The sequence below is a fragment of the Oncorhynchus keta genome, unplaced genomic scaffold (assembly GCF_023373465.1).
Source record: "Oncorhynchus keta strain PuntledgeMale-10-30-2019 unplaced genomic scaffold, Oket_V2 Un_contig_8237_pilon_pilon, whole genome shotgun sequence".
In the NCBI taxonomy this organism is placed as follows: domain Eukaryota; kingdom Metazoa; phylum Chordata; class Actinopteri; order Salmoniformes; family Salmonidae; genus Oncorhynchus; species Oncorhynchus keta.
Window position 1 is genome coordinate 1 of NW_026289937.1, and position 54960 is coordinate 54960.

Genomic DNA, 54960 nt, shown 5'->3' on the forward strand with positions numbered 1-54960 from the left:
TTGACAGTATGTTTGGGAAATGGAAAAATGTCATAATCACTGTGTTGTGGGCAACCTTTTTTGCCCGCTTTGAGGACAATACAGTGCCACTGACACGGCCTGCAATGAAAACATGCGGTTTCTCCTTCACTGCAGCCGAGGTGAGTAAGACATTTAAACGTGTTAACCCTCGCAAGGCTGCAGGCCCAGACGGCATCCCCAGCCGCGCCCTCAGAGCATGCGCAGACCAGCTGGCGGTGTGTTTACGGACATATTCAATCAATCCCTATACCAGTCTACTGTCCCCACATGCTTCAAGAGGGCCACCATTGTTCCTGTTCCCAAGAAAGCTAAGGTAACTGAGCTAAACGACTACCGCCCGTAGCACTCACTTCCGTCATCATGAAGTGCTTTGAGAGACTAGTCAAGGACCATATCACCTCCACCCTACCTGACACCTAGACCCACTCCAATTTGCTTACCGCCCAAATAGGTCCACAGACGATGCAATCTCAACCACACTGCACACTGCCCTAACCCACCTGGACAAGAGGAATACCTATGTGAGAATGCTGTTCATCGACTACAGCTCGGCATTCAACACCATAGTACCCTCCAAGCTCGTCGTCAAGCTCGAGACCCTGGGTCTCGACCCCGCCCTGTGCAACTGGGTACTGGACTTCCTGACGGGCCGCCCCCAGGTGGTGAGGGTAGGCAACAACATCTCCTCCCCGCTGATCCTCAACACGGTGGTCCCACAAGGGTGCGTTCTGAGCCCTCTCCTGTACTCCTGTTCACCCACGACTGCGTGGCCACGCACGCCCTCCAACTCAATCATCAAGTTTGCGGACGACACAACAGTGGTAGGCTTGATTACCAACAACGACGAGACGGCCTACAGGGAGGAGGTGAGGGCCCTCGGAGTGTGGTGTCAGGAAAATAACCTCACACTCAACGTCAACAAAACTAAGGAGATGATTGTGGACTTCAGGAAACAGCAGAGGGAACACCCCCTATCCACATCGATGGAACAGTAGTGGAGAGGGTAGCAAGTTTAAGTTCCTCGGCATACACATCACAGACAAACTGAATTGGTCCACTCACACTGACAGCGTCGTGAAGAAGCGCAGCAGCGCCTCTTCAACCTCAGGAGGCTGAAGAAATTCGGCTTGTCACCAAAAGCACTCACAAACTTCTACAGATGCACAATCGAGAGCATCCTGGCGGGCTGTATCACCGCCTGGTACGGCAACTGCTCCGCCCTCAACCGTAAGGCTCTCCAGAGGGTAGTGAGGTCTGCACAACGCATCACCGGGGCAAACTACCTGCCCTCCAGGACACCTACACCACCCGATGTTACAGGAAGGCCATAAAGATCATCAAGGACATCAACCACCCGAACCACTGCCTGTTCACCGCTATCATCCAGAAGGCGAGGTCAGTACAGGTGCATCAAAGCTGGGACCGAGAGACTGAAAAACAGCTTCTTCTTCTAACATTGAGTGGCTGCTGCCAACACACTGTCATTGACACTGACCCAACTCCAGCCACTTTAATAATGGGAATTGATGGGAAATTATGTAAATATATCACTAGCCACTTTAAACAATGCTACCTTATATAATGTTACTTACCCTACATTATTCATCTCATATGCATACGTATATACTGTACTCTACATCATCGACTGCATCCTTATGTAATACATGTATCACTAGCCACTTTAACTATGCCACTTTGTTTACTTTGTCTACATACTCATCTCATATGTATATACTGTACTCGATACCATCTACTGTATGCTGCTCTGTACCATCACTCATTCATATATCATATGTACATATTCTTTATCCCCTTACACTGTGTATAAGACAGTAGTTTTGGAATTGTTAGTTAGATTACTTGTTGGTTATCACTGCATTGTCGGAACTAGAAGCACAAGCATTTCGCTACACTCGCATTAACATCTGCTAACCATGTGTATGTGACAAATAAAATTAGTTTTGATTTGATTTGAACCTTCACCTGTATGACTGTGTTGGAATTGTGTGGACGTTGTTTGATTCCGTGTATGCAAGGTCTCATTTCCAGGACTCTGGAGAGGTCAATGACGCAACAGATGGTGAGATACGGACCGATTCGAGCTCCGACCAGTGGGAGGACGAATACAGATCTCCAGGCCTAGGAGATGGCTCCGTTTCTTTTAACCACGAGCAGCCAATGTTAGTTGAGACTATCTTCAATGTTTAGACAGACGGTTCCTTTCATGAAGATTATGATGAAAATCCTAACAGGAAGAGTTATAATTGGACATAGGCCTAGAACAGTCATTGATGAGTATTGAATGTAAATACAGGTATTGGTTTGGTTCATTCTTGTATAACATTTTTTTTCCATATAGTGTTTGATATATCAGTGTGTATTATTTAGTCATTAAGGGTGGATCGATAAAATAATTTATATGTTTAAAGATAATGATTAAATAATTCTACCCTGAAACCTAACTATTAGGGATTATAGTTTATGTAGCATGTATAAGGAATAATTGAAGTATTAAATGTAAGTCCAACTAGGCTCAGTAGAGACCTGTAAGGGAGAGAAATACGTGTGCCTAAGAAAATACAGAGAACAATTAAACTGTGTTTGACCCGACCTGGCGAGAACTCTGAGAAACTTATGATAGGACAGGGAGTACATCTCAAGGTTTCCCTAATCTCGGCGGAATGGAACTGTCGGCTGGGTAGTGATACACAGTGGTGAGAACTATGGAGAAGGATAAAACTCACCTACTGTTTGTGTGGAAGTATGTGCGTAGGATACCTACTGTTTGTGTGGAAGTATGTGCGTAAGTAAGGAGCAAGGTATAAAATGGAAGTCTTTGTATAATGGACTTCGGAGTACTCTCGTGAATAAACATTTTGACTATTGTAAGCTGGGACTCTTGTCTGTTTCATTCAACCAGAATCTTACAAACTCTGGGTTGCAAGACTGAGTAGATTACTTGAAGTTTATGAACATTGATAACGAAATTATCATAACATCACACCTGTAGGACAGGTACAGGATGGCAACAAAAACTGCCCGAGTTTCACCAGGAACGCACAATCCCTCTATCAGTGCTCAGACTGTCCGCAATAGACTGAGAGAGGCTGGACTGAGGGCTTGTAGGCCTGTTGTAAGCATCACCGGCAACAACGTCGCCTATGGGCACAAACCCAGATTCGCTGGACCAGACAGGACTTGCAAAAAGTGGTCTTCACTGACGAGTCACAGTTTTGTCTCACCAGGGATGATGGTTGGATTCACGTTTATCGCCGAAGAAATGAGCATTACACCAAGGCCTGCACTCTGGAGCGTGATCGATTTGAAGGGGGGGTGTCCGTCATGGTCTGGGGCGGTGTGTCGCAGCATCATCGGACTGAGCTTGTTGTCATTGCAGTCAACGCTGTGCGTCACAGGGAAGACATCCTCCTCCCTCATTTGGTACCCTTCCTGCAGGCTCATCCTGACATGACCCTCCAGCATGACAATGCCACCAACAATACTGCTCATTCTGTGCCTGATTTCCTGCAAGACAGGAATATCAGTGTTCTGTCATGGCCAGCAAAGAGCCCGAATCTCAATCCCATTGAGCACGTCTGGGACCTGTTGGATCGGAGGGTGAGGGCTAGGGCCATTCCCCCCAGAAATGTCTGGGAACTTGCAAGAACTGGCAAATCTATTTACATATGTTAAGTTTGCTGAAAATAAACACAGTTGACAGTGAGAGGACATTTCTTTTTGTTGAGTTCAGGTTCAGAACTTTAGTGAAACAGCACAGTTGGAGAATATATGGCAAATAGAAATCAATATCAGATTGTCTTCGGGGATAGATGGGAGGGGTTGAGGGTAGCTGAAGGATGGGACTGAAAACAAACAAAAGATAACTATTGTAAAATGTACTCTGTCTGTAAAATGCATAGTATGTATAAGCTGGAAGTAGAAGCCCAAGTGCTGTTCTCCATTAGTTTACTCCAATTAGGGGAAGGATGGTAGGGTTAGGGGAAAATAAATAAATAAAGGAAGGAAATATATATATATATATATGTCAATGAGGGAAGGCTCATTTTTCATAATAAAAGCTTGAAACTATGTCTAAAGTCTGTTCACACCATGTGGAAGCCATATGAATCCATGTGGAAGCCATAGGAATCTGGTTTATATCCCTTTAAATGGAGGGAAGGCATGCAATGGAACAGAGAGACAGAGAGACTTCCTGGTTGGATTTTCCTCAGGTTTTCACCTGCAATATCAGTTCTGTTATACTCACAGACAATATTGTGACAGTTTTGGAAACTTTAGAGTGTTTTCTATCCCAATCTGCCATGTATATGCATATTCTAGCCTCTGGGCCTGAGAAATAGGCAGTTTCATTTGGGTATGTTTTTCATCCAAACATCAAAATACTGCCCCCTAGTTGAAGACATGAAGGTCAGTCAATACGGAAAATTTCAAGAACTTTTAAAGTTTCTTCAAGTGCAGTCGCAAAAACCATCAAGCACAATGATGAAGCTTGCTCTCATGAGGACTTCCACAGGAATGGAAGACCCAGAGTTACCTCTGCTGCAGAGGATACATTCATTAGAGTCACCAGCCTCAGAAATTGAAGCCCAAATATATGTTTCACAGAGTTCAAGTAAGAGACACATGTCAACATAAACTGTTCAGAGGGGACTGTGTGAATCAGGCCTTCATGGTCGAATTGCTGCAAAGAAACCACTACCAAAGGACACCAATAAGAAGAAGAGACTTACTTGGGCCAAGAAATACGAGCAATGGACATTCGACTGGTGGAAATTTGTTGTTTGGTCTGATGAGTACAAATTTTAGATTTTTGTGTCTTTGTGAGATGGTGTATTTCCCAACGTAAAAGCATGGAGTAGGAGGTGTTATGGTGTTTGCTGGTGACACTGTCTGTGATTTATTTGGAATTCAAGGCATACTTAACCAGCATGGCTACCACAGCATTCTGCAGCTGGTTGAGAGAATGCCAAGAGTGTGCAAAGCTGTCATCAAGGTAAAGGGTGGCTATTTGAAGAATCTCAAATAAAATCTATTTTGATTTGTTTAACACTTTTTTGGTTACTACATGATTCCATATGTGTTATTTCATAGTTTTGATGTCTTCACTATTATTCTACAATGTAGAAAATAGTACAAATAAAGAAAAACCCTTGAATGAGAAGGTGTTCTAAAACTTTTGACCGGTAGTGTATATATTTTATATACATATAAGAAATACATGGGGATTGGAAATTATGTGTGATAATTTGGAAAATATGCAGACAAGTACACATTGATGGAAGCCACAATCTGTCTGTATTATTAACGCTGATCTAGCTGACCCCCCAAAGAAAGGCTTGAGGTAGAGGTGTTTCTATATACTCCTAAAGCTTGGGCTGAAGGAGACTCTACGAGGACACTGCAAAATGACAAATTATATAATTGACCCCTTAACCTTAACCAAACCCATAGAGACGGAATCCACACAGTAGGGGAAACGGCGCCATTCGCTGCTAGAAACATGAGCATTTCACTGCACATGCGATAACATCTGCAAATCTGTGTACGTGACCAATACACTTTGATTTGAATTTGATGATTGAACTGGGCCATGACAGTTTCTCAAAGAAGGTGCAATGGTAAGATTGATCAGATTTCTGTAAAGGTGTAGGCAGAATATGTTTCAGTGACTTGCATGGCGCCTATAGCCAGAGCCAAACACTGGCCGCGCATTCTGCAAGATTGATTGTCTATTCAAACCATTTAGAAGTAAATGCTTCAGCCAACACCTCCTAATCAAAACACAAATTGTTGTTCAATATTTTGTTTATCAGTACATCATTGTGTTTATATCTCCTTCCTTGGTATAGGCTCTGAGATGAAATAGGCTATGATGTTGCCCTCTTACCACACGGCAATACTGTAGCCTCCCATAATGTCAAATATTTTAAGTAGGCTACCGGTCTATTTACTTTTGAGGACGCTTGGCTATTGAATGAGCGTTGGATAAATGGTAGCCTAATATTTCTTCTGTAGCAGGGAATAAACCAGTCATGTCAGAAAAGGAGAGACATGTCCTGCAATATGATTATGATTTAGGCCAAATAATAAAATAAATATATTAGGCTACATGCTGCTATGCTATCTTCTTAACAACATCTAATGCATCTGTTTTATCATTAAGCAGATGTTTGAATTTTTTAAATTAATTATTCTTGTGCAATCAAACACCATCTCCCCCATAAGAACAACATTTGCTTGCAATACAATTTATCGACCACTAGAAGTTGTGCGTACGAATGGTCTGAGCTGTACACTTTCCCACAAGTTCAAAATTAATAAATACTAACCTTTGTGGGAAATCTGGTGCACACAAGGTTGATAGTTTTGTGTGCACACTCACCTGATAAATGAGACTTCCTAGAAGGCCTTGGTGACCCATTCATTCATTCACATCTCTTCTCTTTCACAACAACATGGATAGAACGGAAGCCCAAAATAGCCCTGGGGATGAGGACGAGGTGAGGACATGGGGGATGGGGACCTGTGACGCAGACACGTACTTACCTATCTCAAAGCTCCCGTCGATGACGCCTGTTAGGTAACTGGGGATGTCAAAGCGCCTCTCCAGCTGGGTTATTGTGCTCTTCATGTAGCTGCCAGACAAGGCCTTGGCAAAGTAGGCAAACGACAGAGCCACAAGGAACATCTGAAGAGCATGAGGGGGAAAAGAAAGGAGAAAGGAAGGCGGCAGAAAGTGAGACATACAGTAGAAGAAAGGGGATGGGGAGAAAGAGATTGGTTGTTAATAATTAATACATATCGGGTTGTACTTGTATCCAGATTTTCATCGTCAGAGAGAGGGGAGAGTTACCCCTGTGTTGCTCTAATGTACACCACAGCTCTACTTTTCATAGGCTCATTAGCCTATTTTAGCTCCTGCTATCACATTTCCTGTTTAATATTCAACTAGGCCTACATCATCAGCACAGAGAAGAGGAGGATAGAAGAGGGAAAGGGAAAAGGGGGATGGAGGTTGAGAGGAAGGCAGAGTGTATCTGTAACTACAGGGTACTGAGGAAGACCCGGACAAAGAGAGGATTAAGGGTCTACATCAGACTTAAGATGGCTCCTTATGTGAGAGACCGATGACTCAACCCTAGCAACTGATGAAGAAAGGATTGGTTTTGACTAGGAGAGGGAACTTATACATTATGGATTGGCCTTCAGTCTTAGAAAAAAAGGTGCTATCTAGAACCTAAAAGGGATCTTCGGATGTCTCCATAGGATATCCTTTAAAAGAACCCTTGTTGGCTCCAAGTAGAACCCAAAATTATTCTACCTGGAACCCAAAATGATTCTACCTGGAACCAAAAGTGTTATCCTATTGGGACTGCTGAAGAACCCCGTGTGTGTCCCAGTCTGTTTCTGATGTCCTTATGGAACTGTCGTGCCAAACATGTTTGGAAATTAGTGACAAGGTGATGGCAAGATAGCACAAACAGATCGGGGACTAGGCTAGGAAAGATGAGCTCCAGCATCCATTGCATCAGTCTTCCCGCTCTGGGCCACTCCGACTAGCAACACCCATCTCTCACAATGAGTAATGTTTGTCTTCTCACAGCGGCACGTCCACATTCCCATGGGCTTTTCCACATCAAAGACTAGCCCGGGAAACTACACTGAACAAAAATATAAACGCAACATGTAAAGTGTTGATCCATTGTTTTATGAGCTGAAATAAAAGATCCCTGAAATTTTCCATATGCACAAAAAGCTTATTTCTCTCACATTTTGTACACAAATTAGTTCATATCCTTGTCAGTGAGCATTTCTCATTTGCCAAGATAATGTATCCACCTGACAGGTATGGCATATCAAGAAGCTGATTAAACATCATGATCATTACACAGGTGCACCTTGCGCTGGGGGCAATAAAAGGCCACTCTAAAATGTGCAGTTTTGTCCCACAACACAATGCCAGAGATATCTCAAGTTTTGAGGGAGTGTGCAATCGGCATGCTGACTGCAGGAATGTCCACCAGAGCAGAGCTCTGTTGCCAGAGAATTTAATGTTAATTTCTCTACCATAAGCTGCCTCCAAAGTCGTTTTAGAGCATATGGCAGTACATCCAACTGGCATCACAACCGCAGACTATTTGTATGGCGTTATGTGGGGTAGAGGTTTTGGTGGCGGTGTAGGTATGGTATGGGCAGGAATCGGTTACGGACAACGGAAAAAATTAAATTTAAATCGGTGGCAATTTGAGTGCACAGAAATACAGGTACGAGATCCTGAGGCCCATTATTAGGCCTGTATTCTGTATTCACATTTGTGTGAAATCCATAGATTAGGATCTAATGAATTGATTTCAATTGACTGATTTCCTCATATGAACTGTAACTCAGTAAAATCTTTGAAATTGTTGCACGTTTATATTTTGTTCAGTATATTTTTTGAAAAGCACCACAACACTCTTCTAGTACACATTGAAATGAGCATGTCTTTGGCATTGTAATAACTGAAAACCCAAACATTATACAGACATTCCTGTGGCACTGTGAAAGAAAGAAAGAAAGAAAGAAAGAAAGAAAGAAAGATAAAGAAAAGAAAGAAAGGAGGCGGTGTCCGAATACGTTGTCACGACTCCGACCGAAGGACACTCCCCTTCCCGTTCGGGTGGCGCTCGGCGGTCGTCGTCGCCCGGCCTACTAGCTGCTACTGATTATTTCCTCCCCCTCCTCATGTGCTGATTGAGTGCACCTGTTTTGAGTTAGGTAGTAAGGCTTTATTAGTCAGCCGGCCCGCAGGGTTCCTTGTGCGGGATTAATTATTGTGATCATCTGTTTGGTGTACTTGTGTGCACGTCTATGGGTTTTGTGTTTTCCCATTTTGTGGGTTTTTTCCTGGACAGTTTAGCCCCTGTTTGGGGCATTTGTTTGTTCAGTACGCCCTGTGTTTTTGTGAGGGTTGGCTTATGTTCAGCGTTTCTCAGTGCATTAAAATAGCACTCCCCTGAACTCTCTGCTTCCTGCACCTGACTCCTCACCCACTACACTCAGACCGTTACAGAATCCCGCACCTCTGGAATGGAGTCAGCAGGAGCAACAGCCACTCTCCTCCCATCGATGGAAGAGAGGGTTCTACATCACACCACCGTTCTCCATCGGATCGGAACGGCGATGGATCTGGTGATGGGAGAATGGACCGATGGGAGAAGCGGTTTCCTCTCTCCACCTTGGCCCCCTCCTCAGGACTCCCCATCTCCCGACTCCAGCAGTCTTACGCTCCCGAGGGTCTATGATGGAGCGGCAGCAGGGTGCCAGGGTTCTTACTCCAGCTAGAACTGTACCTGGCCACCGTCAGACCCTCTCCCTCAGGAGCGGAGAGGGTGAATGTCCTCATCTCCTGCCTCACGGGTCGTGCTCTGGAGTGGGCAAATGCAGTTTGGAATGGCCCAGACACTCTTAAGGAGCACTACCCCAGATGGCCGAGCGGCGGAGAACGACCTATTCCATCTTCGGCAGGAGAAAAGGAGCGCCCAGGATTACACGTTGGAGTTCCGTACCTTGGCAGCAGGATCCGGGTGGAAATACAGGGCCCTTATCGACCACTACAGGTGTAGTCTCCATGAGGACGTCCGCAGGGAGCTAGCGTGTCGGGACACCGCTCTTTCCTTGGATAAGCTAATTGACATGTCAATCCGACTGGACAATCTGCTGGCTGCCCGCGGGCGTTCGGAGAAGGGTCCTGTGTGTTCCACCACCCGGCATCTCCACTCCTGTTCCGATGGAGTTGGGAGGCGCTTTGCCCGGTACCGGAGGAGGCTCTCTCTGCACCAACTGTGGTCGGAGAGGACACACGGCCGATCGGTGCTGGGGGTCCGTCTGGGAGTCGAGATGGCAGGCGGAACATTTCTCGATCACCCCAGGTGAGTCAGCACCAAACTCACCCAGAACCCCCTGTTGGTCACATGTTTGTCTTGATTTTTTTCTTAAAATGTTCCCCTCTTCCCAGCATAGGGCGCTAGTCGATTCAGGCTTTTAGTAAAAAGAAGGCGACTAAATTACCACCACATCGACCAGGAAGGGATTGTGCGATAGATCTCAGGTAAACGCTGCGCTTCCCAAGAGTCACGTGTACCCATTGTCCCTATGGATACATATATCACAGAGTCTCTGGGACAGGGGGTACATTCGGTCCTCCATTTCACCCGTCTCCTCGAGTTTCTTTTTGTGAAGAAAAAGGAGGGAGGATTGCGTCCGTGTATTGATTATAGAGGTCTAAATGCAATCACAGTGGGGTTCAGCTACCCACTACCTCTCATTGCTACGGCAGTGGAATCCTTTCAGGGAGCGCAGTTCTTCACAAAATTGGATCTCAGGAGCGCGTATAGCCTGGTGCGTATTCGGAAGGAGACGAGTGGAAAACCGCATTTAGTACCACATCGGGCCACTATGAGTACTGCGTCATGCCGTATGGGTTAAAAAATGCTCCCAGACATTTTTCAATCCTTTGTAGACGATATTCTCAGGGACCTGCACGGGCAGGGAGTGGTTGTTTATATCGATGACATTCTGATCTACTCAGCCACTCACGCCGTGCATGTGTCTCTGGTACGCAAGGTGCTTGGTAGACTGCTGGAGCATGACCTATACGTCAAGGCTGAGAAGTGTGTGTTCTCCAAATGAGCCGTCTCCTTTCTGGGTTATCACATTTCCACCTCGGGGGTGGAGATGGAGGGTGACCGCAGTAAGGCCGTGCGCCAATTGGCCGACTCAACCACGGTAAAGAGGTGCAGCGGTTATTGGGTTTTGCCAACTACTACCAGAGAGTTTATCCGGGTTTTTGGCCAGGTAGCGGCTCCAATTACCTCACTGCTAAAGGGGGGCCCGGTGCGGTTGCGATGGTCAGCAGAGGCGGACAGAGCTTTCAACAGGTTGAAGGCGCTGTTCACGGATGCACCCGTGTTGGCGCATTCCGGACCCCTCTCTAGCATTCATAGTGGAGGTGGACGCGTCCGAGGCTGGGGTGGGTGCCGTGCTATCACAGCGCTCGGGTACGCCACCAAAACTCCGCCCCTGCGCTTTCTTCTCGAGTAAGCTCAGCCCAGCGGAGCGTAACTATGATGTGGGGGACCGGGAGTTGTTAGCGGTGGTCAGGGCTCTGAAGGTGTGGAGACACTGGCTTGAGGGGGCTAAGCACCCCTTTCTCATCTGGACCGACCACCAAAATCTGGAGTATATTCGGGCAGCTAGGAGACTGAACCCGCGGCAGGCAAGGTGGGCCATGTTTTCACTCGATTCGGTTCACTTTATCATATAGACCGGGCTCCCAGAACGTGAAGGCGGACGCACTGTCCCGCCTTTACGACACGGAGGATAGGTCCACCGAACCTACTCCCATCCTTCCGGCCTCACAGCTGATGGCACCGGTGGTATGGGAGGTGGACATCGAGCGGGCATTACGGGCTGAACCCGCGCCTCCTCAGTGTCCGGCGGGGCGGAGGTACGTGCCGCTTGGTATTCGGGACCAACTGATTCGGTGGGCTCACGTCCTACCCTCCTCGGGTCACCCTGGGGTGGGGAGGACAGTGGGGAGCCTTCGGGGAGGTATTGGTGGCCTACCTTGACTAGGGACGTTAAGGTTTATGTCTCCTCCTGTTCGGTATGCGCCCAGAGTAAGGCTCCTAGGCACCTTCCTAGAGGGAAGTTACAACCCCTCCCGTTCCACAACGGCCATGGTCACATCTATCCGTAGATTTCCTGACCGACCTTCCCCGTCTCAGGGCAACACCACGGTTCTGGTGATTGTGGATCGGTTCTCTAAGTCTTGCCGTCTCCTCCCGTTGCCCGGTATCCCAACAGCCCTACAGACTGGGGAGGCATTATTCACCCACGTCTTCCGGCACTACGGGGTGCCGGAGGACATCGTTTCTGATCGGGGCCCCCAGTTCACGTCCCGAGTATGGAGGGCGTTCATGGAGCGTCTGGGGGTCTCGGTCAGCCTGACCTCCGGTTATCACCCGAAAGTAATGGGCAGGTGGAAGAGTAAACCAGGAGGTGGGTAGGTTTCTGCAGTCGTACTGCCAGGACCGGCCAGGGGAGTGGGCGAGATACATCCCCTGGGCTGAAATGGCCCCAGAACTCATTACGCCACTCCTCTACTAATGTGTCCCCCTTTCAGTGTGTTGGGGTACCAGCCAGTCCTGGCACCGTGGCATCGAGCCAGACCGAGGCTCCTGCGTTGGAGGAATTGGTGCAGCGCTCCAAATAAACCTGGAGGGCCGTCAAGGAATCCCTTCAACAGGCTAGTGGACGGCAGAAAAGGAGTGCTGACCGCCACCGCAGTGAGGCCCCGTGTTTGTACCAGGGACAGGGTCTGGCTCTCGACCCGAAACCTGCCCCTCCGCGTGCCCTGCCGGAAGCTTGGGCCACAGTGTGTAGGGCCGTTCAAAGTCCTGAGGAGAATAAACAAGGTGTGTTATCGATTACAACTCCCTTTCTATTATCGTATTAACCCCTCGTTTCATGTCTCTCCTCAGGCCGGTGGTAGCTGGTCCCCTACAGGACGGTGAGGTGCTGGAGGTCCCTCCTCCCCCTCTGGACATCGAGGGGTCCCCGGCGTATACGATACGGGCCATTCTGGACTTGAGACGCCGGGTGAGGGGCCTGCAGTACCTCGTGGACTGGGAGGTACGGTCCGGAGGAGAGGTGCTGGGTACCCACCAGGGACATTTTGGATCCGTCAATGTTGAGGGATTTCCATCGCCTCCAGCCGGATCGCCCTGCGCCTCGTCCCCGGGTCGACCTCGAGGCTGGTGTCGGCGTGCTGCGGGAGCCACGCGTCAAGGGGGTACTGTCGTGACTCCGACCGAAGGACACTCCCCTTCCCGTTCAGGTGGCGCTCGGCGGTCGTCGTCGCCCGGCCTACTAGCTACTACTGATTATTTCCTCCCCCCTCCTTATGTGTTGATTGAGTGCACCTGTTTTGAGTTATGTAGTAAGGCTTTATTAGTCAGCCCGCAGGGTTCCTTGTCGGGATTAATTATTGTGATCATCTGTTTGGTGTACTTGTGTGCACGTCTATGGGTTTTGTGTTTTCCCATTTTGTGGGTTTTTCCTGGACAGTTTAGCCACTGTTTGGGGCATTTGTTCGTTCAGTACGTCCTGTGTTTTTGTGAGGGTTGGCTTATGTTCAGCGTTTCTCAGTGCATTAAAATAGCACTCCCTGAACTCTCCGCTTCCTGCGCCTGACTCCTCACCCACTACACTCAGACCGTTACACTCGTACTCAAAATAGAAGGAATTTTGAGTACACATTAGACTAGACATGTACACTTTTTTATAGAATTGTAAGAAAATGCTTTAAAACTGCAAAATGTCTGCATCCCATGAAAGAAATTGTAGAATTGCAGGAAATAAGTTTTAAACCTGCAAAATGTTCTCTCCGCCAACAAGAGGGGTGTGAACGGTTTGTGTCATGATCAGTGCTTCTGCCAATTGAAATAGGAGTGGCACGCACATGCGGGATGTTCCCCAATGCTGGGTCTGAGTGAAAAACTTTGGGAACCACTGCATTAAATGACGTATTCTTAGTATGGGTGTGTCTAGTACGTTGATATTTGTTGCTTACTGTATACAGTTTTACTAAACAGTATGTTCTAAATAGTATGATCAGTACAAAGTATGTAGTTTTTAGTAAGTGGTAAGAAAGACAGATTTTGAACACGACCAGAGAGTGAGAGCGATAGAGAGAGAGATAAAGCAAGAAAGAGAGAGAGAGAGAGAGAGAGAGACTGAGAGTTGAAGAGGAGACCATTTGTGGATTAAATGGCTGGTTAAACGAGTGTTTTAATGGATCCCTCAGCAGTGATGTCCTTTGCATGTTCTGCATACAGGCTACAGCACACACCAACAATCCATCCAGCCAGTCAAAACTATAAAACAAACAAAACATAGCAATCCGTTATGGTACCATTATTGTTCATTTGAGGCATTAAGAAATTAACTCATGAATGATAACACCCCAGAGAGTTTACGTTAGTATGTATGATCTACACTGGCAGCCAGCCAAAAATCACTAGAAAGCACAAGCCCAATTACAGAGATAAACATCAATTCAGGCTTACAACCACAACTGGAAGACAAGTGATAATTCAGGGTCTAATTCATGGTCGGATGGGACATTATCTCTCCCAAGTGCATTGTAATTCAAAATGGTCAGGGGTTCCTAATGAACCTTCAAGGCTGTTCGCTTGCAATAGCATATGCCTCATTAACAACCTCCCCCTCTTTCTAACCATACTACATTATATTTAAAACATACTGTTTAGTACAAACGTATGCAGTAAGCAACAAATATCAACATACTTCTCATCCATACTGAGAAGGCGTCATCAAATGCGAAATCACGCTTGTTCCTCACCATTCGTACATTTTTGTGGAGCACATCCCTATTCTGATTATCAGCTGTTGTCGAACACATGTGGGTGTGAAAAGACGATTATCTTCCTCAATAGTGTGCAACGAATTCTACTCGATGAAATAAATATACCATCCTGGCATTTAAAGTATACTCGATTTACTAAATGTCACAAACGCAAAAAATATATATATTTTGCATACTCAAATGGACTACTATTTAGGAAGCAAGTACGGGTATCTGGACATGGCCAATATCTCCCTCTGTCTGGGTCTCCCTGTGTCTCTCTCTCTCCCCCCTTTCTATCTCCCACCCTCCCTCTCTCTTCATTTTCAGACAGTCAAATCCAGAGCAGCTGTTGGGCAGGAGAGGTAGGAGAGGAAAGGAAGGAATAAAGGAAGACAGGAGAGATATCTTCCCTTATTCCTTCCTTTCCTCTCTCCTGCCTGGGCCCAACAGTCAATTAGTTCTCTAATTCCCTCAGGGTAGACAAAGACACGTGAAGAATACAACCTTTTTGTTGTTCTAAGCTAATCATGGCTTCAATTCTGTAATCTCTCACTCTCTCGGGGTTTGAAAATGGGTCAGAAAACCTTGGTCATGGTTCTCCCTGTGCCTTGTAGTCCTGATTGAGGGAACCAATATCAATCAATCAAAATGTATAGAGCCCTTTTACATCAGCCAATGTAACAAAGTGCTAATACAGAAACCCAGCCTAATACCCCAAACAGCAAGCAATGCAGATGTAGAAGCATGCTGGCTAGGAAAAACTCCCTAGAAGGCAGGAACCTAGGATGAAACCTAGAGAGGAACCAGGCTCTGAGGGTTGGCCAGTCCTCTTCAGGCTGTGCTGGGTGGAGATTATAACAGTAGATGGCCAAGATGTTCAAAAGTTCATAGATTACTTGAGATCCACTTCACGCATGTAACCTATTCTTTCCTGCAAATAATTTAGTGTGGGTGAGCGGTTTGCTGATGTCAACATTGTGAACAGCGTGCCCCATGATGGCGGTAGGGTTATGGTATGGGCAGGCATAAGCTACAGACAACGAACACAATTACATTTTAGCGATTGCAATTTCAATGCATAGAGATACCGTGCCAAGATCCTGAGGCCCATTGTCGTGCCATTCATCTGCCAACATCACCTCATGTTTCAGCATAATAATACACAGACCCATGTCTGTCGCAAGGATCTGTACACAATTCCTGGAAGCTGAAAATGTCCTAGTGCTTCGATGGCCTGAATACTCACCAGACATGTCACCCATTGAGAATGTTTGGGATGCTCTGGATCGATGTGTATGACAGCGTGTTCCAGTTCCTGCCCATATCCAGCAACTTCGCACAGCCAATGAAGAGGAGTAGGACAATATTCTACAGGCCACAATCAACAGCCTGATCAACTCAAATGTGAAGGAGATGTGTCGCACGTCATGAGGCAAATGGTAGTCACACAAGATGCTGACTGGCTTTCTGATCCCCGCCCCTACCTTTGTTTCAAAGGTTTATGACCAGCCAATGCATATCTGTTTTCCCAGTTATGTGAAAGCCATAGATTAAGGCCTAATTTATTTCAGATGTCTGACTTCCTTATATGAACTATAACTCAGTAAAATCTTTGAAATGGTTGCATGCTGCATTTATATTTTTGTTCAGTATACATGTTTATACAGGAGAATAATTATTTTGTACATTTAAAACATTTTTTTTACAAAATAGAGGCATACAAAGACAAAATAAATGTGATACAGTGTGGAAATAATAACATGACTGAAGGAAATGCATGCACTACTCATGAATTTTTTTTTGAACTTTGATTATTCAAAAACATAAAATACAGTCAAAAATATGATATTTTGGCCATATTGCCTGAGCTAGATCACAGTTAGATCACATTACACATGCATGGAAGTAGCAACCTGACCAGCAGCCAAACCTTGCACGTGACCAGAGCCCTCTGGAGCCTAATTTCCCAGAATTTACCACTACGGCTTCAGGATTTCCTCTGCTGGTAACTCTATCGGAGGCTATTAGAATACAGAGAGCAGCAGAGTAATCTCAGGTGCCTAAGGGTTTAGAGAAGAGCTAACAAATCCTAGCTAACAGCTAACAAATCCATTCGGCTCTTCTATAATGACATGGCATTTCTAATGTTTCGTTATTCAGAGACAGACACAGCAGCCTAGTAGGTAGAACACTTTGCATAAGCTTGTCTGCAATGGGACTACATAATTATATTGTCTCTAGAATAAATATCCTGTATCAACAGAGCAAAGTAGAATGGCATGTAGGCCTAGAATCTCTCTTACACTAATAAAAAACCAATAACTCAGTGATCTGCATTTTAATTGAAAGGAAAACACTGTCTGAGCCCAGCTCTGAATTTATGTCATCACATCTATGGTCCACATGTGTGTCAACATGTTTAAGTCAAATCTCACTGGCAGCACTGTCATAACTAGCATAGTCACAGTTAATCAGCTTTAGTTAGCCATACGGTTTCAATGCAAGGCCATACAATATATCCTTTCTTTACACCCCAACAAAGGGTCTATAGAGTGTTCGCAGTCACAATTAACCCATGATCAACCCAAATGGCTTTTTTTGCATGGTCATATTATGCCTATCTAGGTTACACGTGGGTTAGCCATATCTATGACTAAAAAAAGAATACTTTTTTACAATCTGAGCTCTATTGTATTTCTTTTTTTAGATCTTTGATTTCTAAAATGTCTTCTAGCCATAGAAATGGCTACATGTGAATATTCAAACATAAGTTGATCTTAGCCATATTAGCCCCATTGCCTCATCTCATTGTGAATATGAAAGAAAAGGTAGCACTTTACCTTAAAGAACAGAAATGACCAGGAAGTCCATTTACTATGAAATAACATGGCAAAATGGTAATAAACTAATCATCTATTAATTACTCAGGCTATTTGTTTCTTTGGGATTCATTTGAATCAAGCACCACTAGTGTCACCTTAGAGAGCTTTTATGTCTCTATTTTGGTTTGGTCAGGGTGTGATATGGGTGGGCATTCTATGTTCCTTTTTCTATGTTTTGTATTTCTTTGTTTTGCCGGGTATGGTTCTCAATCAGGGACAGCTGACTATCATTGTCTCTGATTGGGAACCATACTTAAGGTAGCTTTTTCCCACCTATGTTTTGTGGGTAGTTGTTTTCTGTTTAGTGTTCTTCACCTGACAGGACTGTTTCGGTTTCACATTGTTATTTTTGTTTCAGTGTTCAGTTCAATAAAAGTCATGAACACCAACCACGCTGCACTTTGGTCTGATTCCTCCTCATCCGACGCAAGCGACACCCGTTACAACTAGGCACCATTTGGTTACACCATTTGTGTACCAGAAAGTACCCATTCGAGTTACCACGTACTTTCCTGTTAAATAGTCTACCAATACCAGTGGAAACAATCTGACAATATGCTAACAAGTAGAATATTGTGATATGTATTTATCATGGCATTATAGTTCAAACAAGCACCATAGAACCCCGAGCCACACCGGCGGGCTAACTAACAATCCTGAGAAACTGACCTTTTTCAACTTTGAACATACTTCAACAAACAGTCTTATTTTAAGAGGCTGAGACACCATTGTCTCATGTAGCTTTAATCCTGAAGAATAACAAGCTGCTACTCTCTAAGCTCTGAGGTGGACGCAAATCCTTTGTGTCAGGGGGAAGGATGTTTTTAGGCAATTAAAGGCCTACTCCTTGATTAAAAAAACAGCTATAAAGCTGAAGGGTGGGGCTTCACAAAATATTCACTAAACACCTATTTTACAGTGGCAGTTGACGAGACTATATCTGACTAAATAGAGCCAGAAAAACTAGAAGTAAACTAAAATGATTTTTCATTTCAGTTTACTAAAACGAGACAAAATTATCTACGTGACTAACATCTGACTACTAAGTGTGGACTGGACAAGAGTTTTTGAAGAGATTGAGAGCTTTTCAATAATAATCATGAATAATATTAGCAACACAGATGTGCAGTTCTGTTAAGCAGTGGGAAGGATGTGTCACACCCGGGCAACACAGCCGGTGAGCTGCAGGGGAGAAAGCGATGCGTGTGGGCAGAAAAGCAGACAGGCTCCGCTCCGGCTCCATTTATACATAATACGCAGGTGACTCTCTTGCTTCACTTGAGCTAACCAATCACCACCAGCCTTCTATTTAGCTACCCTTTGCCTTAAGAAACACACACTGCTTTAAGAAATAAAAACAATAGCAGCACTGAGTTTAATAGGAAAACAAAAGTCTAGATATGTTTTCTCTCCCTTGAGTTGGCTATAGAAAAGTAGTCTTTCACACTGCATTTCATACACAGGTTCTGTAGCCAACGTAGCCAAGTCTACCTCTATTCCTGAGAGAAAACTGATTAATTCTAGACCTTAGGCTACCCTTCAAAGGACATGACCCATAAAACCGCCACTACGTTTGTTCGGCCACTACACTATATCTGACTGGGTAAATAACTTTATTTTGAGTTAATGTGGACCCAGTGGCTCAGACTTGAACACTTGGACCAGGACACGAGCACTGGGACTCAGACTTAAGCCATAGGGACTTGTGACTCAGACTCGATCCGTAGCTTATGCCTACCCATACCGCTACCATGGGGCACGTTGACATCAGAAAACCGCTCGCCCACACAACGCCATATAAGTGGTCTGTGGTTGTGAGGCCAGTTGGACATACTGCTAAATTCTCTAAAATGACATTGGAGGCGGCTAATGGTAGAGAAATTAACATTCAATCCTCTGGCAAAAGCTCTGGTGGACATTCCTGCAGTCATCATGACAATTGCACGCTCAAAACTTGAGACATCTGTCGCATTTTGTTGTGTGACAAAACTTCACATTTTAGACTGGCCTTTTATTGTCCCCAGCACTAATATGAGTCTAATATGTTAGTATTTGTTGCCTACTGCATACAGTCTTACTAAACAGTATGTTCTAAATTGTATGTAGTAGTACACAGTTTTAGTAAGTAATAGGCGAAACAGATTTCGCACACGGCTATGGACTGTCAGCTTTAGCATCCACTGTGTCTATGAATTTGAGGGTGGCTACAAAATTTCCTTGGCCCATTCAGTTTATAATTTCTTTGTATTTTTTTATTTAACTAGGGAAGTCAGTTAAGAACAAATTCTTATTTACAATGACGGCCTTCCCGGCCAAACCCAGACGACGCTAGGCCAATTGTGTGCCGTTCTATGGGACTCCCAATCACGGCCGGATGTGATTCAACCTGGATTCGAACCGGGGCACATGTTTAGTATTAGTGGATTGAATATATCTCTTTGCCCGAGTGGCGCAGTGGATATATCAAAGGAATTTAAAAGGGAGAAAGAGGATGTAGGCTGAGAGTTGTGAAGCAAGTTCAGGGGAGTGAATAACTGTAATAAATAAATGAACAAAACAAGAAACACAAACAGCACACCGACATGAAACAGGAACAATGGCAACTGGGGAAGAAACTAAAGGGGAATGACATATAAAGGGCAGGTAATCAAGGAGGTGATGGAGTCCAGGTGAGTGTCATTATGCGCATAACGCTGGTGACAGGAGTGCTCAATAACGAGCAGCCTGGTGACCTAGAGTCTGGAGAGGGAGTACACAGGCCGGAGAGGGAGTACACAGGCCGGAGAGGGAGTACACGGTCCACTCCAGGATCAGGAGTGAACCGGTCACCTCTGCTAAGGCGTGGGAACCTGTCGATCCGGCTGAGGCGCGGAAACATAATGACCTAGAGTGCCGGAGAGAGAGCATACGTGACAGTACCCCCTCCCTATCGCATTCGGCTCCAGCCGCAGGACGCCAAACCAAAGAGAAGATTCCGGGGATCCGGAGTGGACTGGTCGCCTCCGCCTCAGCGCAGAAACCTCACAAACCGGCAGAGGCGTGAGAGCCTGATGAGCTGGCTGAGATCTGCCCGGTTGCCTCAGTCGAGGCACGGGAACCTGTTCACCAGCTGAGGCATGGGAGCCTATCGAACACGCTGAGGCAAGGCAGCCTGTCGAGCCAGCTGACGCATGGGAGCCTTTCGATCCCGCTAAGGTATGGAAACCTGTCAGGCCAGCTGAGGCCAGGTGAGGCCTCCCAGGTAGCTCCAGTACGGACACCCGGACCCGACATCACCTCCAACACCAAAACATACAACAACAAAAACACTCCCTGATGCTTCCCCTTGTTTATGGCATCATTCTGTAACGCTGTATGCTGAGAGTCGGGAAGCAAGTTCAGGGAGTGAGTACATTTAATATATAAATGAACAAAACAAGAAACACAAACAGCGCACCGACATGAAACAGGCATAATGACGACTGGGGAAGAAATCAAAGGGAATGACATATAAAGAGCAGGTAATGAAGGAGGTGATGGAGTCCAGGTGAGTGTCATTATGCGCATAACGCTGTTGACAGGTGTGCGCCATAACGAGCAGCCTGGTGACCTAGAGGCCAGAGAGGGAGCACACGTGACAGTTCCTAATGTGCTCTGTTGGGAGAGCAACGTCAGTCACTTTTCATGTTTCACTATGGCAACAACGTTCGTTGGCAGGTATTGGATTGACTGACATACTTTCCAGAGTGCTTCAGGAGAAAACAACAGAAGTCCATAACCCGAGAGGGTAGAACTGAGCTAATATCCTTGGGATATGGACCACTACATTGGATCTCTCTGGATATATTGTCCCCGTCCATACAGTCAGCGGGGTTCTCCGTTCATCGTGCGGACAGGAAGAAGGAACTTTCCGGGGTGGAGGTGGAGGAGTATGTCTCATGATTAACAACATGGTGTGATTGTGGTAATGTACAGGAATTCCCAATCTGGAATAACACATCTAATTCTGACCACATTAGCTCCCAAAATAATTTTTGGGGGTTATATTCACTGCCTACACAGCGACGGCTCTCAAGGAACTACACTGAACTTCGTGCAAACTGGAAACTGCATATCATGAGACAGCACATGCTGCATACTCTCCCTTCCGGGATGGCTACAAGGCCCTCCCCAACCCCTGCCTTCTGCAAAGGGAATGGAAACACTTCAGGAAGTGAAGCTGAGCAAAGACATGTATTCAATCCACTAATACTAAACATGTGCTTGTATCTTAGAAAAATCTGTTTTTATCATTTTGATCTTAGCGCCATCTTGAATTGCCATAGTAACGACTGACACCCATGAGTCATTGGTAGGAGTGAGAAAATTGGGAGTTTGGCGTGAAGACTGAAAGTGAATGCTGCCACTGTGGCGCTTCACCTTTACTGGACCTGAACGATTTCTCACAACTTTGACAGCTCAGGACAACAATATTAAGGTAAGAAAATGTATGCAATTCGTTTTTATGTTGGTAATTATAATATGTACATTTTAGAGTATTTTTTCAGATTGATAAGATGAGTCTGTGAAATAACATTTTGATAACAAGTCGAGTAGACAAATCCGCCAAAACGAGACAAGGTGGCTACTTGATTTAGCTCGTCTTTTTCTTTTGGATGTAAATGTTATCTTATTGATATCTGTACAAAATAAAATATTCATATTGACAATTTGAAGAGCATTTTTCATTAGGTATGAGCTAGACCTAGCTAAAACGAACTGGCTAACGTTAGTGATTAGATATAAAAATAGCTAGCTAGCTAGCCAGGCAAAAGAGAGGGCTGCTGCATGATTGCTATTTCACCAGTAAAATGTATGATTCCCAAATAGCTAGCTACAATCATTATTAGCTAGCTAGCTAACTAGCTACATATTTTCAGTTTTTAATTTTTTTTATCTGTGATTCCTAAAAAGAGTATGCCTTCTGGCTGCCATCTAACTTGAACAATTGCCTTCCATTTATGATTCCTTTTTACGTGCTGAAGGGTAATCGTCACTTGGGGAAGACGAGGACGAAGAGGATGAGATTGAAATGGAGGAACTGGAGGAAGTTGAGAAGCAACCACATGATGCTGATGCCTCTCAGCCAAGCTTTTTGACTGGAATTTAACTGTCAATTATTTATTATTATTATTATTATTATTATTATTATTATTATTATTATTATGTACTATTAGGCAGGGGTGAAAGTAAATGTAATTTATTCCCAGTATGGGACCTCCTATTTGTGCATGACCTAATCAAAGAATTACATATAGAATCCCCATTAATTTGATTGGATTTCTATGGGCCTAATAGTCAAGATTTGTTATTTAACTTTTACAATGTATTAGGCTACCCTTTAATGTGGCATAAACACAACCAGTCATGATTTCATAACATTTTCAACAAATGTTTTCATCAAATTTTCAAACAATTATTTAAAAGCTCATGTCGGCTACCTGTGCACAGTACTCAGCGAAAATGGTTCTTAAGCCTCATTTAGATATTTTCTGCTTATAATTTCCGACATTTGGTAAGCTATTTGTTAGTCAACTTGTCTATAATTAGATACATGTTGCTTCTCTTCTCTTCTCTGTCATTACTTGATGCTTGTCTAGAATACTACATAAAGCATTGTTCACCAGAACGATGTCATAAATCGATAGAATGTTAATGATGCATTGATCAATCTAGTTGACATTGGTAAAGTTCTTTCAAATCAAATCAAATTTTATTTGTCACATACACATGGTTAGCAGATGTTAATGTGAGTGTAGCGAAATGCTTGTGCTTCTAGTTCCGACAATGCAGTAATAACCAACAAGTAATCTAACTAACAATTCCTAAACTACTGTCTTATACACAGTGTAAGGGGATAAAGAATATGTACATATTATATATTCATAAATATTACATAAGGATATATGAATGAGTGATGGTACAGAGCAGCATAGGCAAGATACAGTAGATGGTATCGAGTACAGTATATACATATAAGATGAGTATGTAAACAAAGTGGCATAGTTAAAGTGGCTAGTGATACATGTATTACATAAGGATGCAGTCGATGATATAGAGTACAGTATATACGTATGCATATGAGATGAATAATGTAGGGTAAGTAACATTATATAAGGTAGCATTGTTTAAAGTGGCTAGTGATATATTTACATCATTCCCATCAATTCCCATTATTAAAGTGGCTGGAGTTGAGTCAGTGTCAGTGTGTTGGCAGCGGCCACTCAATGTTAGTGGTGGCTGTTTAACAGTCTGATGGCCTTGAGATAGAAGCTGTTTTTCAGTCTCTCGGTCCCAGCTTTGATGCACCTGTACTGACCTCGCCTTCTGGATGATAGCGGGGTGAACAGGCAGTGGCTCGGGTGGTTGATGTCCTTGATGATCTTTATGGCCTTCCTGTAACATCGGGTGGTGTAGGTGTCCTGGAGGGCAGGTAGTTTGCCCCCGGTGATGCGTTGTGCAGACCTCACTACCCTCTGGAGAGCCTTACGGTTGAGGGCGGAGCAGTTGCCGTACCAGGCGGTGATACAGCCCGCCAGGATGCTCTCGATTGTGCATCTGTAGAAGTTTGTGAGTGCTTTTGGTGACAAGCCGAATTTCTTCAGCCTCCTGAGGTTGAAGAGGCGCTGCTGCGCCTTCTTCACGACGCTGTCTGTGTGAGTGGACCAATTCAGTTTGTCTGTGATGTGTATGCCGAGGAACTTAAAACTTGCTACCCTCTCCACTACTGTTCCATCGATGTGGATAGGGGGTGTTCCCTCTGCTGTTTCCTGAAGTCCACAATCATCTCCTTAGATTTGCTGACGTTGAGTGTGAGGTTATTTTCCTGACACCACACTCAGAGGGCCCTCACCTCCTCCCCTGTAGGCCGTCTCGTCATTGTTGGTAATCAAGCCTACTACTGTTGTGTCGTCCACAAACTTGATGATTGAGTTGGAGCGTGCATGGCCACGCAGTCGTGGGTGAACTGGGAGTACAGGAGAGGGCTCAGAACGCACCCGTGTGGGGCCCCAGTGTTGAGGATCAGAGAGGAGGAGATGTTGTTACCTACCCTCACCACCTGGGGGCGGCCCGTCAGGAAGTCCAGTACCCAGTTGCACAGGGCAGGGTCGAGACCCAGGGTCTCGAGCTTGATGACGAGCTTGGAGGGTACTATGGTGTTGAATGCCGAGCTGTAGTCAATGAACAGCATTCTCACGTAGGTATTCCTCTTGTCCAGATGGGTTAGGGCAGTGTGCAGTGTGGTTGAGATTGCATCGTCTGTGGACCTATTTTGGCGGTAAGCAAATTGGAGTGGGTCTCGGGTGTCAGGTAGGGTGGAGGTGATATGGTCCTTGACTAGTCTCTCAGAGCACCATGATGACGGAAGTGAGTGCTACTGGGCGGTAGTCGTTTAGCTCAGTTACCTTAGCTTTCCTGGGAACAGGAACAATGGTGGCCCTCTTGAAGCATGTGGGAACAGCAGACTGGTATAGGGGTGTTTTGGGCTGAGTTGGCCCGCAGGCCTTTATGGTGGAGTGGCCAGACATAATCCACTCCTCTGCAAAGAAACGACTGTAAAAGTCACATGACAGCCCACTTGGAGTTTACCAAAAGACACGTAAAGACTATCAGGCCAAGAGAAACAAGATTCTCTGGTTTGATGAAACCAAGATTGAACTCTTTGGATTGAATGCCATGCGTCACATCTGAGGAAACCTGGCACCATCCCTAGGGTGAAGCATGGTGGTGGCAGCATAATTATGTGGGGATGTTTTTCAGCGGCAGGGACTGGGAGAATAGTCAGGATCGAGGGAAAGATGAACAGAGTAAAGTAAAGAGATCCTTGATGAAAACCTGCTCCAGAGTGTTCAGGACCTGACTGGGGTGAAGGTTCACCTTCCAACAGGACAATGACCCTAAGCACACAGCCAAGACAACACAGGAGTGGCTTCTGGACATGTCTCTGAATGTCCTTGAGTGGCCCAGCCAGAGCCCGGATTTGAACCCAATTGAACATCTCTGAGAGACCTGAAAATGGCTGTGCATCAACGCTCCCCATCCAATCTGACAGAGCTTGAGAGGATCTGCATAGAGGAATGTGAGAAACTCCCAAAGATAGGTGTGCCAAGCTTGTAGCGTCATACCCAAGAAGACTCGAGGCTGTAATCACTGCCAAAGGGTCTGAATAGTTATGTAAATGTAATATTTCTGTTTTTAATTTTAATACATTTGCAACATTTTCAAAAAACTGTTTTTGCATTCCGTTTTGGAGTATTGTGTGTAGATTGAGGGGAAAAAACATTATAAATCAATTTTAGAATGAGGCTGTAACGTAACAAAATGTGAAAAAGTCAAGAGGTCTGAATACTTTCCGAATGTACTGTATATGCGTTAAAACATATTACAAATGGCATTTAGTCTTACATTTGATAAAGACATACACAAGTAATATAATATTAATAAAACAATAACTTTGAAAGAATAAGGATAAGGGGATACATTGTCTTACTCAAACATTAAACTCAGGGATATATTCATCAGAGACTGTAACGTTCTTTGCTTCACGGAAACATGGCTCACTGGAGAGACGCTATCGGAGGCAGTGCAGCCAGCGGGTTTCTCCACACATCGCGCCGACAGAAACAAACATCTTTCTGGTAAGAAGAGGGGTGGGGGCGTATGCCTTATGGCTAACGAGATGTGGTGTGATTACAGAAACTCAAATCCTTCTGTTCACCTGATTTAGACTTCCTCACAATCAAATGTCGACCGCATTATCTACCAAGAGACTTTAGCCACTTTAAACAATGCTACCTTATATAATGTTACTTACCCTACATTATTCATCTCATATGCATACGTATATACTGTACTCTATATCATCGACTGCATCCTTATGTAATACATGTATCACTAGCCACTTTAACTATGCCACTTTGTTTACATGCTCATCTTATATGTATATACTGTACTTGATACCATCTACTGTATCTTGCCTATGCTGCTCTGTACCATCACTCATTCATATATCCTTATGTACATATTCTTTATCCACTTACACTGTGTATAAGACAGTAGTTTAGGAATTGTTAGTTAGATTACTTGTTGGTTATTACTGCATTGGCGGAACTAGAAGCACAAGCATTTCGCTACACTCGCATTAACATCTGCTAACCATGTGTATGTGACAAATACATTTGATTTGATTTGATTGGTTGAGTGCTGCAGAGATGGTGGTCCTTCTGCAAGAGATGGTGGTCCTTCTCCCATCTTCACAGAGAAACTCTAGAGCTCTGTCAGAGTGACCATCGGGTACTTGGTCACCTCCCTGAGGTCACCTCCCGGGAAGCCAGGGCTAGGAAGAGCCTTGGTAGTTCCAAACTTCTTCCATTTAAGAATGATGGAGGTCACCGTGTTCTTGGGGACCTTCAATACTGCAGACATTTTTTGGTACCCATCTCCAGATCTGTGACTCAACACATGATTGTTTTGTTTTTGCTCTGACATGCACTGTCAAGTGTGGGACCTTATAAAGACAGATGTGTGCCTTTCCAACACATATGGAATCATGTAGTAACCAAAAAAGTGTTAAACAAATCAAAATATATTTTATAATTGAGATTCTTCAAAGTAGCCACCCTTTGCCTTGATGACAGCTTTGCACACTCTTGACATTCTCTCAACCAGATTCACCTGGAATGCTTTTCCAACAGTCTTGAAGGATTTCCCACATATGCTGAGCACTTGTTGGCTGCTTTTCCTTCACTCTGCGGGCCAACTCAGCCCAAAACATCTCAATTGGGTTATTTGGGCAGCAAATTCTGAGGCTGGTGACTCTAATGAACATATACTATGCGGCAGAGGTAACTCTGGGTCTCCCATTTCTGTGGAGGTCCCTCATGAGAGCCAATTTCAACATAGTGCTTGATGGTTTCTGTGACTGCACTTGAAGAATCTTTAAAAGTTCTTGACATTTTCTGGATTGACTGACCTTCATGTAAAGTAATAATAGACTGTAAAAATCCCCAAAACTTCACAGATCTTCATTGTAAAGGGTTTAAACACTGTTTCCCATACTTGTTCAATGAATCATAAACAATTAATGAACATGCACCTGTGGATAACAGCTTACAGACGGTAGGCAATTAAGGTCACAGTTATGAAAACTTTGGACACTAAAGAGGCCATTCTACTGACTCTGAAAACCACCAAAATAAAGATGCCCAGGGTCCCTGCTTATTTGCGTGAACGTGCCTTAGGTATGCTGCAAGGAGGCATGAAGACTGCAGATGTGGCCAGGCAATAAATTACAATGTCCGTACTGTGAGACGCCTAACACAGAACTACAGGGACACAGGACGGACAGTTGGCCGTCGTCGCAGTGGCAGACCACATGTAACAACACCTGCACAGGATCGTTACATCCGAACATCACACCTGCGGTACAGGATGGCAATAACAACTGCCTGAGTTACACCAGGAATGCACAATCCCCCATCAGTGCTCAGACTGACCGCAAGAGAGGCTGGACTGAGGGCTTGTAGGCCTGTTGAATATTGAATGATGCCCAATGATCCATCGCATCTCCCAAAAACATTTTCAACATAAACATGCAAAATGACAGTCTAGAAACTAAAGCTTTGGTTGTCTTCCTCTCAGGCTTCCATGTCTTCTCACTGGACCTCAATGTCCACCTCTTGAACATCAGACTCTGAGGCCTCATCTTCACTGTCACTTTCCAACCTTATTGAGGATGGCTCATTGTCAGGCCCAAAAGCCTCAAATTTTCCCGGATGGCGACCGATTTCTCAATCCTTGTTCAGCCTGTTGCGTGCTTTGGTGTGTGTGTTCATAAACAAGGACCAGTTGCGCTCTGAGGAGGCTGACGTTGATGGGATTTGTAGGATGATGGAGGCAACAGGGAAAGCGCCTCAAATCTCAAGTCCCTTCCACCAGGTGGTTGATGAGATATGTTGGCACGACTGTCATATTGCATCTCCATCCCAAAGCCCTTGCTTGGAAGTCAACTTCGCCAGACTGCCAAGAACCTTGCCATCATCCATGCCAAGGTGACAAGACATGGTAGTGATGACACCATAGGCCTTTTTGATCTCTGCACCAGACAGGATGCTCTTGACAGCATATTTGGGGTCCAAGATGTATGCTGTGGCGTGTATGGGCTTCAGGCAGAAGTCTTCACACTTTTTGATGTATTTCAGAACTGCAGCTTCCTTTGCTTGGAGCAATAGTGAAGTGTGCAGGGCAGGACGGATTTCTTCTCTTACATCAGCAAGCAGAGTCTGAACATTAGACAGGATGGCATTGTCTCGCTCAAACCGTGCAATGGCTACTGCTATAGGTTTCAGGACGTCAGGCTGCTTACACCCTCTCCTCCCTAAATACATTATCCATGAGGATCCTCTCGATGGGGCTATCCATATCAGCAGACTGTGATATGGCTATTTCTTGGAGAGACTCAGTCCCCTCTAGGAGACTGTCAAACATGATGACAACACCACCCCAACGGGTGTTGCTGGACAGCTTCAGGTGCTCTTATTCTTCTCACTTTGCTTGGTGAGGTAGATTGCTGCTATAACATGATGACCCTTCACATATATAACCATTTCCTTGGCTCTCTTGTAGAGTGTATCCATTGTTTTCAGTGCCATGATGTCTTTGACGAGCAGATTCAATGCATGAGCAGCACAGCCAATGGGTGTGATGTGAGGGTAGGACTCCTCCACTTTAGACCAAGCAGCCTTCATGTTCGCAGCATTGTAGGTCACCAGTGCAAATACCGTCTGTGTTCCAAGGTCATTGATGACTGCCTTCAGCTCATCTGCATTGTAGAGATTGATGTGTCTGTTGTCCCTTGTATCTGTGCTCTTGTAGATGATGTAGGGGTGGAGATGATGTAGTTAATTATTACTTGCCCTCAAACATTCGACCACCCATCAGAGATGATTGCAATAAAGTCTTCTTTCTCTATGATTTGCTTGACCTTCACTTGAACTCTGTTGAACTCTGCATCCAGCAAATTAATTGATAAAGTATGTCTGGTTGGAGGGGTGTATGCTGGGCAAAGAACATTCAGAAATATCTTAGAGTACAGATCGCCTGTGAGCATCAGAGGTGAACCAGTTGTATATACAGCTCGAGCAAGACATTCATCAGCATTTCTCTGACTATGTTCCTCCATTGAGTCAAAGGAGGACCATGAGCTGTTGCTATCAATAAGGTGTCTGAATCATCGTTTTCATCTCGAATAGAAGTAGAGGGACTTTTGTCAGAGGTTGCTTGTTGTGAGCGCTGAGGGAACTTTATGCACTTGGCCAGATGATTCTGCATCTTTGTTTCATTCTTTACATATGATTGGCACAGTATTTGCAAATGTACACAGCTTTCCCTTCTACATTAGCTGCATTGAAATTACTCCACACATCAGACAGTGCCCGTGCCATTTTCCTGTAAAGATTAGAAAAATAATTGTACAAAAATACAAATAATATACAATTACATGTACAGATAATGTTAGATTAAACAACTCCTTTGTAAGATAACTTTTTTAAATGAAACATGTATGGAAACAGGTGAAACAGTTAGCAGGCTCAAGCAAGGTAAAACCCACATGGTAGCAAAAACTAACTATCAGAAATGGTTAACAAGTTAGAAATTATTTAAACACACTTTGCAGTAGGCTACTATTTACTAGTTAACAAAAAATAACTGTGGTATAAAATATATTCCCCCCACCCAATATTGTAATCAAAACTTACCAGAAAGCATGTAGTCCTTGGCTTAGAAAGTATAGTAGTGTGGGCTCAATAACATCTCATTAGTGTGCAAGATCTTGAGAATCAGCTGTACATGTGATGGAAGAGTGCACTGCACATGTGATGGTAGATTCCATTGAATTGGGGATAGATTAACCAAAATATGCCACAACACCTAGAATTGCATTATGTGTATCCCACAAAAAAGGTTCACTGTTATAAGCTAACGTTTTTGATGAATTTAAGCAAAATTCCCCAAAATCTCGGGCTTAAATCCTATGGAAATTTACCGGAAGGTTTCCGACCCTTTGCAACCCTATCCCAGACCATACTATAATAATCATTGCATGCTGGTCCTCTAAAGCCTATCATTCCTACATCCGCTCTGACATCAACATCAGGAGAGCACACAACATGCTCATCTCTCAGAACCTGCATTAACTCAAGCACTGTTTTCTAGTTCCTGCCTCCTTTCACAGACACCGTCTACCTCCCGCACCGATTCCTACCCAACCAGCCAAAAGAGGGTTGGCTTGCTAGCTGTGCCTGAATCCTCATGGTTTTCTTCCTTCCAGAGTTATTTTCCTTGCCACAGTCACTTCTGCTTGCTCTCCTGGGGTCTAAGATTGGGTCACTCCGTGGGCAGCTCGTCCATATGCTGTACTACCGCAACTATATTGCCAAACATTCAGCACCTGCAGTCCAGAACACCTCACTCCCTGTCCAGGGTTTGACTAATTTGGAGCTCTAATTTTGGGGATTGCCATCACCACAGCAGGCTAACTACCATGGCCTGTTGTCTACAAACCAAACTCTACAGAGTCCCCCCCCAAATCGGAAAGAAAGGCTATCAAGGCCCAATGACATTAAACAACATGGTAAGCTAAACATGATAGGAGAAAAACATGTTCCTGCCACAACAGAGGTAGTATTCCTAGAGGAAGTTCCAGGTAGAAGTTGTCCCCCCTCCCACTAAATGCTAACCTTAACAGGAGAGGAGGCATGCAGAGAGAGGAGAGGTGGAGAGGAGAGTTAGGGCTCTATTCAATCTGTATTGCTGAAGCAGGACCAATTGCGTGATTTAAAATGTAAAGGTAATTTCCGATTCCGCCGACATGAATGCCGTCTCCGCCAATGCGGGAAAATTGCCTTTAAATTTAAATCGTTCGGTAACACTGAACTTCCATAATACGGATTGAATCTTTAAGCGAGTCAGAGATAGTCTCAGAGAGCCAGAGGCAAAGAGAATCAGAGAGCGGCAGAGGAGGCCTAGAGGTTCTGATCGTACCTTGAGGCTGGTGCAGGAGGAGCGCTGCGCCCTCGTCGAGGAGCTGCCTCCGTTCTCTGTCGTCCCTCTCTCCTTGGCCGCCGGCTCCATCCTGCACAGATGGCTCACGTTTTCCTTGGGCAGAGTTACCCTTATGGAATTTCTTGGCATTGATGCATGCAACCCTGCAAATAGATGATTCAAGCATGTGACCCAGATCTCTTCCTATCCAGAAAATAAGTGTGTTTGTAGCAGCATTGCTCCAGTCCGAAGGCTAGGAAGGCCAACGAATTCAATTTGATTTTAAGATTTTTTTGGATTGCAGTCCACGGGAAATAAATAACAGTATTTTATTAGAAAAACAAATGGTTTTAGTAGCATATCATAGATTAAGAATATAGACTGAGATTTGACACACTTTGGGCAACAACAAAAAATAAAATCAAAGGGAGATGACACTCAAATACTGCCTAAATCCCAGAATCTTGCTCCTACTTGCTTGCTCCTACTTTCAACCAAAGAGCCTTGGACATGAGAGTACCAAGTGATCTAGATGCAACCTGTCCAGAGCACCCACCCAACTCTCTCTCTCACACACATTCTCTTTCTCTCATCCCTCTCCCCCTGTCTCTCTCTTGCACTCTTCCCTCCTTCCCTGTCTCTCAGGCAGCCTACCACCTTATGAATAGTAAATAGCTTCCCCTCATCCACTCAAATGATCCAATCAAGATAGAAATATGCTGGGGTTCAAGTTTTGGCCCTGCAGTGTAACCATCAGGACAAATTGTATATATATATCTACATACACACACACAAATGTATGTGGACACCCCTTCAAATTAGTGGATTTGGCTATTTCAGCCACACCCGTTGCTGACAGGTATATAACAACGAGCACACCGCCATGCAATCTCCATAGACAAACAGTGGCAGTAGAATAGCCTTACTGAAGAGATCAGTGACTTTCAACATGGCACAGTCATGGGAAGGTAAGTCAATTCGTCAAATTTCTGCCCTGCTAGGCTACCCTGGTCAACTGTAAGTGCCGTTAATGTGAAGTGGAAACGTCTAGGAGCAACATCAACTCAGCTGCGAAGTGATAGGCTACAAAAGCTCACAGCGTGTAAAAATCGTCTGTCCTCAGTTGCTACACTCACTACAGAGTTCCAAACTGCCCCTGGAAGCAATGTCAGCACAATAACTGTTCGTCGGGAGCTTCATGAAATGGGTTTCCATGGCCGAGCAGCCGCACACAAGATCAACCATGTGCAATGCCAAGTGTCGGCTGGAGTTATGTTAAGCTCGCCGCCATTGGACTCTGGAGCAGTGGAAACGTGTTCTCTGGAGTGATGAATAATACTTAACCATCTGGCAGTCCAACGGATGAATCTGGGTTTGGCAGATGCCAGGAGAACATTACCTGCCCAAATGCATGGTGCCAACTGTAAAGCTTGGTAGAAGAGGAACAATGGTCTGGGGCTGTGTTTATGGTTTGGGCTAGGCCCCTTAGAATCATTCTAGATGATTCTGTGTTTCCAACTTTGTGGCAACAGTTTGGAGAAGGCCCTTTCCTGTTTCAGCATGACATTGCCCCGTGCACAAAGTGAGGTCCATACAGAAATGATTTGTTTAGATCAGTGTTGAACAACTTAACTGGCCTGCACAAAGCCTGTTAAGTTGCCACAAACCTCAACCCCATCGAACACATTTGGGATGAATTGGGTCACCGACTGCGAGCCAGGCCTAATCGCCCAATTTCAGTGGCCAACCTCACTAATGATCTTGTGGCTGAATGGAAGCAAGTCTCCGCAGCACTGTTCTAGTGGAAAGCCTTGCCAGAAGAGTGCAGGCTGTTATAGCAGCAAAGGGGGACCAACTCCATATTAATGCCCATGATCTTTTTTATATATTCGACAAGCTGGTGCCCACATACTTTTGGTCATCCACTCTGATTTATATCCATTTATGTGTCAGGTCAAAGGGCACTTGAATGTTTATTGGTCAGTACCTGCCATGTTGTTTGAGATGCAGCCTAGAAAAACATGCGTTGTGAGACCTTGGCCAATAGATGCCATGTGTCAAGGCAGCAGCTACTCTTCCTGGGGTCCGGCAAACTTAAGGCACTTATACAATTTTAAAAACATTACAATACAGAATTCACAACACACTAAGTGTGTGCCCTCAGGCCCATATTCCACTACCAGATATCTACAACAGAAAATCCATGTGTAGGTGAGTATAGTGCGTGTGTTATCATGTGTGTGTGTGTGTCTGTGCCTATGTTTGTGTTGCTTCAGGCCCCGCTGTTCCATAAGGTGTATTTTTACCTGCTTTTTAAATCTGATTCTACTGCTTGTATCAGTTACCTGATGTGGAATAGAGTTCTATGTAGTCATGGCTCTATGTAGTACTGTGCGCCTCCCATAGTCTGTTCTGGACTTCGGGATTGTGAAGAGAACTCGGGTGGAACGTCTTTTGGGGTATGCATGGGTATTTTAAACAGACAGCTCGGTAAATTCAGCTTGTTAACACCTCTCTGCGCACGGTACCCACTAGCGGCCTGAAATTCCACAACATACGTTGATCGCTACATAAATAGTCATATTAAACATTCATGAAAATACAAGTGTCTCACATGTATCGAAAGCCTAGAATCTTGCTAATCCAACTGCGTTGTCAGATTTAAAAAATAATTTACTGTGAAAGAATACAATGCGATTATCTGAGCATAGAGCCCCATAAAAAAACTATTTTAACCAGCACAGGCGTAACATAATCACAAACGGCATTAAAATAAATTGTTTACCTTTGACGATCTTCATCTGTTTGCAATCCCAATGCTCATTGTTACACAATGAATGATCTTTTGTTTGATAAAATCCGTTTTTATAGCCTAACAGGAAACATTTGTGAACTGCTTGTGTCGTGAATTCCGTCTCATTCCATTTTCGACGACACATTCCAGGTAAATAACCCACACAGAATGTGACTTTTCCAGTCACGTTTGGTTTCACTGCAATCAACTGGTTTCTTTGTAAGACAATCAAATGTGATGGGCCATTTTGCGGGATGTATTGACTGAAAGAAACCGATTTGAAGACAACAAGTCATGACATCATTGTGCACCAATGATTTGCCCGCTGTTTCGTTGATTGACTGTTTTTTAACCCAATGATCACTGATCGTCTTGAAATCTAGCTGGGTAGATAGCCAATGAGCTGAGCTTAACGGCAATACGCCATGTTTATGTTTTGCAAGACCAACCCATGTAGTAAGCTTCAGCGTAAAGTGAGTCATTCGCTATTGAAGTTTCATACCGGAAAGAGCTACGCATATTACGCACTGCATTGTTTGGTGAACGTGCAGATTCAGCTGTTTATATATCAATCATTATGGCGACTAAGTCAAGGAAAGCTAAATCTAAGTCTAGATATACAGATGTACACACAATTTTAGAAAAAATTGTTTGGGAGGTGAGACAGAGATTGTTGTAGGACGCTTCATTTTGCGATTGTGGAGGAATATTTTTTGAACCGGAGAGGACATCGTTTTGGACTGGTAAGTTCTTATCATGCTTATTTGAAATTAATAATATAAAATATTAGTGATTTTTTTTCAAATTTAGAAGCAATATATAAACATGTAATGTCATGAAATGTGAGATGCGTGTGTCTGCCGCCCCACCCCAACCCACATGAAATAGCCTATTTGAGGCTGTTGAGGAGAGGGCAGGACCACATCAATGGCCAAAGTGAAATGGAGACAGTAGATCTAGCTGGTCTGTCAAAATATAATAGAAACAGTAGATCTAGCTGAAATGTCATAATATAAAAGAGACAGTAGATCTAGCAGGTAATAATAATATAATAATATATTCAACCTAATATATTCAACCTTCAACTCTCTATATACAGTTCCTTGCGAAGGTATTCGGCCCCCTTGAACTTTGCGACCTTTTGCCACATTTCAGGCTTCAAACATAAAGATATAAAACTGTATTTTTGTGAAGAATCAACAACAAGTGGGACACAATCATGAAGTGGAACGACATTTATTGGATTTTTCAAACTTTTTAACATCTCAAAAACTGAAAAATTGGGCTTGCAAAATTAATAAGTTAATACTTTGTTGCGCCACCTTATGCTGCGATTACAGCTGTAAGTCGCTTGGGGTATGTCTCTATCAGTTTTGCACATCGAGAGACTGAAATTTTCCCATTCCTCCTTGCAAAACAGCTCGAGCTCAGTGAATTTGGATGGAGAGCATTTGTGAACAGCAGTTTTCAGTTCTTTCCACAGATTCTCGATTGGATTCAGGTCTGAACTTTATGTTTTGGATCATTGTCTTGTTGGAAGACAAATCTCCGTCCCAGTCTCAGGTCTTTTGCAGACTCCATCAGGTTTTCTTCCAGAATGGTCCTGTATTTGGCTCCATCCATCTTCCCATCAATTTTAACCATCTTCCCTGTCCCTGCTGAAGAAAAGCAGGCCCAAACCATGATGCTGCCACCACCATGTTTGACAGTGGGGATGGTGTGTTCAGGATGATGAGCTGTGTTGCTTTTACGCCAAACATAACGTTTTGCATTGTTGCCAAAAAGTTCCATTTTGGTTTCATCTGACCAGAGCACCTTCTTCCACATGTTTGGTGTGTCTCCCAGGTGGCTTGTGGCAAACTTTAAATGACACTTTTATGGATATCTTTAAGAAATGGCTTTCTTCTTGCCACTCTTCCATAAAGGCCAGATTTGTGCAATATACGACTGATTGTTGTCCTATGGACAGAGTCTCCCACCTCAGCTGTAGATCTCTGCAGTTCATCCAGAGTGATCATGGGCCTCTTGGCTGCATCTCTGATCAGTCTTCTCCTTGTATGAGCTGAAAGTTTAGAGGGATGGCCAGGTCTTGGTAGATTTGCAGTGGTCTGATACTCCCTCCATTTCAATATTATCGCTTGCACAGTGCTCCTTGGGATGTTAAAAGCTTGGGAAATCTTTTTGTATCCAAATCCGGCTTTAAACTTCTTCACAACAGTATCTCAGACCTGCCTGGTGTGTTCCTTGTTCTTCATGATGCTCTCTGCGCTTTTAACAGACCTCTGAGACTATCACAGTGCAGGTGCATTTATACAGAGACTTGATTACACACAGGTGGATTGTATTTATCATCATTAGTCATTTAGGTCAACATTGGATCATTCAGAGATCCTCACTGAACTTCTGGAGAGAGTTTGCTGCACTGAAAGTTAAAGGGGCTGAATAATTTTGCACGCCCAATTTTTCAGTTTTTGATTTGTTAAAAAGGTTTGAAATATCCAATAAATGTCGTTCCACTTCATGATTGTGTCCCACTTGTTGTTGATACTTCACAAAAAAAAAAATACAGTTTTATATCTTTATGTTTGAAGCCTGAAATGTGGCAAAAGGTCGCAAAGTTCAAGGGGCCGAATACTTTCGCAAGGCACTGTATATCTGTTTATTATACCTGTCGATACAGGGCTCATATGTGAAACTATTCTAACTGAACATTTTCTTTCACAGTGACACTGACTCCGAATGGGAGTCTTATCCGGTGTCCTGTGTGAATTTAAGTATGCTCTCTCTAATTCTCTCTTTCTCTCTCTCTGAGGACCTGAGCCCTAGGACCATGCGTCAGGACTACCTGGCATGATGACTTGCTCTCCCCAGTCCACCTGGCCATGCCGCTGTTCCAGTTTCAACTGTTCTGCCCGCGGCTATGGAACCCTAAACTGTTCATTTTTACTCTTGAGGTGCTGTCCTGTTGCACCCTCTACAACCACTGTGATCTCCACCCGGCACAGTCAGAAGAGGACTGGCCACCCCTCATAGCCTGGTTCCACTCTAGGTTTCTTCCTAGGATTTTGCCTTTCTAGGGAGTTTTTCCTAGCCACAGTGCTTCTACACCTGCATTGCTTGCTGTTTGGGGTTTTAGGCTGGGGCTATATAAATTGATTTGATTTGATAGACGACTGAGGGTCTTCCAAATATTGAAAGTGTGTAAATAGTTACCCATGTTATTTTGTAAATGTATATATATTTTTTATTTTATTTTATTATTATTTGTTGTTTTTCTCTCAATTGTTTTTTTTGGGGGGGGGATGTGTTAGAACACCATTTTGGTATTTTGTATATAGTTATTTGTTTCAAAATGTATACCTTCACCAATTTGGCCACTTGGGTACATTTGGGTTACTTGTGTGTGACACCTGGATGACTTCATGATAAATGTCATGTAGCACACTCATTTTGGAAGTTATCATTCTGAAACTTTGCACAAGTACTGTTGACCTCCTATATTTTTCACTGAAATTGTCCACATCATCCTATCTGGATGTTTGTTTTATATTGTTCATTTTAAATATGATACAAAAATAAATACAAAAACATGTTTTTTTAGTTGTTTTATCTAAACCAGATCTATTGTGTTATATTCTCCTACATTCAATTCACATGAACACAAACTTCAGAGTGTTTTCTTTCAAATGGTACCAAGAATATGCATATCCTTGGCTCTGTGACTGAGCTACAGGCTGTTAGATTTGGGTATGTCTTCAGGTGGAAATTGCACAAAGGGGGGGGGGGGATCTGTAAGAGGTTTTAACACCTCTTACAATAACATGTAATGAGGAAGTCAATCTCTCTTCCACTTTGAGCCATGAGAGATTGACATGCATGTCATTAATGTTAGGTCTCTATGTACTTTTAAGGGCCAGCCGTGCTGCCCTGTTCTGAGCCAACTGCAATTTTCCCAAGTCACTCTTTGTGGCACCTGACCAGACGACTGAACAGTAGTCCAGGTGCGGCAAAACTAGGGCCTGTAGGACCTGCCTTGTTGATAGTGTTGTTAAGAAGGCAGAGCAGCACTTAATTATGGACAGACTTCTCTCCATCTTAGCTACTTTTGCATCAATATGTTTTGACCATGACAGTCACCTCAACTTGCTCAATTTCCACAGTATTCATTACGAGATGTAGTTGAGGTTTAGGGTTTAGTCAAGGATTTGTCCCAAATACAATGCTTTTAGTTTTGTAAATATTTAGGACTAACTTATTCCTTGTTACCCATTCCAAAACTAAGTGCGCTCTTTGTTAAATGTTGCAGTAATTTCAGTCGCTGTAGTAGCTGACGTGTATAGTGTTGAGTCATCCGCATACATAGACACACTGGCCTTACTCAAAGCCAGTGGCATGTCGTTAGTAAATATTGAAAAAAGCAAGGGGCCTAAACAGCTACCCTGGGGAATTCCTGCTTCTACCTGGATTATGTTTGCGAGGCTTCCATTAAAGAACACCCACTGTGTTATGGTAGACAGGTTATCCACATTATAGCAGGGGTGTAAAGCCATAACACACGTTTTTCCAGCAGCAGAGGGGGGTCAGGGAGTGTTTAACGCCTTACTCCAGTGGTTCCCAAACTCGGTCCACGTTTTGGTTTTTGCACTGACACCACACAGCTCAGGGTCCTGAGGACTGAGTTTGGGAAATCCTGTCATACTTCGGCTACGGAGAGCGTGATTACACAGTCATCTGGAACAACTGGTGTGGTCATGCATTGTTCCGTGTTGCTTGCCTCAAAGCGAGCATAGAAGGCATTTAGCTCGTCTGGTAGGCTAGGGTCACTGGGCAGCACTGGGTTTCCCTTTCTAATCTGTGATAGTTTGCAAGCTTTTGCAAGCTTTGCAACTTTGCAACTTCGAGCAGCAGAGCCAGTGTAGTAATATTCGATCTTAGTCCTGCATTGACATACTGGTAGAAATTAGGTAAAACCGGATATCTGTTTTCCTGCATTAAGAAACACCACCTCTGGATAAGCATTTTCTTGTTTGCTTATGGCCTTATTGTCACGGTTTTCTAATGGTGAAGGAGAGTCGGACCAAACTGCAGCGCGTATATTGTGATCCATGTTTATTTACACAACGTAACACGAATCCAAAACACAAACTCTACAAAACAATAAACGTAGTGAAAACCGGAAACAGCCTTAACTGGTGCAAACTAACACAGACTAAGGACATCAAGACACTCAGGACAATCACCCACAATACAACCAAAGAATATGGCTGCCTAAATATGGTTCCCAATCAGAGACAACGATAAACACCTGCCTCTGATTGAGAACCAGAACTGATTGAGAACTAGACTAACCTAGAACACCACACTATCTACACACCACATACAAAAACCCATGTCACACCCTGGCCTGACCAAATACATGAAGAAAAACACAAAATACTACGACCAGGGCGTGACAGAACCCCCCCCCCCCTAAGGTGCGGACTCCCGAACGCACCTCAAATCAATAGGGAGGGTCCGGGTGGGCGTCTGTCCATGGTGGCGGCTCCGGCGGGGGACGTGGACCCCACTTCACAATGGTCTTAGTCCGCCTTATTGTCCGCCTCCATGGCTTTCTCACCATGGCCACCCTTATCAATGACCCCACTGGACAGAGGGGCAGAAGCTCTGGACAGAGGGGCAGAAGCTCAGGAGTGAAAAGAAGCTCAGGACAGAGGGGCAGCAGCGCCGGACAGGCGGGAGACTCCGGCAGCAGCGCCGGACAGGCGGGAGACTCCGGCAGCAGCGCCGGACAGGCGGGACCATCTGCAGGGAGGAGACAGAGAGACAGCCTGGTGCGTGGGGCTGCCACAGGAAACACCAGGCTGGGGAGACCTTCAGGAGGCTTGGTGTTAGGAGAAGGCACCTGAAGGATCGGGCTGTGAGGGAGCACTGGAGCTCTGGTAAGCAACCTTGGCACCACTTCCCCAGGCTGGACAACTACTCTAGCCCGGACCCTCCAGAGCGCAGGCACAGGTTGAACCGGGCTGTGGGTAAGCACGGGAGATCTAGTGCTTACTACACGCACCTCTCCCTTAGGCTCCACTCCCACATTTGCCCGGCACGAGCGGAGCGCAGGCAGAGGATGCACTGCACCCTCCCAGCGCCCCGGAGACACAGCACGCAGAGCCGGCGCAGGATAACCTGGACCAAAACTGAGTACCGGCGACCAGACCCGCTGAGCAGGCACCATACGCCCTGGCTCAATGCCCACACTCGCAAGGCACTTTCGGGGGGCTGCCCTATAGTGCACCGGGCTATGGGCACGCACTGGCGACACCGTGCGCTTAACCGCACGGTGCCTGACCAGAAATGCGCTGCTTATAATAAGCACGAGGCGTGAGCTCAGGTCTGCTACCTGACTTAGTACCACACCTCGTCTGCCCCCACCCCCCCCAAAAAAAATTGGGGCTGCCTCTCGTACCGGTCGCACTGCCGTGCTGCCTCCTCACATCGCCAGCTCCTCTCTCCGGCTGCCTCTGCCTCCACCTGTTCCCATGGAAGGCGATCCTTTCCCGCCAGGATCTCCTCCCAGGTGTAGCAACCCTTGCCGTCCAATACATCCTCCCATGTCCATTCCTCCTGTGATGCTGGCCGCTGTCGTCGCTGCTGTTTACCACGCCGCTTGGTCCGAGTTGGGTGGGTGATTCTGTCACGGTTTTCTAATAGTGAAGGAGAGTCGGACCAAACTGCAGCGCGTATATTGTGATCCATGTTTATTTACACAACGTAACACAAATCCAAAACACAAACTCTACAAAACAATAAACGTAGTGAAAACCGAAACAGCCTTAACTGGTGCAAACTAACACAGACTAAGGACATCAGGACAATCACCCACAATACAACCAAAGAATATGGCTGCCTAAATATGGTTCCCAATCAGAGACAACGATAAACACCTGCCTCTGATTGAGAACCACTTCAGACAGCCATAGACTAACCTAGAACACCCCACTAAGCTACAATCCCACTATCTACACACCACATACAAAAACCCATGTCACACCCTGGCCTGACCAAATACATGAAGAAAAACACAAAATACTACGACCAGGGCGTACACTTATACTGTATATTATCAATGTCTTTGTTCAGCCACGACTTGGTGAAACATAGGATATTACAGTTTTTGATGTCCTGTTGATAGGATAGTCTCAAATGGAGCTCATCCAGTTAATTCTCCAGTGATTGCACATTCGCCAGTTGAACGGCGGTAAAGGCAGATTATCCATTCCCTGACGCAGTCAGCTCTTCGATCTCTGTAACGGTGTCTCCTCTTCATACAATTGACAGGGATGTGGGCCTGTTCCGGGAAGAGCCGTACATAATTAGCTTCAGACTCATTAAAGAAACAAATCCTTGTCCAGTTCGAGGTGAGTAATCGCTGTTCTGATGTCCAAAACCTATTTATTTTGGGTCATAGGAAATGATGGTGGAAACATTATGTACTAAAAAGTTAAAAACAGTGGGGAAAAACCCACACAAAATAGTACAATTGGTCAGGAGCCCATAAAACGTCAGCCATCCTCTCCGGCACCCATGTTAACTGATACCAGTTTTGACTTAAAGTGGTTTGACAATCTATGGCAATACTTGAAAATGGCTGTCGAGGAATGATCAACAACCAACTTGACAGAGCTTGAAGGATAAAAATAAAAAGGTGCAAATATTGTACAATCCAGGTGTGCAAAACTCTTAAGAGATTTACCAAGTAAAACTCACAGCTGTGATTGCTGCCAAAGGTGATTCTAACATGTATTGAACACATATGAAAGCAAGATTTGCGTTTTATTTTTCACACATTTATTACAAATGTTAGACTTTTTTCCACTTTGAAATTACTGAGTATTTGGTGTAGATCGTTGACAAAAAAAAAAAAAAAAAAAAAAAAAATGTAATCCCACAACAAAATGTGGAAAAAAAATCAAAGGGTGTTAATACTTTATGAAGGCACTGTACTTTTGAATTGATGACTCACTTTAAACACAGAGTTAAATTGTTACAGCGTTCTCATTCAGGGGCGCAACAAATATAGCCTCTTACAAAGCACACCTCAATATGTGTTAATGAGCCAAACGCTCTAACCACCAGTTAACCTGCTGCCCTATATATGGCAGGGCACTGTATTCTGTGGGGTGGAATTACAGTGTCTTTCGAAACAGACATTCTCCGACAATGCGCCATTTCCGACAGTGTGCCGCACAGTTAAACATTTCCGAGTTTGTGTGTGTGTTGATAATACCTCAAATTACCGTATGAAATGTAGTTTTCTGTTACAGTGTAGGTAGGCAGATTCCTCACCTCAATTCACTGTGAATCTTTGATGCATACAAAGCATAAATTACATGATTTGTGATGGAGTACGAGTCATGAGTTTCCAAAAACACTTGAACTGCAAGTAGCCTAAATAAATACACGCGAACTAACATATAGTTGTCTTCGTGGTCGACCTATCTGACAGCTTCGGTCTATTCCAGCTGTGATGCTCAGCATAAGTAAAGCGTCACAACAAAAGCTATCAAACACTTGTGTAGGAGAAGAAGAAAAAATGTTGAGTCACTTACCAAGTCTACCACGAAACAATCGCCCTATATTTTCCAATGAGGTAACACAACAACCTATGACAAAAGCGCGTAATATTCCCGGTGGAAGAGAGTTTTGGACAGCGCAGAGTGCGCGGCAGATGTCTCGAGCTCAGGGGAAACTTCTCATATGGATGAAGAGCAGTAAAGCCACCGGCTATTAAAGGTCATAGAAGAAGGTATTTCTCAAAAGTTCTTCTTCCCGCCTCTTGTCTTCATCACAATTCCAATTATCTAAATATTTGACCTCAATCAGACAAGGTTTCCACAACATTCTCGCTAAGAAGTTAAATCTGTGTGCAACCCTAACGCTGCTTGTAGAAATTAGCTCACGCACGTGATAACACTTGAGAGGGAGAGAGGCTATGCGCACGGTAATGATGATATGTATCCTCCATCCAGAGTTGATTCGCTCGAACACAAAGCTTCTCGATGGACAAAAAGTAAAACAACCGTTTTTAATTTGTTAACCGTTATTATGTTGTGATTGAAAATAGGTAAAGTGATGGGAAAGTCATTCATCTTCAAAGGGGCGTTGTGGTGTTGGGCATGATGCTTCACCAAAACATGTTCTAAAATAATCCTATCTCATGCCAGACACAATTTAGCATGTGACGTCTGCAATGCACATTTGATGTCAGTGAGAGAAACAATAAGGCAAACAGATGTTATAGTGTATAGAATTGTCACATAACAAGGCATAATACAACATAACGATTCTACTTATATAAGGTAGCCGAGTCCATATTATAAACCGGGTGGTTCGAGCCCTGAATTGCTGACAGCCATGGTATATCTGACCTTATACCACGGGTATTTTTACTACTCTAATTATGTAGGTAACCAGTTTGTAATAACAATAAGGCACTCTGAGGTTTGTAGTATTTGGCCAATATACCACGGCTAAGGGCTGTATCCAGGCACTCCGCTTTGCGTCAGTGCATAAAGATCTGTGGTATATTAGCCATATACCACACCCCCTCTGGCCTTATTGATTAAATATAACACTTCCACTAATCACACACACACAGAGTTGGGTAGGTTACTTTCTAAATGTAATTCGTTACAATTACTAGTTACCTGTCCAAAATTGTCATTGATTTGCATTGGTCTTGTGCCACAAATACTAACAAGTTAGCATTTGAAAAAAAGTGTCCATACAAAACCGAAGCATGGGTTGCTGTCATACCTTGTCCCTAGACTGCTTACAGGTTAAGGAAAACAATATATCATTTTGTAATTTGGGTGAACAATCCCTTTAAAATTGAGATTTCTTAAAAAGGGGGATTTCTTAAAAAAGAAACATCACTTAATAGCAGGAACAGCACCAATCTGAGATGGTGGATTTCATGGCTTGCTGAAATGACATGGAACGACCCAGTAGCTTACAGGCAGCTCGGTGGCAAGTATAATCCTGTATTTAATATTACCATACACCTACTGTACTGTGATATAAATACAGTATCACAGCAAGTACTGTGTAATGACACAGTAAAATAGACTGTATTATACTGCAAAAAAAAATAAAAAGTAGATGCACCCATAATTTGAATTAATTAATGGACATTTATTGAGGGGAGGGGTTTATTTTTTTACAGTGTTTTACTGTAATTACAAGGTATTGGTGTAAACAGTTTGGCTGCAAGGTAAAGTGTTTACACATTACAGTATATTAACAAATATTTTGTGTTTTATATCACTTGCACTTCTTAATAACAAAGGCTTCCAAACTGGCATCTACACAGGGCAAAAACAGACCAAAAGGACATGGCAAAATACTCAAAATACCCCTCAAAATACTCATCCATTAAAGAGTTAACACTTGCTGCCACTTCAATCTGTCCCCTATACAAATTGAGGGGGCACTATAATCACATAGGAGTTAAATTGTTACAGCATTCTCACTTGTGTGTGCAACAAATATAGTGTATGTAGCCTCTTACAAGGCACTCCTCCAAATATGTTAATGAGCCAGAAACAACAATACCATGCACCTAGTGGTCAAAAGGTTTTTGGGGCTCCAAAGATACGGTACGGTACTGTATTCTGTGGGGTGGTATTACAGTACCATTCCAAATACAGCAATTCTTTCCCCTCCCACAACCTTTTCCCCCAATGCACCATAATGTACAGAATGCTGCAGTAAAACGTTTCAGAGTGTTTTACTGTTGATAATACTGTAATTACCATATAATTACAGTTATCCGTTACAAGTGACTTTAACTGATTACATTTTTTGTCATCAGATTCCCATGTAATCTGTTACTCCCCAACCCTGGACACACACACATCTTTGTTTTACTATCCTTGTGGGGACCAAAAATGTATTCCCATGAAAATCTTATTTTCCCTAACCCACCCTAATTGTAACCCTTTCCCTTTCCCTAACCCCTAACATGCTGGCTAAACTGGCTGCCTTTGTGCATGAGCGTTGCAAAATAAATGTATACATACATGTTATTCAATCATTTCATCCAAATTGCTTGTCAACGGCATCTGTGTAGCGAGGTGTTAAGATCGAACGTGGTTCTATTTTAGACTCTTGACACGCTGCAAATCCCACCTCTCCTATCGACTCATTGGTTTTTATCAGCCTACTAACCCATGTGGGTGTCACGCCCTGGTCGAAGTATGTATGTTTGTCTTCATTTATTTGGTCAGGCCAGGGTGTGACATGGGTTATTGTGGTGCGTTTTTGTCATGGGGTTTTTGTGGGGTGTCTAGCATAGTCTATGGCTGCCTGAGGCGGTTCTCAATCAGAGTCAGGTGATTATCGTTGTCTCTGATTGGGAACCATATTTAGGCAGCCATATTCTTTGAGTTGTTGTGGGTGATTGTTCCTGTCTCTGTGTTAGTTGTCACCAGAGAGGCTGAATAGGTTTTCACATTCCGTTTGTTGTTTTTGTATTGTTCGTTTTTTCCTTCATTAAAGATGTATCGAACTAACCACACTACATTTTGGTCCGCTTCTCCTTCGACGGAAGAAAGCCGTTACAGTGAGTGATTGAAAGATGAACAAGATCCACACTCCAGTCCAGTTGGTGGCGGTAATGCAACTAAAGTTGGTTTCCAACCGTCATATATAATCCACAGAAGGAGAAGGAGAAGCAAGATGGAGAGATTAATCAAAGAAAAATAATTTAAAACTAACTAGGTTTCCCCTTTTATGTGTCTTAATTGTCGGAGTAGAGAACACACGATTTTGTATGACTCAAAATGGTTAAAAAGTCTACAAAGATCCAGCATAAAAGGACCATATGCATTTCAGGTACAATAACAACCCAATGTTATCTCTCAGGACAAATTACCTTTCAAAAACTATAGGTGGTATTCTGCCTTCTCCCTACAGTTTTCAGCAGTTCACTTCGCCCACGACTGCCTCATGTGAACTACAATCCCGACTCTGTGTTTTAACATTTAGAAATGTCGATAACCATTGCTTGCAATACGGCTTTCTAAACATAAATGGATTGCCCTTATCTGTCTGTTTTCCGTAAACAAGCTCTGTAACATGGAGATATGGCTGTGTGGGAACACTAACCCTTTAAAGATGTGAATCAATTTAACCTTTTGTTTTTAGACAATTATTTCTTGCTGATATGAAAGATAAGATCCAACAGGTCCCAAACCTGCTCAATGGAATTGAGATCCGGGCTCTTCACTGGTCATGGCAGGACACTGACATTCCTGTCTTGCAGGAAATCACGCACAGATGAGCAGTATTGCTGGTGGCATTGTGCTGGAGGGTCATGTCAGGATGAGCCTGCAGGAAGGGCACCACATGAGGGAGGAGGATGTCTTCCCTGTAATGCACAGCGTTGAGATTGCCTGCAATGACAAAAAGCTCAGTCCGATGATGCTGTGACACACCGCCCCAGACCATGAAGGATCCTCCAAATCCAAAACGATCCCGCTCCAGAGTACAGGCCTTGGTGTAACGCTCATTCCTTCGGCGATAAACGCAAATCCGACCATCACCCCCAGTGAGACAAAACCGTGACTTGTCAGAGAAGAGCTATTTTTGCCAGTCCTGTCTGATCCAGAGGCAGTGGGTTTGTGCCCATAGGCAACGTTGTTGCCGGTGATGTCTGGTGAGGACCTGCCTTACAACAGGCCTACAAGCCCTCAGTCCAGCCTCTCTCAGCCTATTGCGGACAGTCTGAGCACTGATGGAGGGATTGTGTGTTTCTGGTGTAACTTGGGCAGTTGTTGTTGCCATCCTGTACCTGTCCCGCAGGTGTGATATTCGGATGTACCGATCCTGTGCAGGTGTTGTTACATGTGGTCTGCCACTGCGAGGACGCTCAGCTGTCCGTCCTGTCTCCCTGTAGCACTGTCTTAGGCATCTCACAGTACGGACATTGCAATTTATTGCCCTGGCCACATCTGCAGTCCTCATGCCTCCTTGCCTAAGGCATGTTCACGCAGATGAGCAGGGACCCTGGGCATCTTTCTTTTGGTGTTTTTCAGAGTCCGTAGAAAGGCCTCTTTAGTGTCCTAAGTTTTCATAACTGTGACCTTAATTGCCTATCGTCTGTAAGCTGTTAGTGTCGTAACGACCGTTCCACGGGTGCATGTTCATTAATTGTTCATGGTTCTTTGAACGAGCAGGGAAACCATGTTTAAACCCTTTACAATGAAGATCTGTGAAGTTATTTGTATTTTACGCATTATCTGTGAAAGACAGGGTCGTGAAAAAGGGACATTTCTTTGTTAGCTGAGTTTATGTATGTGTGTATGACTGTGATTGCATAAATTGCTTCCAATCTAATCTATCATACACACTCATAACAAATGGTTCTATATAGTGCAAAATAGAGTTTGTCCTTTAGCGTCTCTTTTCATGGTGCTATAAAGAACCCTTTCCAAAGTTGCTTTAAAGAACCATTAAAAAAAGGTTAGCGCATCAAACAGGGTTCTGCTATCGTTGCAACCTTTTTTGGTGCCACAGAGAACCATTTTTCATCTTTATAGATCCTTAATGGAGAATGGTTCTATTAAGAACCTTTCTCAACTTAAAAGGTTCTTCAAATAACCATTTGAAGAACCATGGACTTTACAGGGGCTCTTATTCTGGTTCGCCAAACAGTAAAAAAAAAACAGAAGTTACTGGCAGCCCTTTATAAATTAAAAAAGTACAGTATGTTCCAGCTATTGTCGTTCTTTTAACTCAACGTAACGTAAACAACACTGCTAGCTAGCCAGCTAGCCCCGAATAGCAGCACTGTAGAAATTATTACACTCAACGGAACGACTTGATTAGTGTAGTGCCAACAACGCAGCTACTGCCAGCTAGCCTACTTCAGCAGTACTGTATCATTTTAATCATTTTAGTCAATAAGATTCTTGCTACGTAAGCTTAACTTTCTGAACATTCGAGACGTGTAGTCCACTTGTCATTCCAATTTCCTTGCATTAGCGTAGCCTTTTCTGTAGCCTGTCAACTATGTGTCTGTCTATCCCTGTTCTCTCCTCTCTGCACAGACCATACAAACGCTCCACACCGCGTGGCCGCGACCACCTAACCTGGTGGTCCCAGCGCGTACGACCCACGTGGAGTTCCAGGTCTCCGGTAGCCTCTGGAACTGCCGATCTGCGGCCAACAAGGCAGAGTTCATCTCAGCCTATGCCTCCCTCCAGTCCCTTGACTTCTTGGCACTGACGGAAACATGGATCACCACAGATAACACTGCTACTCCTACTGCTCTCTCCTCGTCCGCCCACGTGTTCTCGCACACCCCGAGAGCTTCTGGTCAGCGGGGTGGTGGCACCGGGATCCTCATCTCTCCCAAGTGCTCTTTCTCTCTTTCTCCCCTTACCCATCTGTCTATTGCCTCCTTTGAATTCCATGCTGTCACAGTTACCAGCCCTTTCAAGCTTAACATCCTTATCATTTATCGCCCTCCAGGTTCCCTCGGAGAGTTCATCAATGAGCTTGATGCCTTGATAAGCTCCTTTCCTGAGGACGGCTCACCTCTCACAGTTCTGGGCGACTTTAACCTCCCCACGTCTACCTTTGACTCATTCCTCTCTGCCTCCTTCTTTCCACTCCTCTCCTCTTTTGACCTCACCCTCTCACCTCCCCCTACTCACAAGGCAGGCAATACGCTTGACCTCATCTTTACTAGATGCTGTTCTTCCACTAACCTCATTGCAACTCCCCTCCAAGTCTCCGACCACTACCTTGTATCCTTTTCCCTCTCGCTCTCATCCAACACTTCCCACACTGCCCCTACTCGGATGGTATCGCGCCGTCCCAACCTTCGCTCTCTCTCCCCCGCTACTCTCTCCTCTTCCATCCTATCATCTCTTCCCTCTGCTCAAACTTTCTCCAACCTATCTCCTGATTCTGCCTCCTCAACCCTCCTCTCCTCACTTACTGCATCCTTTGACTCCCTATGTCCCCTATCCTCCAGGCCGGCTCGGTCCTCCCCCTCCCGCTCCGTGGCTCGACGACTCATTGCGAGCTCACAGAACAGGGCTCCGGGCAGCCGAGCGGAAATGGAGGAAAACTCGCCTCCTGCGGACCTGGCATCCTTTCACTCCCTCCCTCTCTACATTTTCCTCCTCTGTCTCTGCTGCTAAAGCCACTTTCTACCATTCTAAATTCCAAGCATCTGCCTCTAACCCTAGGAAGCTCTTTGCCACCTTCTCCTCCCTCCTGAATCCTCCCCCCTCCCTCCTCCCTCTCTGCAGATGACTTCGTCAACCATTTTGAAAAGAAGGTCGATGACATCCGATCCTCGTTTGCTAAGTCAAACGACACCGCTGGTTCTGCTCACACTGCCCTACCCTATGCTCTGACCTCTTTCTCTCTCTCTCCAGATGAAATCTCGCGTCTTGTGACGGCCAGCCGCCCAACAACCTGCCCGCTTGACCCTATCCCCTCCTCTCTTCTCCAGACCATTTCCGGAGACCTTCTCCCTTACCTCACCTCGCTCATCAACTCATCCCTGACCGCTGGCTACGTCCCTCCCGTCTTCAAGAGAGCGAGAGTTGCACCCTTCTGAAAAAACCTACACTCGATCCCTCCGATGTCAACAACTACAGACCAGTATCCCTTCTCGATTTTCTCTCCAAAACTCTTGAGCGTGCCGTCCTTGGCCAGCTCTACCGCTATCTCTCTCAGAATGACCTTCTTGATCCAAATCAGTCAGGTTTCAAGACTAGTCATTCAACTGAGACTGCTCTTCTCTGTATCACGGAGGCGCTCCGCACTGCTAAAGCTAACTCTCTCTCCTCTGCTCTCATCCTTCTAGACCTATCGGCTGCCTTCGATACTGTGAACCATCAGATCCTCCTCTCCACCCTCTCCGAGTTGGGCATCTCCGGCGCGGCCCACGCTTGATTGCGTCCTACCTGACAGGTCGCTCCTACCAGGTCGCGTGGCGAGAATCTGTCTCCTCACCACGCGCTCTCACCACTGGTGTCCCCCAGGGCTCTGTTCTAGGCCCTCTCTTATTCTCGCTATACACCAAGTCACTTGGCTCTGTCATAACCTCACATGGTCTCTCCTATCATTGCTATGCAGACGACACACAATTAATCTTCTCCTTTCCCCCTTCTGATGACCAGGTGGCGAATCGCATCTCTGCATGTCTGGCAGACATATCAGTGTGGATGACGGATCACCACCTCAAGCTGAACCTCAGCAAGACGGAGCTCCTCTTCCTCCCGGGGAAGGACTGCCCGTTCCATGATCTCGCCATCACGGTTGACAACTCCATTGTGTCCTCCTCCCAGAGCGCTAAGAACCTTGGCGTGATCCTGGACAACACCCTGACGTTCTCAACTAACATCAAGGCGGTGTCCCGTTCCTGTAGGTTCATGCTCTACAACATCCATGAGAGTACGACCCTGCCTCACACAGGAAGCGGCGCAGGTCCTAATCCAGGCACTTGTCATCTCCCGTCTTGATTACTGCAACTCGCTGTTGGCTGGGCTCCCTGCCTGTGCCATTAAACCCCTACAACTCATCCAGAACGCCGCAGCCCGTCTGGTGTTCAACCTTCCCAAGTTCTCTCACGTCACCCCGCTCCTCCGCTCTCTCCACTGGCTTCCAGTTGAAGCTCGCATCCGCTACAAGACCATGGTGCTCGCCTACGGAGCTGTGAGGGGAACGGCACCTCAGTACCTCCAGGCTCTGATCAGGCCCTACACCCAAACAAGGGCACTGCGTTCATCCACCTCTGGCCTGCTCGCCTCCCTACCACTGAGGAAGTACAGTTCCCGCTCAGCCCAGTCAAAACTGTTCGCTGCTCTGGCCCCCAATGGTGGAACAAACTCCCTCACGACGCCAGGACAGCGGAGTCAATCACCACCTTCCGGAGACACCTGAAACCCCACCTCTTCAAGGAATACCTAGGATAGGGTAAGTAAGGGTAAGTAATCCTTCTCCCCTTCTCCCTTCTCCCCCAACAAGATTTAGATGCAAGTGGCTGTTCCACTGGTTGTCATAAGTTGTATGCACCAATTTGTAAGTCGCTCTGGATAAGAGCGTCTGCTAAATGACTTAAATGTAATGTAATGTAAATGTTTCGATACATTTCAAAGAAACTTTGGTTTAACAGTAGATTACTGTAAAGAAGTGCTGTCTCCCGGAACAATTGTTTATTTATTTTTTTAAATGTCCAAGAGAATCCGACATCCTCCCCAGACCTAGAGCTTTTGCTCTTGGTCTGGGATTTCCCGAGACTACTAACTATCACTAGTAACAGGAAGAAGTACAACCTACAACACATAAATGTCTCCCTAGCCTCCCATGCATAGGCAACTTTCTGCCCCTACACTGTAGAATGTACAATAACTTACTGGTAGCAATTAGCCAGTAAATAACAGTAATGTATTTTACAGTAGAGCTACTGTAATCCATTTTATGGTAATCCATTTTATTGCACACATATTTTTACTGTAATCAAATGTACGGTATATTATTGGAATTACTGAATGTAGCGACATATTACCCAGTGTTCTTTGCTAGTTTTCATTTTTGGTCATTTAGTGAGCACTCTTGTCCTTCGCAATTTAAAGGCAAATCAAATCAAATTTTATTTGTCACATACACATGGTTAGCAGATGTTAATGCGAGTGTAGCGAAATGCTTGTGCTTCTAGTTCCGACAATGTAGTGATAACCAACAAGTAATCTAACTAACAATTCCAAAACTACTGTCTTATACACAGTGTAAGGGGATAAAGAATATGTACATAAGGATATATTAATGAGTGATGGTACAGAGCAGCATACAGTAGATGGTATCGATTACAGTATATACATATGAGATGAGTATGTAGACAAAGTAAACAAAGTGGCATAGTTAAAGTGGCTAGTGATACATGTATTACATAGGATGCAGTCAATGATGTAGAGTACAGTATATACGTATGCATATGAGATGAATAATGTAGGGTAAGTAACATTATATAAGGTAGCATTGTTTAAAGTGGCTAGTGATATATTTACATATTTCCCATCAATTCCCGCAGGGCGTTCAACCAAGGTTAATTCAAGAATATATCCCAGTCATAGCAAGAAAAATATTTCTGTAACTGTTGTTGTAGTTATGATACATTGGTCAACAAAATAATTGTATTTACAACAAGATATCTTATTATATATCTTAATATCTCTGGATAGTGCTAATACAATCAACAAAGTTTTTTTTTTAAATCAACGTCTTTCGGCTGCATGGCCTTCATCAGGAGTACAACCCTGACGAAGGCCATGCAGCAGAAAGACGTTGGTTTGTAAAAAAACATTGTTTCTATTGAACATGCCATACTAATAAAGGCATTTTAATTCATTATATGGAGATTGCCTTGGTCCTCCTTTCTTTTTGATGACCAATTTACAGATTTTACCAAAGAGCACCTTCTATCTACCAAAATGTACTATTGTGTATCTTAGTAGCGCTTCCCTTCCTCCTCTTTCTACTAGTGCCAATACAATACTGAGATATTCATGGTAACTTGATACCAGAGCAATGAAACACAGTACAATACAGTAAAAGTGTAAACGTAAAAAAATATATATTTATATATATATATATATATACAGGATTTTACTGCAATTTTACAACACATTAATAATTACTATGTGTTTTCTATCACTTGCACTTCTCGAGGCCTAAATAAAGGCTTCCAAACTGGCCATGATTACAGGGCAAAACATATTGAATGTATATGGGTAAATATCCAACCATTAAAAGGTGTAAGACCCTCTACCAATCTGATCTGTGCCCTATATATACACTGTACTGAACAAAAATATAAACACAACATCTAAAGTGTTGGTCCCATGTTTCCTGAGCTGAAATAAAAGATTGCAGAAATGTTCCATATGCACAAAAATGTTATTTCTCTCGATTTAGCGTGCAGAATTTTCATTACATTCCTGTTAGTGCGCATTTCTCCTTTGCCAAGATAATTCATCAACCTGACAGGTGTGGCATATCAAGAAGCTTATTAAACAGCATGATCATTACACAGGTTCACCTGAGACATAAAGGGCACTCTAAATGTGCAGATTTATCACAACAAAAATGGCACAGATGTCTCAAGTTTTGAAGGAGGTGCAATTGGGCATGCTGACTGCAGGAATATTGCCAATACAATACTGTCCAACAGAGCTGTTGCCAGGGAATTTAATGTTTCTGCCTATCATATGCCGCCTCCAACGTCATTTTAGAGAATTTGGTAGTACGTCCAACCGGCCCTCACAACTGCAGACCACGTGTAACCATGCCATCCCGGGACCTATACACCCATTTCTTCACTCATGGATAGTCTGAGGAAGGGGGTGTTCTGAGGAGTATTTATATATGGAATAAGCCATTTTGTGGGGAGAAACTCATTCTGATTGGCTGGACCTGGCTCCCAGTTAGTGGGCCACTGCCCACCCATGGCTGAATCCCTGCCCAGTCATGTGAAATCCATAGATTAGGGCCTACTGAATTTATTCAATTCACGAATTTCCTTCAATGAACTGTAACTCAGTAAACATTTAGCATTTGTTGTATATATAGTTTTTGTTCAGTTTACACTTCATTGTTAGGAAACTACTAACACATATCAATTAAATTGGTACAGGACTCTCACTAACAGGGGAAACAAATATAGCCCCTTACAAGGAACGCCTTAAAATATGTTAATGAGTCAGTGATTCGTTCTCCTCCCACAATGTACCATAATTTACAGTATGCTGAAGTAAATATATAGCAAAACAACTATACAGTGCTTTATTGTTGAATTGTATTCTAAATCAAATCTGCATTTGCTAATAGTGAATATTTAATTGTATATGACTTGCCTTAACAAATGCTTCTAAACTGACAGTGACTACAGAAAAAGGTTTGAGACTTGCTGCCTCTCCGATCTGTCTTCACATAAATGTAATTGCTAGGGAACCACTACCACATATAACTTCACTGGTACAGCACTGACGTGTCCAACAAATATAGCCTCTTACAAGACATGTCTCAAAATATGTTAATGAGTGAGAAACAACAATACCATGCACCCACTACTTTTCAAAAGGCACACAAAAAATGCAGTATGGTATTGTATTCTTAATTACAGTAAATTACTGGCAGCAATTTGTTGCAGAGTTACAGGGCAAGATTTGTAGAATTCCTAAAATAAGGTATATTACCGTATTCTGTGGGGAACATCATTCTCACTCAATGGTGCAACAAATATAGCCTCTTTGTCACGAACCGGCTCAAAGCCCATAACAAAAAGGGAGACAACATGGAGATAAGAAATAACAAAACAAAAATATATTAACTGAGGTAACCTATATACAAATAAACAATGGTGTGTGTAATCAGTAGTGTAAGTGAGTGGTTGCATGTAGATATGTGAAATGAGGAGTGTTGAAAGATGCCAAAGCAAACAAACAAACACAAAAATGCTACATCCAAAATCAAACAATGTGTCTGTGGAGAGAGTCTCAATGAATGGGGAAAAGGTATACTTATCCTGGGACACACCGGCCCAGGTGTGTCCCATTTGCTGACAACTCTCCCAGCTCGGTCCACCGACATCCTAATAAGGAAGATAACAGCAAAGAGAGAGAATTTGGCAGACAGAGTGTGCGGGTCGTCACACTCTTACAAGGCAGCAATACGTAACTGAACGAAGTACACAG

General features: G+C 44.2%; 1 protein-coding gene across 1 annotated transcript; it reads right to left on the reverse strand.

The window, feature by feature from the left end:
- Positions 1–6588: 6588 nt before the first annotated feature.
- LOC127926777 (solute carrier organic anion transporter family member 1C1-like) lies at positions 6589–43269 on the reverse strand (the record flags this gene model as incomplete). Its single annotated transcript, XM_052512403.1, has 3 exons — positions 42796–43269; positions 31399–31562; positions 6589–6730 (listed from the first exon to the last, which is right to left on the reverse strand). Coding segments are annotated over exons 2-3 (292 nt in total), but the record flags the coding sequence as incomplete, so codon positions are not given.
- Between the last annotated feature and the right edge of the window lie 11691 nt (positions 43270–54960).